Source organism: Manis pentadactyla, chromosome 3, assembly GCF_030020395.1.
Source record: "Manis pentadactyla isolate mManPen7 chromosome 3, mManPen7.hap1, whole genome shotgun sequence".
Lineage (NCBI taxonomy): Eukaryota > Metazoa > Chordata > Mammalia > Pholidota > Manidae > Manis > Manis pentadactyla.
In genome coordinates this window covers 209,746,342-209,807,289 of record NC_080021.1, presented here as the reverse complement: position 1 = coordinate 209,807,289, position 60,948 = coordinate 209,746,342, and the positions used below count along the sequence as shown (strand labels likewise).

The 60,948-nt window shown below is 41.4% G+C and overlaps 2 protein-coding genes and 1 pseudogene across 2 annotated transcripts; all 3 read right to left on the bottom strand.

Moving 5' to 3' along the window:
• Positions 1-3,726: 3,726 nt before the first annotated feature.
• LOC118923108 (olfactory receptor 1G1-like) lies at positions 3,727-4,583 on the bottom strand (annotated as a pseudogene).
• Positions 4,584-17,447: 12,864 nt separating this feature from the next.
• Positions 17,448-18,495, bottom strand: LOC130683132 (olfactory receptor 1L4-like). The gene has a single exon (XM_057499412.1). It carries the CDS (start codon positions 18,393-18,395, stop codon positions 17,448-17,450), a length of 948 nt encoding a protein of 315 aa, XP_057355395.1. The 5' UTR covers positions 18,396-18,495.
• Positions 18,496-51,448: 32,953 nt separating this feature from the next.
• Positions 51,449-52,096, bottom strand: LOC130683131 (olfactory receptor 1L3-like). Its single transcript, XM_057499411.1, is given in 3 exon segments — positions 51,449-51,877; positions 51,879-51,943; positions 51,946-52,096. Coding segments are annotated over 3 exon segments (645 nt in total).
• Positions 52,097-60,948: the final 8,852 nt, after the last annotated feature.

The window sequence follows — 60,948 nt, the reverse complement described above, 5'->3', positions numbered from 1 at the left end:
ACAGATGTGGCATTTTCTGGGATCTGTATCCATTCAAAAAAGACATGTTGAGTGGACAGTCATGTTAGGCATTGAAACCCCCCCATGAAATTAAGCATTTGAAACTTCACTTCCTCCAAAATGTAAGGAAACAACAATTATGAAAATTGTGTGTAGTAGATGTCAGTGACGTTGGGTATCTTGTATGTGATATTTCTAAAGATGTATACAGAATATCAAAAACTAGTGACTAAAATTAGATATTAGCTCCTTTTACCTCATGAGAAATTATATAATTAGAGGACATGGGGTACAAGGTTTAAAAGAATTCTGCATGTCTACCTGCCTGCCTATCTATATTAGTATCTATATTGATGTAGATATATAGAAAGATAGAGATATCTATATAAATGTAGAGAGGTGTAGAGTTACAGCATTTTTGCAGCGAATTCCTGGGCAGTAGCCATGGTGCTGGAGATGTTCAAAGGAAGACTTTACAGACCTGCCCGGACTCCTCTTCTGGGAATGTATTTCTGTATTTCTCCAAGACTCTTAACCTCCCTATTCAGATCTTTTGAAAACCTCTTTCAAAGGAGGCAGACACACCTACATGATACATTTCTGCCCATGGACTGGAAACAGACACCCTGGGCGCATGCATGAGCCGCCAGTGACTGTAAGGAAGAAAAGCCTTTCTCCCAACCTGCGCTTTTCCTGGGCTTATCTTTGTTTCACCGGTTCCAGAGGGACACTTGGCCCCGGGCCTGGAACGCCCTTCCTCCAGGAGCTACAGTAGTTCTGACCGTGTGACTAAGTTTTCTGCAGTGGGAAATGAGTGGCGAGGACATGTGCCCCAACCAGGCATAGGCATGAAGTCCTGCTCTGTGCCCTGCCGTGTTCTTTCCTTTTCTAGCTAACTGGGATGTTGATAACCTGGGGTCTGTTTGAAAGCCGAATGTTAATGATACAAAGTTTCTATCAGCATGGAGACTTGCCCTATTCCTTCACATACACTAATTGTTACATAAGAAAGAGATACATTCCTTCGTGTATTAGTTACTAAGGCCTAATCTACTCCAACTAATAAATCTACTCCGTTAGTGATATAATGAGTTTTGGAAAGCAAATAATTGGACCTGGTACATATTAAGCAAGCCATTAGCTTAGAAACTACTGTGTGTCTTCCCTTGGCTTATTTATGCTGTATAAGGCAAGGGAAGACACAGAGTCATCGCACAGCACAACTATTTCAGTTTCCCATTTTCCCAGAAAGAGCCAAACTTTCTTGATTCAACTATCATGCTTAAATGGTATTGGTGTGTGTGTGTGTGTATCGTGCTGGTGTTTTTATTTCATAAAGGAGCCTCACATTTACATGTCTATGCTCTTGAGACAGTGAAAGAAAGGTTTCAATGTCAGAGACAATCTAAGAAATCAATTCATTTTCTGTATGACTTTACACTCTCATCCCTGCACCTGCAATTTTAGGCAGTCAAACTTTTTTCCTAATTTTTCATTTACCTCTTTGAGCCACACTTTCTTCATTAACTGGAAAACGTATTATTGGAAAACTTGTAACATTGTAAAAAAGGAAATAAAGGGAAATACACATTCTATAAGAAATATTATACCAATCAGTCACTCCATCTGTGGTGCAGGAACCCAGAGCTGCACGATGTGGCGAGCACAGGTCCTGAGCCACAGAGACAAGGACCTGGTCACGGAAACCTCCTCTCGGCCCTCAGGCGATCTGGTCCCTGAGAACGAGCGGTGCACCCACACCTTCTCCTCCCTCCCGCCTTCCTGCCCTTTCTCTCCCATAAGGAGGAATCCTTGCTCCTTTTTTCTTTAGAAGACCGTTTCTGGCTCCCCAGTGCTCAGAGAATATGGCTGACACAAACCTCCTGACATCCTGGCCGCTTTGGGGTCACGTGTAGTTTCAAGGTGTTTCCTTTTTTGTTTGCGCTTCATGGCTCAGCACCTCAGAGAGTGACCAAAATGAGGTGCCTTCCTCCCTGGAACTCTGCTGCCAGAGGTTCAAGTGATGACAGCCAAGAATCAAGTCAGTATATCCAAGAACAAGAAGCGATTGGAGAGGCTCTCTCCTCACTCACTCAGTCACTCACTGGCCTGGCCGGTGCTTAAGTACACCAGTAGGGCCATTATGATGTAAGTGAGACAGGGTTCCGTAGCATTCTGACACGTACATCAGAGCAGACCACTGATGGTGGCGGGGGTGGGGGACCCTTTTACCCAACAAACTCTACCATCAACTTGAATTTTTATCTTGCCCTTCACATGAAAACTTGAGAACCAGTGATATGGATTAAACAAAAGACAATTACTGTATATATCTAGGGGAACCACATTACTATATCTCCCCAAGGGTGGGGATAAGGCACCACCTGAGAGAACCAGGCCTTCACCCATGCCTCACATTATTTATAATATAGCATTTGCTTCTGCTATAATATTAATTTTGAAAATGTTTATGAAGATTTAATAGTAATAGCATGGAAAATATCATATTATATGATTACGTGAAAAATCAGCATCTTAACAATATAAAATAAATATATGGAGAAAAGGACCATAAAAATCTGTGTATTCAGAGTAGTTTCTTTTTAAAAAAGGATTTAAATTTTTTCTTTATAGTTTAGACATTTATTGTAATGACATGAGTGGTTTTTTGGTTGGAGAAGAAATAACCCAGGGTTTAAAAAGTGAAGGATAAAATGGTCACAAGTAGCAAATAAAAAAAAAAACAAATACTCTTCCAGAGTCAAGGTCGAATTCCAGATGTTTCATGCTGCACAAATATCATACTCTTTCTGAGCCTAGGTTTCTTTTCTAGAATATTTTTTCCTTTTCAGGCCACACACACATTCTGCCATGTCATATTCTTGGAGAAAATACTGAAAAAAAGAAAGCCTGGAGTGGATCACCAACGGAAAAAACCAAGTGGCACTCGGAGGTCTTGTAGTGTTGAGGCTTTATTTCACACCGGCGGGCTCAGAGTGGAGTAATTTCCCCAAAAGTCTGAGCCCTGAACGAAGGAAAAGGGAGCAATTTATACCTTTCTGCTTCCTTATCTGTAACATTCCTACGTGCACAGCAAGCGAGTAGGCAAGGGGGAGGGAGTTTAGGGAGCAAACCTTGGGACCCGGTGCTGGGCAGCACGGGGAAACCAAGGGAGTGTTTTTTTTTTTTTTTGGGGGGGTTGAGGAGGGGGATGAGGCAGAGGGGAGCCACCTGCTAGGTTGCTGTCCTTGTAAATTTTCCCTATCATTCTCAATGTTGAGGCCAAGGGCTACACTTAAGTTTCTTCCGAGGCATGGTCAGAATTGATGCCTGAAGCCCAGTGACTGACTTAGATCCTCACCTGCCTAGTCTTGCCAGCATTTCTGCTGTTGGGGAGACTTGAGTCCTACCTGTGCTCCTACTGAGCTTCCTCCTGGAATCCAAGGAGGATGTTTTTGCTGATGTTTTTGGTGTTCCCAGCTCTGTATTGCATCTGCTTGGATTTATTACTCGGTCCTCAAGTCACCGTGTAGGGCCTACTGATCACACTCCCTCTCCAGGCTGTCCTATACCTGCCCTGTAAAATCAGAATCTTCATTTTGTACATCTGCTTGTAAGGCTAAGCATCCATCCTGTCTTGAATGTGAGTCATTCAGATTTATAATAGTCAAGTCCAGGGAGGAGGCATGTTGAAAAGCCTGGTCGTCTACTCTGGGGAAGGTCTCCTTACTGGGAAGACCATATTTCCCAGCCAAGGAGTCTCCACAAAGCCCACTTCATGTCCCTGTTCCTAAGGCTATAGATAAAGGGGTTCAGCAGGGGGGTGACCATCGTGTATGCCACAGATGCCACCATTCCGGTGTCAGCCGACTAGGAGGAGGAGGGCTGGAAATACACCAGAAAGAGTGTCCCATAAAAGAGAGTGACCACTGTCAGGTGGGAGCCACAGGTAGAGAAGACTCTGTGCTTCCCCCCAGCAGAGGGGATCGTGAGGATGGTGCGCATGATGTGCGCATAGGAGACCAGGACGCAGCCGAGGGCACCACACCCGACAGGGTTGAGTTAGTAAGCATCACGATCTGGAAGATGTGAGTGTCTGAGCAGGCCAGTGTGAGGAGCAGGAGGAGGTCACAGAAGGAGTGTGGGATGGAACGGGAGGCACAGAAGGAGAACTGAGACATCAGGAGAGTGAGTGGGAAGGCCAGGAGGTGGGAGCAGAGCCAGCACACAGTGACCAGCAGCAGGCAGCGCTGGGGGCTCACGATCGTGGTGTAGTGGAGAGGAAGGCAAATGGCCACGTAGCGGTCATAGGCCATCACAGCCAGCAGGAAGTCATCCAGCAGGGCCAGTGCCATGAAGAAGTACATCTGCAGGAGGCACCTGGTGCAGGAGATGGTGTGGTGCTGTGTCTGGATGTTCACCAGCACCTTGGGGACAATGGTGCAGGAGAAGCAGGTGTTGATGAAGGACAGGTTGGCCAGGAAGAAGTACATGGGGGTGTGGAGGCGAGGGTCAGAGCCGATGGCCAGGATGGTGAGCAGGTTCCCCGACACAGTGACCAGGTACATGCCCAGGAAGATCCCAAACAGGAGAGGCTGCTGTTCTGGATGCTCAGAGAGGCCCAGGAGCAGGAGGTCAGGGATGCCGTTTGGTTTCTGATTTTCATTTAAAGTAGAACAATTGAAGGAAAATCTTACCTAAATATACATAGACTCCAAAAAGTTATGGCATTCAAAGCCTTTTTTTCCCCATGTTCCTTTTAAAGGTCCTAGAAATACACTGTAAACATGTGCAGAGGTAAGAACTATGGACAGTGATGGGAGATTTTTTGGGGGTTGAACTTTGCATATTAGTACATTGTCCTGTAGACCTCCTGGATGAGGCTGAACTGGAGATTACCTGGGAAGAAACTTCCTAATTCACAGTTCACCCCAACCGCCCGTTATGGGAAAGCTATCAATTTCATTGTCACGAGAGGTTTGAATAAGACACTGTGGGGAATATGTATTTACTAAGAAATTATTAAGAAGAGCTCTCTTTTTGTTTCTGTCTCTCTATTGAGGGGTAGAAAAGCAATAACTAATTACATGCATAAGTCTTCACTGGAACTCAGAAATTCTTGGTGTGATAGGAGTATCTGCCCTCTTTTTCTTTTGAAGACATATCAAATGAGCTAATGTAGATAAAATCACTTTTTAAACTCAAAGGCGTTTTACAAAGAAAAGATCCCATTGTCTTCATCATCAGCATTCCTGTCAGCAGCATCAAGTCCCTAGGAGTTTGGCCTGGGGTCCTATAGACCAGGTGGGAAACCTTTCTCTGCCCTTTCTGGCTGTGCTATCCTTTGCAACTTATACACCCTCTTTGCGCCTCAGTTTCCTAGATTGTTAATTTCACTGTTAATGCAGACTTTGTAAACTTATGGATAAGGAATAAGATGACATATTCAAAATGCTAGCACAGAGTAGACATTCAATAAATCGTGATAACAGTTATTAATATTGCTAGTAATTGTAGATAAAATGGAAACTGGGGATCCTGATGCACCAGAAAAATGTTTGAGGCCATGCCTCCCAGCTTTAAACCCCCACTGCTTTTTATATTTTGGGTGAATTATTTACATCCTCTGAGCCTCATTTTTTTTTCATCTGTAGAATGTGGACATAAACCTACCATATAGGACTGTTGAAAGCATCAACATGCCAGAATCCATTAAAGGGTTTTTCAGGACCTGTGATATAAAAACCCAAATGAGCGATTCTGTCTTGTGCATGTGCCTGGTGTGGAAGGATGAACACGCCAACAGGCAACAGCAGCGTGTGCTACTATCAGGCTCTTTGATGTGGGCATGCAACCCAGTCCCTCTGGGTTTGACAAACTTTCCTTGGCCACTGGCTCTTTTGTGTGCTAAAACGTTGAGCAAGTTTGCTCCATCTTTCTGGCCTCAGTTTCTGCATCTGCTTGTAGCAGAGAATAACTGTAAGGTTGGAGGCATTGGAGGGAGGGGTGAGCACCTCGGAAACTGATGATGTGCCAAAGTCCCTGGCTGCTGCCCCCTCTCAACCTGAAAAATGTACCTTAGGCTAGCCGATCCTCACACCACTGTAAATCTCAGCTCTGCCTCCCCCTACGTTCTTTAAAAACTCGCTGCCTACCCTGCTGAGCGTGATTTCCCCGGCCTGTGACTAGCCAGACCAGGGAATACCGCCGAGGAATTGCGCTCCAATAAACTGCCAGGCCCTTTGTTGCCTCTCGTTACCTGCTTATTTCGGCTAGACTTTATCTTACAATAATTGCCTAATGCATAGCATTATGATGAGGATTAAATTAGTAAAGCATCATACAGAACTAGAATGATGATGGGCTTATATCAAGTGCTCTTTATGTTTGCTTTTCCTGATTTCATTGTCTTCTCTTCAAGGAGTTTCTGGAGTGACCAACTAGCTGTCTGTGTTTGCCCAACACTTTTCTGCTTTCAAAACTGGGCATCCCACTTCCCCCAGTCCTGGCACACAGGGCCTTTTCTTGGTCATCATCTTTGGGAAGATGGGCTCTGAAAACTGTAGTTTCATATGTACAGTTGTAAGCGACAATGTCATCAGTACCATCATCATGACCCTCGGTGCAAAGGCTCCGACGTAGTAGTACTATGACAAAACATCCACTTGGACAGGTCACACGTGTCACAGGTTCGAGTCACAGCAGTATGTCTTGTAAATCATTTAGCATTTCAGAGCCTCAGTTGTAAAATGATCCTAAATAAATCTACCTCACATAATTCTGAGATGCTAGGTAGAAAAATGAAGTAGATCTTGCTAAACTGCCAGTTGTGGAGATTGTTACTCTCCTACGCTGATTGTGAGAGCTGCTCACGATTGAGTGGGCTGACAGTGAATTCTATGCATCCAGGGGTCCTGAGCACTGTTGATGTCTGCTTACAATGTCTCAGCCACTGCCAAGGGCCTGGGGCCTGCTGATCTGGATTGACGTTGGGCTAGACTCTCAGGGAGTTCATGAATATTAAATCAAGACCCTCCTCATGGTGTTAAGAGAGCCAAGTTGTATTCAGCTGAGAGTGAGGAAGTGGCAGGAAAGAAGTAATAGGGGAGGAGGTAGGTGTGTGTGTGTGGGGAGAGGGTGTGTGGCCAGTGTCTCCCATCGCTGGGCCCCAGGCCTTACCTGGGAATTCTGATCATCCCCACATCCTGTCACCAGCACCAGGTGTGGGGTCTGTCTCACCTGTTTGGTTGACCTTCCCTTCTTCTCCTCAAGAGAGCTTGCTAGAACCACACTTTCCTTCCTATCCTGTAACAGCAACACAGATGAAAGGCTCATGGCTGTAGAAGCCTGTCCTCAGGAACAGAAACCAGGAGGAGTTGTGGGCATTTCCCACAGAAGGTCTCCTGGGACCTGCTCCCAGATCTCCTAGTTAGAAACGAGATAGGGCAACTGTCCCACCTCCTAGTTGTCCCTTCTGGGCCCTGGGTTTTTGAGTCCCAGCACAGTCAGGAACACCTTTTTTAGGAGTGACCGGATCTGTGGCCCCGGAGAGCCCTGCTCCTCGTCCCCCTCCCTGTGCACGTCTGTGGGGGGGTCCCGTTTCCTTCTGCCCTACCCTGCCATGGAGTCCCTGAATGCAGATGCCAGTCCTTATAAAGAGAAACTATCATTTCTCAGAAAATAAATAATAAATACATCGAATAGATCTGGGGTAGGGTGGGCCGCACAGCTGTTGTCTTCATATTCCTATAGTTCTTCACACAGACTTCTTCCCTGGCTTTTCATCAGAACAACTCTGACACAGCACTGGTCGTGTATGTGACACCCATGAGCCAGAGACTGCAAAGGAGAAAGAAGGAAACAGTGTAAATACAGTAAACTATCAGTATCTATGTCTCATTTATTACCAAAATGTTCAATTACCTCTACTGCACTTGCCTCACCCCCACACACTGCACTGTAATAAATTTTGAATACAGGAGCTGTGACTGATATATCTTTGCAATATTTTGATTGCGTTGCATATTTCATTTCAATCCTGGTGCGTAGCAGAAACTGGGTCCTTGTTGAGTGAACGAATGCTGAGAAGTATGCTATTCTGCCTTCCTAATCAGCTTTTTCAAGGCCCGATTCATGTCCTTGTTCCTAAGGCTCCAGATAAAAGGCTTCAGCATGGGGGTAGCTGTCTGCGTGAGGCACTGGGCAAAGGGGACCTTCTTGCTCTTGCTCAGCATGTTTGCCAGCATCCTTGGCATGATGCCATGCGTAAAGCAGATGTCCACAAAAGACAGGTCAGAGAGGAAGAAGCACATGGGGGTGTGGAGGCGGGCATCCCCCCATGGCTGCGATGATCACCGAGTTGGCAGCCACATTGACCAGATACGTGGCCAGGAAGCTGGCAGAGTTGCACCTGCTATTTGGGGTCACTGCTCAGTCCCGGAAGGAGGAAGTCATTGATGTGACTCTGGTTTCCCCTTGACATTGCTGTCCGGCAAGTAGAACATCGGAAGGGATGTTGGGTGTGTGTCCTGGCTGGGGTCTCCAGTTGTTGTAACTTCCTGTAAGTGCATGGCATAATTGACAGGAGTAAGGAGTTTACTGTCACGCAGACCTGGCTTTGTCACTGATTTACACTGAGCATGAAGTAATTTCCTTCCTGAACTTTCACTTCCTTCATCTGTAGAGACAGAAGTTATGAAATTTACCTCCTCAGACCATTTTGTTTGGCTGGGATTTCTTTCTCACTGGCTTCCCCAAAGTAGTTATCAGAAAATCTTAACTTTTCCCTGAAGAAAACACATATACTGTAGAGATGGTATTCCTAGCTCCAACCGCTTTGAGAAGAGCTTGTGGAATGGGTTTGGGAGTTTGAATAACAATCTGATCAGGAGCACCATGAAACTAGAGTCTATGATCCCCCAGGAGGTGAAACTATCATAGGGGGGGCAGCACCATTTTCTGGAACTCTGTGGCAAAGAAGGCAGACCACTTCCTGGCAGCAGAAGGGCATCCGTCTGGTTTGGCTAAACTTTTTATTTCATGCAGGTGGGTGGCATTAAGGAAGCCATAACAAAAGTAATAGTTGCACGTCTTCACGGTAGATTAGAGTTTAATTGAGTCATGGGTGGTCGTCTGGGCATGAGAACCTCATACAAGGTGCAGATGTGCTGGCCAGTAACACCGAGGGGATTGGATAGCCAAGTTCTGGGCTTCAGGAGCTGGATTCCTATCCTTGAGATGGGCAGAGAGGAGCAAGATCCAGACAACAAAGCAAGATTCCAGTTTGGGAGGAGTTGTGGCTCTGCCCAGCAATTGAAAAAGGCAGAGAGTCAGCTGCCATGCAGCATGATCAGAAGTCAATTACCTGACCTCATGCTCAAGATCAGACCCTGGCTGTCAGGCCGAGTGACATGATGCTGCGTCACTCAATGTGTTCCTTGACTTGAGCTCCTAATGTCACCTTGCTTAGGTCAGGGTTAGTTCTAGAGGAGAACACAGGGAACAATCTGCAGATGTCTGCCAGTGACCCTGTCAGATAAAGGGAGAAAGGGGATATAAGGTGAATGAGAAGAAGTCAACCCAAGGACACTGAGTACCAATGATTTTTATTTTTGATGTTAAAAATACTCAAGTGAAATCGTTTGCATTGCTGGAAAGATTCCATACTGCTTTGATCTTTCAGTCACTTTCCTAAGATGCAGCAGCACATGTTCATGAAGCTTATTTCTTCTCCCCAAAGTGCTTGGAACTTTGGACTGAAGTGGTTTCTCCTAGGAGGAGAGGCACAATGAGACATGATTGACACAGAGAGGCCCAGGACATCACATCTGCCAGGGCAGGAACCGGTCTGGCTGTTCAACACTGCTTCCCCAGTTCATCATTGTGTGCTTGTAGCAGGTGACCAATAAAAATGCTGAACACCTTGAGAGTATATAGCATGTGCTAGGCAGTGTATGAATCCACATAAGAACTCTGGCAGCATAGAGATGAGGAAATTGAATTGCAAACTTTTTATAGGGTGTTCACTAACTTGCTCCAGATTATATTACTAGGAAGTGGATGTAATTCCAACCCAAGTAGTTTGGCTTCAAAGCCCACTTCTTAGCCATATACCACATAACTCTCTTCCTTTTAAATATTTGCTGGTAGGAGAAACTCAGATTGGACAAGTTTGAAGCACCTTGAATAACTGGGGTGTGTTACATGAGAGCAGAGTCAGATTCTTTGGATCAGGAGAATTAGTGGAAATACTCCAGGATTTGGATTTTAGTCCTAGTTTAGCTACTTATCAATTATTCCACTTGGAAAACCTTTGTGTCTCATTTATTTTTCTCAAAGAAAAATGAAAGACGTATAATACCATTTCCATCAATACCATTCCATTGTGGGCATTAAATGAATGAAACTGTCTGAAAAGTGCTTTTCAAATGAGTAGGTGCTGGATAAGTACTAGATATATATGTCATATATAACATGAGTGGTATATAGTAAAATAATAATCCTCATTTAATACATAGTTCCTGGCTTAGCTGGTTAGGAGAAGAAAGAGAGGAAGAGAGAAAGAAAGTGTGTGTGTGTGTGTGTGTGTGTGTGTGTGTGTGAGAGAGAGAGAGAGAGAGAGAGAGAGAGAGAGAGAGAGAGAGTAGTTGAATGGTCACTGAAAGGAGAGCAAGGTCAAAGCTGGAGAGGTACAGAACCAGAGGTAGTAGAATTTCCTGTCAGAGAAGGGGAGGGAACAGAGATTCCAGTGAGCTTCCTGCAGTAGTGGTGTGTAAATTAAGGGGCCCCATTTGCTGACAGCCTGCCCACAACTGGGTCACTAATAATGGTATCAGATAGGCCAGCAAAGCCCGATGACCTTCCTTCACCGAGTGTTTTTCACTTTCTCTAAAGTCTGTTCATGTGGGACAAGAGCTCCCCAGTTCCTATCATTACTTCTGTGCATCCTCTTTGGTTGTGAGGCAGGCTGTTCCTGAGCTGAGACAGTGGAAGAAATTGAGAAGAGCATAGGCGAGGCAAGAGGGCAGGAGAAGTGTGTGTGTGTGTCGGTGTGGGGGTGTTCAGGTAGTCCGGAGGGCTTTGCCCAAGAAGTTTTAAGCTAAGAAGCAAATGATGGAATTTCTACTCAATAGTAAAAAAGTAAAAAGCCCAATTAGAAAATGGGGTAAGGTGTTGGGTAGACATTTCTCCAAGAAAGGTATACAAATGGCCAACAGGTATATGAAAAGATCCTCCACATCACTAATCATCATGGAAATGCAAAGCCACAATGAGACGTCCCCTCACACCTGTTGGAATGGCTGCTATCAAAGAACCAAATGACAAGAGTTGCACACTGCTGGTGGGAATGTAAATTGGTGCAGCCATTATGGAAAACAGAATGGAGGTTCATCCAGAAATCAAAAACAGAATTACCGTATGATCCAGCAGTTCCATTTCTGGGCATAAAGCTGAAGGAAATGAATTCACTATCTTGAAGAGGTATTCGCCCCTTTCTGTTCAGTGGAGCTTTATTCATAACAGCTAAGATGTGGAAACACTTAATGTCCACTGACAGATGAGTGGTTAAAGAAAATGTGGCATATACCTGCAGTGGAATATGATTCAGCATTAGAATAGAAGAAAATACTGCTGTGGACCATGTGGATATACCTTAATGACATTATACTATGTGAAATAAGCCAGCCACAATAAGACAAATACTTGATGATTCCACTTATATGAGATAACTAAGACAGTCAGATTCATAGGACCAAAGAGTGGAGTGGTGGTTGCCAGAGGCTGAGGGGAGGGGCAATGAGGGGTTACTAACCAGCGGGTATAAAGTTTCAGTTAAGCAAGACAAGTAAACTCTATAGAGTCTGTTGTTCAAGCTGTGCCTAGAATCAACAGAGATGGGGTGTGTGCTGAAAGATGCAAAATGGTGACAGCAGAGAGGAGGCTGAGGACAGTATTAAAGGACTTCAGGCTTGGATGGGGCGTGACTGGGTGGAGCTCGGTTTCCTACTCCTCGGAGTGCAGCCTCATAGCTAGGACTGAGGGCCCTGAGTCCCTAGTCCTGGGTTCAAGTCTCAGCCTCACCAAGTTTGGGCACACTGGCTTGAGCAAGCTGCTTAACCTTTAAACCTTAGTTTTTTCTTATTTACAAATAAATTATAATAGGATCTGCCTCTAGGAACTTACAAGCATTCTCACCATACACATGTAAATCAGTAATTTAGCAAGAGAAACTCCTGATAAGCATCAGCTGTAATTATTTCTGCTCTTTAACATCATTTTAAGGATTTGTGTATATAGGACTTAGGAAACTGGCACATCATAGGTGTTCAAGAAGTGCCTGAAGAAATATATACAGACCTAAAGAATCTCAGAGCCAGAAAAAACTCAGAGACCATCCCTTTCGCCCCACCACCCACAGCAGGAAACCTCTAATAGCCCTGACAGTGGTCATCCAGCTTGAATACATCTAGTGACAGGGAACTCACTGCCTTTTAATTTTTACCCATGGAGTCATGATAAGCCACATCTACATATTTGGCATTAAAGTCAAGAGCCAAGAATTTGAAACCCCACAGTAGTGATAGCTGAAGTCGGTTAGGACAGTATCCTAACTTCTAATACCCTGTCTTAAGTGACTTCAGTTATCACCAGTGGCCACATGGCTCTTCTCGCACTTGTGGAATTGTTGATTTGTTAGGTTTCCACAAGCACTCCCTGGGTGCCAGCAGTCATGCCAGTTCCGGGGACACGGAGCTGAGGATATACCAAGTTACCCTACAGATATTTGCAGACAGTGACCGTGTCTCCCTGAGTGTGTGCATTTCCAGCCACCTCCTGCCTCCTGAGGCCCTCCCCCAGGACGCAGCTGCAAACCCTCTCACATCTTTCAGATTTCCAGCCACCCTCTTCTTCTGTCCCACGACTGACACTCCTGCAGGACAGACATGTCGCCAGTGAGGTGGAGTGCGACTAGGGAGACTCGGGAGCACCAGGACTTTTCCTCTTCACCCAGAAAAATCTGCTTTCATGTGTTCTAAGGATTGAAGAAAAGGGTAGTTTTGAAGATAAGCTTCGAGTGTGAAGAAAAGTCTCGAATCCTCAATTATAATCTATGCCATCAGGTTGCGGAGAGGCGTAAGTGGGCAGTTGGTCACGGAATATCGCACCCCGAGTTAACAGCAGAACTGCTCTGGCAGACGGGGCCTGAGGGCCTTTCTCCTCCCTCACCTTTCTCATGTTTCTGCCTTCCCCACCCAAGCGGCTCTGAAGCTGGGCAAGGCTGTGGACGTGGATTCTTTTCAGTGCGAGAGGTTCTTCTAGAGCCTCAGACAATTAGTCACTTGTTATTCTAGTCATTTCTGAAGAAAGCCTAGGACTTCGTTCTTCCAAGCTGTGGGGGAGAATGTATGGAGTCAAGGGAAGGGTCCAGGTCTTCTTTGTTGATTAGTCGGTACTGATACACCAGTCAAGTTGCCACATCATTTTGAGTCCCGTTGTTCAGAGTTTAAAGAAAAAGAAGTAAATATTTCAAATATGGTCATAAGTCAAAATTTGTGTTATATATATTTCACTATAATAAGAAAGCCAAAAATAGTTTTTACCAGTCTTTCAGACTGGAAATGAGAGAAGAAAGCCATTAAGGCATCTTCCAGGCTAATCATACTGCAGTTTATATATATTGTAAAACAAGATAACAGAGAATTCTTATTTCATACTAAATTTCCATGCAAGTATAAGAAAAATACCATATTTCAACATAACAATTTATTAGATGATGAAGAGGTTACAGAGATTACAGTGGGTATAAACAAAGTTAATAAAATCACAGTAGAAGTACAGAAAACAAACTGAGTTAATCTGTGTAAATGTACATATTTATGTCTTACGACGACCACTTTGACATTTCCGTATTACTGTTTTGAAGTCATGAATTCCCTGCTCTGGTCTTCTGGGGTGCTCAGGGGTCTGTAGGCCACAGGCGGAGAACCTCTGGCGTAGAGAAAGGCTCTCCTCTTCCACTGATGCATTACTGATGTGCTCAGCCTGAAATGACTTCTTACCTGAATTCTTGTGGGTTTAAATTGTCCATATTCACATGGTACCTCTCCGTATGCACTGGGAGGCAAGGTAGGTAAAGATGTGACAGGTCACTTTTCAGAGAGATACTGGGGCTTAGGGAAGCAGTTATAATAAGATTCCTTTCTGAATTATTTGTAAAAGTCCCTGGATTATTTGCAAAATCAATTGTATGAGTAGTGTTTCAAACATGCTGTTTTACTGTATATTGATGCATAGTACTGTGAGGGACAGTATATCCTGTCACCCCTATTAAGGTGTAACTTTCAGAAAGCTGAGCCTGTCTCCCTTCTGTCTCCTTATCCTCTATTGTCTCTATAAGAGTTTATCTCTGTGTGTATTGACTAATCTGTTTTCAGCTCCTTCCTAGTCTCAGTGGAAAAGAAAATAAAATGAGAAATGTGCTGCCTAAGTTTCTAGTAGGTGTACAGTGTTCAGACAGGTTTAGTACCATAATATTGCAGGGTTCTTCCTATGTTATCTGTGCCTATATAATATAAAACAATATTGCATGGTGGTCACAAATCAAACACCTCTGGGCCTGCTTGTGACATATTCCACTTGGTGTTTTGGGAGAGATAGTCTATCTCTGAGACTCGGTCTCATCTGAGGAGCAATGTGCTTGTGTGTCAGTGGGTTTAAAGTATCCTGAAATGGTAGAATCACATGGGTAGGATTCTACCAAAACTATTCTTGTATGGTGAAGTGAATTAGAACCCACCCAAAGGAGCCAGGGTGGAAAACTATATCCATAGTCCTTGGAAGAGACCGTGACAGTCTCTCTCCTGCCATATAGATAGCTGGGACACTGGTTGAATATAATACTCCTTAGTTCTTAGTTAACTAAAAGGTAGTCAGCAAGCTTATTCTATTTCTCATTATCTTCTCCCTGTTATTCCCACAGCTTATTGTTGTGGTGTCTACATTATCAGAACAGTTACCAATGCATAGCACACTCTTTCCCTTATAATCATGGGTTAGGGTGAATTCATTTTTCCTCAGCTTTATTGAAGTACAATAGACATGTAACATTGTAAGTTTAAGGTGAACGATGTAATGATTTGGTACACCACTGATTGTATCTAATTTCTGAAAGGCCTTATTTTATTGTTACCAATGCTTTCCAGCAATTTCCAAGTTAGCTTCTGGGCTGCCTTGTTTGGATAGCAGAAATTTTGTTGAAGTCTCCAGATCCTGCTTGCCTACATCAACTCACTCCTTCTGGAAGGTGAGAATTGCCTCGTATTGGGGCAGAGGCAACAGTCTAGACTGAGAAGTCTAGAGTTGCCTGAGGGCCTGATGAGTAACTCTTTCAGGGCAACATGTGACCTCATGGTCCTTTGTTACCTAGAATTCCCTTTGGTGTGAATTTGTTGGCATATCTGTGGGGTTATAGATAAAAGATCTTGATTTTTAAGTGACTAATGTTGTTGGGAAAAAAGTTTGAGAGTGAGGGAAGAGAGAGATCAGAACTAAGAACATGTATTAGATTTCCTGGGACCAAAGGACTTAATTAGCTTTATAAGTTTCTGGAGGGCATAATAAATGACCTCATTTATTTATATATGCCAGGCATTCATCGCAGTCTTGAGTGGTTTATTGTACTTGCTTGAACATGAGAAAACTATGGCATGTAAACAGGGGAAGTGCAAAGTGCTCAGACCTTCTAGGCCAGTGTCCCCAAAGCTGAGTGATTGGTGGGGGACGGTGCCCAACGTCAGGTGTGCCTGTACAAATAAGGAAGGCTACTGGAAATTGAGTTCGTTTCCTGGATTGCTATTTGTTTCCTGATAACTGGAAAAGAACATAGTGATGGCAGTGGCAGGCACTTAATGTTGGGCCCTAGGTTTCCCTGTGTCCCATTAAGCCTCTGTGTACCTCTTGTTATGTTGTTAATTCCGAAAGATTTGTATTCATCTTAAGCTCCTGCCATCAACAAGCTTATGATGCAACAAAGTTGATGGTTGATAAAACCTGATGAAATAACAAAAGGAGAGAAAAGCATTCAAAAGGGAGTATATTTCTTACATAAGTATTGTTATTGACAACATCATAATCTGGGAAGGATCGACTAGCAATACATTCACACTTCCGTATTTGTGTGTCATTGGGGCTGTGTAGTTGTCATTAGATCTCTTCATCGTGTAATGCTGGCTCCCCATGTCAGAGAGACCCTTCTAGATTGTATCTCCTGGCCCCCCTGTGTTCAGTGCAGTCACGCGATGAGTTGTGGACAATGAGCTGTGGCCAGAATGGTGTGAGTCACTTCTGGACAGAGCATTTAATTGCCAGGGCAAAATAGTCCTGAGTTTTTCTCTGCTTCTGACAGTGATGATTAATGATTAAAGCAGCGACCGTTCCATCACTTTGCTTCCTGAGTGTTTAAAGTGAGTAGCACCTTTAGACTTTTCAATGGTGGACATGCAGTGGGAATAAGAAAAAAACTTTTGGGTTCAAGATCCAAAGATTTTGAGATTGTTTGTTACCTAGCACAACACACAGCCAACTTATCCTGACTAATACTCATCGCACTTTTCATAATATGAAAGGCATTTCAGTGAGGATTATGTCCACATGCAGAAAGGAAGAATTAAGAGGGAAGGGCAATGGGGTCCAGTGTACTGACAGTTCACACTGTGATGACACTGCTGTTGGTGTGGAAGTAAATCTGTTTTGTAGATTCTTTTATCTTTCCAGGTTTGTTCTTCCTGCTCTCAAGTTGAACAAGTCACACAGGGTTTTTCAATGTCCCTCAAACATATTCCAGTGTTCATTGCCTGGACACTTTCTGCTGTTTGAAATGCTGTGCCATTTCCTTATCCTTTGAACTTTCGTCTTTCCACATTCAACCCAGCCCTTCTGTAACATCTTTATGTTGACAGGTAGTAACTGCACTCATTGTGGTGAGGGCTTAGTAATGTGTGTAACTGTTGAACCACTGTGTTGTATACTTGAAACGAATATAATATTGTATATGAACTATATTTCAATTTAAAAAATTCAACCCATCCTTAAGGACATCTTAGGTCATTCATTAAAGTGTCTTCCCAATTCCCTACCAAATCCCTATGAGTTCTTATTCTAAAACTATAGGTCTTTATAATTCTTTGAGTACTAACCAATGTCAAGCTTACAAAAGAATTATGAAGAAAAACATTTTTCCTAAAATCTGGATTCCCAGTAGTACCAGACCTGGTATTAAACATTTACTTGGTCAGGTTATTGATAGAAACCAACTGTTGTAGCTTCCAGGCAATGCTCTTACTGCTGTTCACACTACCTCTCGTGACTTCTTTGGGTGCCATCTGAAAAATGGGTATGCAGGAAAAATAACCAGATCATCTCTTAGGTCATCTCCCAATTATGACATTCTATTGTGTTCTTTCTAAGTGAATTCTGTCCCTTAATTTCCTCAAAGCCCTCTTCATATCTTTGTTCCTCAGGCTGTAAATGAAAGGGTTCAACATGGGTGTCACTAATGTGTATATGAGTGCGGCTACCCAGTCCTTCACCCCTGAGTACATGGACAGGGGCCTAAAATAGACATAGATGACACTCCCGTAGAACAAGGCCACTATGGTGAGGTGAGAGCCACAGGTAGAGAAGGCCTTCCACTTCCCAGCTATAGAGGGAATTCTGAGCACAGTGAAAATAATTCGCAGGTAGGAGAAGACGATGCATAGGAAGGGGGTCACGATGACAGCCAGCGTCTCAGTCATGACCACAGTCTGGCTGGAAGATGTGTCAGAGCAGGAGAGCTTTAGCACAGGCTGGGTATCACAAAAAAAGTGCTTAATAACATGGGAGGCACAGAAAGACAGGCGGGACATGAGTAGCACACGGAGCAGGGAGTGCAAGTGGGAGATGGAACATGAACCCAGAAGCATGAGGAGGCAACGCCTTGGACTCATCACCATGTCATAACGGAAGGGGTTGCAGATGGCTACCAGCCGGTCTATGGCCATCGAGGCTAGTAGGTAACTGTCAGTGTTCCCGAAGGCCATGAAGAAGTACATCTGGGCCAGGCAGTCCACATAGGAGATGGATTTTGTCTCTGATAGTAAATTCACCAGCATCTTTGGCACAATGACTGTTGTGAAGCAGGTATCCATGAAGGATAGGTTGCTGAGAAAAAAGTACATGGGTGTGTGGAGTCTGGAGTCAGAGTGCGTGGCCAGGATGATGAGCACATTCCCCACTATGGTGACGAGGTACATGGCGAGGAAGGTGGCAAAGAGGGGTTTCTGCAGCTGAGGGTTGGGAGAGATGCCCAGGAGGATAAAGCCCGAGGTTCTGCTGCTGTGGTTCTTTGTCTCCATGCGTGTGACTTTCTGGACAGGGTTTGGAGAAGCAGTGGGAGAGATGTGAGGGGTAATTCATCAAGATAACTTCTTCCCTAACCTCCAGCCTATAAAAAAATCCCACTGGCATTTGTTAGCATCTTAAAGAATATTTAGTTTAAGAGACTACAGAGAACAGGGAGGATAATCCAAAACGAGGAGAAACTGAACGTTCCAAGCTGCTTCCTAAATGAGAAGTTTATGGTCTCGTACATATTTAGAAACTTCCTTGAAGCCTAATATGTCTGTTTTTTTCAGTTCTCTCTCTAAAGACTTGACCAATCCTTAATCTCTTTTTTCCCCCGTCTGAGGCGATGTAGCATATGGCTCCCAATTTGAGTTAGGGTGCTGTCATACAGGGGTGCCCATGAATGAGGTCCTGTTATCACGATTCTCTCCTACATTAGATCTAGAGGTTGTGATAGTGGGAGAGGTGATTAGACAAAAGTGGGCCATTAATGCAGAATTCAAATGAAATTTCCTTAAGCCTCTGGATAAGACCTACTTAATGTTTATTTAGGCATCTCTCCTTGGCTAATATGATCTGGATACTTAAATTATAAGTTTCTAGGGATGCCCCTAAAATAGGAATTCTACTAGGAGTAGCCTGTGACATTGAGATTAATTCCTTAAATATATTAATTTTTCGCTTTTAAAAACTATTAAGTGTTCATTGTAAAATTCATGTATTACTGGACTATAATACTTTGATTTAAAGAGTCCCATTTCCACCAACACCATAGAAAAGGCAAGGCAAGGATGTCCTCTGTACCACTGTTAAGCTACATTGCCTGCCTTGAAGTTAGCCTAAGTCAGTGACACAGCAAAATGAAAGAAATCGGAGACAAAAACATTAGAAAACTTGAAATTGTGACTTTTTTAAGTGGCTTGTCTATGTAGAAGAATCGAAGATAATCATTTGAAAACTTTAATCCTATGAAGATTTCACCAAAGTGGCCAGATACAAGATAAACATACAAATATTAATACTTTTCCTGTTTTAGAAAAATATAATGGAGAAAAATATTTTCAATTGACAATGGCAAAGACAGTCTAAAAGTACTTAGGAATAAAGCTTAGAGGGAAATCGAAGGAGAAAGACCTAAGAACCTATAACAAAGCACAAAGGACAAGCTGAATAAATGGAGATACTCTCCTCCTGAAAAAAGGAAGATTTTGTATTTAGAAGGGTCATTTATTAGATGACACATATAAGTGATGTTATATAGCAGTTGTCTTTGTCTGCCTCTTTCACATAGCACAATGACTTCAAGATCCATCCACGTTATTGCAAATGGCAGGATTTCCTTCTTTTTCATTGCTGAACCTAAAAAAAACCCATAGAAAGGAAACAGAGTAGATTGATAGTTGCTAGGGGCTAGAACGTGGGAGAAATGGGAGATGTCAGTCAAGAGGTACACACTTCCAGTTTTAAGATCAGTAAGTTCTAGGGATCTAATGTACACCATGGTAACTAAAGTTAACAGTACTGCAGTATATACTTGACATTTGCCTATTTTATATATGTGTTATTGAGGTATAATTGATATATCATTGTGTAATTTTAAGGTGTTGATTTGATACATTTATATATTGCATATGAATATGGGCATAGCATTAACTAACATCTTTTTTGTGGTCGTGGGAACTATTAAAATTTGATCTCTTAGCAACTTTGAGTTTTTATATAATTCTGTAGTGTTTTCTATAATCACTAACTAGGTTGTCCATTAAATCTGCAGGATTTATTTATGTACTAGTTGTGAGTTTGTACCCTTCAACAACATCTCCTCAATTCCCCCATCCTCCAGCCCCTTGTAACACCATTCTACTTAAGAAAGTAGTTCTTAAATGTTCTCATCACAAGGAAGAAATGGTAATCATGGGAGGTGATGGAGGTGATAACTGACCTATTGTGGTAATCATTTAATAGTGTATGTCTGTCACATTATCATGCTGTGCACCTTAAACTTATACAATGTTGTATGTCAATTATATCTCGAGGTTGAATAAAAACATCAGTTCTTCTCAAGTTAATAAAATTCAGTACACTGTAATAACACCCCAGGGGAATTTTTAGTGAACGTGGTCAGGTCATTCTAAAATTTGTCTAGTTCTTCCTCTCATTCCATAAAGCCAATGGCTAAGGAAAGGTAAGATCATTTTGAAAATATTAGAATGACAGATAACTTTTCTAACTAAGAACCAAGGCACACTGTAACATTAAAATAGTGTTACACACAGGATGACAAATGAGTGGACTAATGTAAAGAAGCTTGTATACCTGTAGTTGTATATGTGTGTGATCTTAATTTGTATGGAATTTAATATATACTAAAGATCAATTTCATAGGAATGGAGAAAGGAGGGACTATTAAATAAGTGGATATTTGATGTTTATGACATTGGCTGAACCTTAGGAAAAAATACTAGATTTCTATCTAATCCAAACATAGTAACAAAATCCATTAGAATGAACAATCTAAGTGGAAGACATCCAAACCCTAAAGTAAGTTTTAGCTAAAAATAAAGGGGCCTATTTTTAAGGTCTCAGGATGGTGATACCATTCCAACCTAGAAAAAGTAGAGGCAAGAATGACAAAATACTGTACTCAAAAATGTGAAAATTGCACCAGCGGAGACCATAAATAAAGCTAAAGTGGAAACTATTGCTTCAAAAGAAATATCTGCAACACATCTACCAACTAAAACTATGAGAAGATGTTTAACCTCCTTGGTAATCATAAAATATAAATTAGACTAAAATACTACATTTTCATTTATCAGATTGTCACTACATTTTTGGGGGACACTATCCAAAGGGGAAAAGACCCTCACATACATAGTAATGAGAGGGTAATCAGTATAGGCTTTTGGGTCACCTCTATCGGAATCAAAAATGTCTCTCTCTTTGTACAATGACTCCACTTATCGAGATCTATCTTTTGAAAATAGTCATATATGTGTAACAAAGATACACAGATTTTTCTTGTAGCCTTGCTTATAATACCCAATAAACCATGTAAAGAAACAGCCTCATATCCACATATAAACATTCTAAATATCCACAAATAGATGAATTATTAAGCAATTTTAGTGCATTCACATTACTCAGTATCACACAGTCTGTACAGAAATAAGATGGCTAATGTTACCCAACATTTATTAGCACTAAGTAGGTGCCACACACTGAGCTAAGTGTGTTGCATATCTTTTATTGTTTTATTTTCTCCAAATCTGAAGAGATAGGCACTATTGCTATTCTTATTTAAGAGGTAAGAAAATAGAATTCATCAAAGTTAAATAACTTACCAAATCCCACAATTGGTAAGTAGTAGAACTGGGAGTGTAACCCACACAGTCTGGTAGCAGCCTGGAAGCTGTCCGTTGCTGAGCTATGCCATCACTGCTGCACCAGTGTCTTTGGTATTTCCTTAAGTGGCCAAAGCAAGCTGCAGAACAATGCATAGAGCATGATCTCATTTTCATAAAGAAAAATCTTTACATGGTTGTGCTTGTTGTGGTGTGTGTATTTATGTGTGTGGGGCTTCCTTCTGGATTTAAGAGATTTAAGAGATGGAGTGAGTGAGGCATTCCCTCCTTACTTAATGTTTTCCATTATTTTGTGTTAATAATGGACACCTGTCTTTATATTAATTTTCTAATTAAAAAGATTAAAGTTCCCTCTACATAATTACCCTTCCCAGAGAACTACGGTTGTGAGCATATTTTAAAGTTATTTTTTTCTCTGCATAGATCTAGCTATACTCATATACAATGGGGTCATAGCATCCATAATGCCTTTACCCCAAAGACAGTGTTAGAATGTGTGTGTGTGTATATAAATAAAACATATAATTTTTTTTGCCCTCATGAGAGAGTTGCTGTGGTATAGAATATGTTCTGAGATGTGGAGTTTATGAACACTGACTATTTTAACAGATACTCCCAATCCGAGGTAACTATCCTTCATCCCACTCCTGGGCAATGTGTTCACTTGTCTCTGTGGGCACGTTCCCCATTTCCTTCACTGTGTCTTTCAGCCTCACTCCTGGGACATTGTTTTCCCTGGTAGGAAGGTCCCGATCCTCTTTGGACCTGAGCCTGAAAGTTCCCCAAATTGAGCTGATATTGCTCAGGGCTGTGCAGTCGTTCTCCCCCTTCCCATTTAGCTGACTCAGATGAGACTGTGTATTTCCTCCTGTCCTTGGCCAGTTCTCCCATCTCGGGATACCAGTCAATAAGATGGGGGTGGTCTTTTCTGCCCTGCCTCCTCCCGTTATTTGGGGACTCAAATGGTGGCTGACCTATACATAACACTGCGATAGCTTCACCACATCAAATGGTATGCAATAAGTATGTGCAGTTTTTTTGAGTATCAATTATACCTCAATCAAGGTGCTTTTTTTTTTTAAAGAAGCACTACAGAGCCTGGCACATCTACAGACTTAACCTATGTAGATCATGGTGAGCAGAGCTCGCCCCTTTGGCTGGCCCTGAATATTTCACAAAAGTAGACCTGAAAGGAATTCAATGACTTTGCCTGTAGTTGGTCAACAAGTCTCATAGGTGAAAGTCAATTTCACTTACTCACAATATTTGTTTATTGCCCCCAGAACACAGTTAGAGGAGGTACACACATGTTATCTGGTGCCGGATGATTACTTATCTTGCTTATCCAGAGATTTTGATGTGAAATGCAATGTTAGTAGACAAGAGTGCTAGAATTCAGAAGTGTGTATCCCCCTCCCCAAATGTTTAGCCTCTCTTTCTACATTTACAGAACAAGTGTTAGAGCACAGAATGCCCTTCCTCAACAGGATACCAAAGTGCTTGCCAGGTAATACACTAGTGGAAAGCTATCCATCATCCATGCACCTGCTCCTTTGAATGAGCAAGGACAATCGGAAGGGACTGAACTGGGAAAAACTTGAGCTAACATTTATTGGGTGGGTTCTGTGTTTGGCACTTGTCTCATTTAATCCCACAATGGCACTAGAATGTAAGTAACATTATATTCCCCCTTTCATAGATAAAGGGACTGATGTTCAGAGAGTTACACGGCGGTAAGTTGTATGTCTGAGACTGAAACCCAGTCATGTATGATTTCAGAGTGTGTGTGTTCAGATACTGGATCAACCTTTTTCCCAAACCACACACGTGGTAGAGAACTAAGCTGGCATGTCCTCTGCAAGCACAAGTCCTCTTACTGCCTCCTTGCTGACCCACTCCTGCTTCATACTTTGCTCCCACTCAGTGGGATCTTTTCCATTTCCTTCCTTCCTACTCCTGTTTCTTCCTCTCATTCCATAAAGCCAAGGTTCTCTGCCTTTCCCTGACTTCAGAGATGAAAGGTTGGAGGGGACTTTGGACCTCAGCTGTCAGCTTCTGAGAATCATCAGCAGCTCTGTGCTTTTGCAGCATCAGCACCTGGCCTTAGACTCTCCTGGGCCTGGGTTTTTGGAAACCCACCCTCTTCCCACTGCCAGCATTAAGACAAATAGGTAGATGGCCCCTTCAACGGGTATGTCCTGCTGAGGGGCTCTGCAGACCCTTCCTAGGCTGGGACCTTCTCTTTGCAGCTCTCTGAAATCTCTCCTTTCTGCCTAGTTTTCACTCCTATGTCAGATTAGACCTTTGCCTGGCCCTTTCAGCTGCTTCATTCTAGATTCCAAGGTGAATGAACATTTAAGCTATACCCGATGGAATTGTTTTTGTGAATAACTGGCTTTGCTCTGTCTCAACATACCTTTGGTGTCCATCTGACCAGAGGTGTTATACTTTTGCTGAAAAGCAATGTCTTGCCTTCCTCTGCTGAGCTGGCAATGCCCCACGCAGATGTCTACTACCTGGAGACACCCACTTCCCTTCCCAGCAGCCCCTTCCCTGATATTCTCAGTCATGGCAGCATAGTAACTGGCAATCACGCAGTGCTTACGTGTGCCATACGCTGCCGTAGGAACTTATGTACATTAAGACATTCCATCTCTACGACAGCCTCTTTTCTAGGTAGTGAAAGTGCAGTTCAGGGAATGGAAGTGACTTGCCTGTGACCACACAGCCTGAATGTGGTAGAGTCCGACTCCAGAATTTGTGCTTCTAACCCTGCATTATCCTTTTTTGTTCATTTGTTTCCTGGCCTTTGAGATATAGGAGAAAAGAAGGCAGGATTAGGGAAAGGGGAGAGGATCACATGAAGATGCTGGCCCCACAGTCTCTGCTCCCAAAGACCCCTGAGCCTGCCTACCTGTGGGGCTTGGCAGAGGAGATTCAGGGTCCTGATCAAGCTTGGGAGTTCAGATCAGGTTCTGAATGTCTGAGGGAGGAGGCTGCACGAAGCTTCCGGTGTGCTGACTCTTCTCTCCACTTCTGTGGGAGTTGAGAGAAAAGGAGAAAGGGAGACGACACAGGGGCCTGTCCTCCCTGTGTGTCAGAGCCCTGGGGAATTGGCCCTGTGGTCCTCCCAGGTGAGGAGAGGAGCACATTACTGATGCCCTCACTGAGCATTGTGTCCAGAAGCCTGCGGAGAACCTGGCCCCAGAGGTGCAGCCTCTTACAGCTGGCAAGGGGATTAAGGCCATGCAGCCGCAGGGCTGGAGGTGTGCTCATGCACAGGCCTGGGGACCATGTGCAGGAATGTGTGTGTTCACATGCAGGTGTGCTCTCTGTACATGCATGTGCTTCTGTGCATGTCTGTGTGTAGGCTTATACATCTTACTGGAAGAGAAAGGGGATGGCCTCTGTTACCTGAGGTCTCCACCTGCATGTATGCCGGTATCTAGGTGCAGGTGTAGTGTTGTGGGGAAGGGATTAAGGTACAAGCTCTGCAGCCACATGGACTAGTTCAGTTTCCGAGCCCCGGGAGCCTTTGTAATTCTTAACCTTTCTGAACCTAAATTTTTTGTTTGCCTTTCTTAAGCATTTTATTGTTTCAATTTCTTAAGCCAGACTACGTGCTTCTGAGTCCCAATTCCTCTAGTCACTGCATGGGTGAATTGGGGCAAGTTATTGAGCTTCACTAACCCACATGTCTTTGTCTATAAATGTCATAGTCATCACAAGAATTGGATATTTTCTTTTTTTTCTATTTTTCCCTTTAAATAAACTTTATTTGTTAGTGCAGCAGCAAGACCGATCACAAGTACAGAGACTTCACATGCTGCATACACGCACAGCCTCTCCCATATTCAACAGCTCCCACCAGAGAAGTGGGTTTGTGGCACTGATGATCCTACAGTGACACATTATCACCCAAGGTGCACAGTTTACATTAGGGTTGCCTTAGTGTTGTATACCCCCTGTGGATTTTGGCAAATGTATATTGACATCATGATAGCATCACAGAAGTTAGTTTCACTGACCTGAATCTCCTCTGTACTTTGCCTCTTCTTGCTTCCTTCTACCTTAACCCCTCCATCCACTGATACTTTTAGTATCTCTATAGTTTTGCCTTTTCCAAAGTGTTTTGTAGTTCAAATCATATGCCCTGTAGCCTTTTCAGATTGGATTCTTTAATTTAACAGCATGCATTCAGTTTCTTACATGTGTTTTCTGGGCATGATAGCTCGTTTATTTTTAGCACCGTGCAAAATGCCGTTGTCTGGATTTGCCACAGTGTGTTTATCCATTCACCTACTGAAAGACATCTTTATTGCTTCCAGGTTTTAGCAATTATGAATAAAGCTGCTATCAACATCAGTGTGCAGCCGTTTCTGTGTACATAAATTTTCAACTCCTTTGGGTAAAGACCAAGGAGTATGACTGCTCAATCGTATGGTAGCAGTAGGTTTAGTTTTTTTTTTTTTTTATTGAAGGGTAGTTGACACACAGTATTACATTACATTAGTTTCAGGTGTACAACACAGTGATTCAACATTTATATACATGATAATTCTAAGTACCAGCTATCACCATACCAAGTTGTTACAATATTTTGACTATATTCCTTATGCTATACATTACATCCCGGTTGCTTATTTATTTTACAATTGGAAGTGTATACTTTTTCTTGGTTGTTGTTGTTAGGGCATCTCTCATTTTTATTGATCAAATGGTTGTTAACAACAATAAAATTCTGTATAGGGGAGTCAATGCTCAATGCACAATCATTAATCCACCCCAAGCCTAATTTTCGTCAGTCTCCAATCTTCTGAAGCATAACGAACAAGTTCTTACATGGAGAACAAATTCTTACATAGTGAATAAGTTACATGGTGAACAGTACAAGGGCAGTCATCACAAAAACTTTTGGTTTTGCTCATGCATTATGAACTATAAACAGTCAGTTCAAATATGAATACACATTTGATTTTTATACTTGATTTATATGTGGATACCACATTTCTCTCTTTATTATTTTTAATAAGATGCTGAAGTGGTAGGTAGATACAACATAAAGGTAGAAAACATAGTTTAGTGTTGTAAGAGAGCAAATGTAGATGATCAGGTGTGTGCCTGTAGACTATGTGTTAATCCAAGCTAGACCAGGGCAATAAAACATCCACATATGCAGAAGATTTCTCTCAGAACAGGGGGGGTGAGGTTCTAAGCCTCACCTCTGTTGATCCCCAATTTCTCACCTGATGACCCCCCAGCGACTGTGCCTGTCTTAGGTTGTTCCTCCCTTGAGGAATCTTACCCGTCTCTGGCTAACCAGTCATCTTCCGGGGCCACACAGGGAAATGTTAAGTTGGTAAGTGAGAGAGAAGCCTTATTGTTTGAAATGGTTAGCTTTTTATTTCTTTGCATATTTATGCCCTGTGGCTTCTATGCCCAGCATTTGTCTTGAGGTATCTTTACCACTTGGAGGAGTTATGATACTCGGTAAATTTGATATGAGGCACGAATTCTATTTAAGAATTCGTTGTAATTAGGAAGGAAGAAGAAAAGCTATAGAAGTAGCAGGCGGGAGAAAACATGGGAAGATTGATTATTTCTTTGACATATCTTCTTGTAGAGTAACTTCAGCATGTATATATTTTAAGCTACTACTTAAATTGCGCACACACATTAACATAATAGGAGTATAGTTACATAACCAAAGCATACCTGTAATTACCAGCCATCTCCAGTGAAACCAAGAAAACCAGTTAGGCACCCTAGGCATTTGTGAAAACTTATCAATGATATGATGGTTATTATCTAACTGAATTTGAATAGTTTGAGAAAAATCAGACAAATTAAAACAACCCATTCCTGGGCACTGTTCACATCCCATATGTTCTTTTAACAGTAAATAGTCTGTAGTTGTAAGATTTTGGAGCGCTACAATTTGCACTTCTCCTAATTCTTGGTTGAGTTCCAACAGTATAGATCCAGTCAAATTTGTTGTTTTACTGTATGCACAGGCCAGCTTAGATATCTCCTTCATTCCCATGGCAAGTCCAGGAGCTGGTGGGATGAGTGCATCTACAGCTGTAGCAGTGCGTGGATCTTTGTTGGGGTTTTTTGATGATCATCTTCTGGCATGAGTCTTCCCGAGAGTGCTGATGTTGGAAGTTCTCTTTCATATCGTTTCTTAGTTCATTTTCGGGGTAGCCAAATTAGGCTTTGATCCTCTGTATAAACACAGACAGACCCTTTGCCTACACTTTTATATGTCCTTTATATTATTGTGTAGAACTCATTAGAGGTCACCACATAGGAACTGCATTTTTTTTTTTTTAATCATTAATCTACACTTACATGACGAATACTTACGAATACTTTGTTTACTAGGCTCTCCCCTATACCAGGTCCCCCCTATATACTCCTTTACAGTCACTGTCCATCAGCGTAGCAACCTGTTGTAGAATCACTACTTGTCTTCTCTGTGTTGTACAGCCCTCCCCTTTCTCCCACCCCGCTATGGATGCTAATCTTAATACCCCCCTACTTCTCCCCCCCTTATCCCTCCCTACCCACCCATCCTCCCCAGTCCCTTTCCCTTTGGTACCTGTTAGTCCATTCTTGAGTTCTGTGATTCTGCTGCTGTTTTGTTCCTTCAGTTTTTCCTTTGTTCTTATATTCCACAGATGAGTGAAATCATTTGGTATTTCTCTTTCTCTGCTTGGCTTGTTTCACTGAGCAAAATACCCTCCAGCTCCATCCATGTTGCTGCAAATGGTTGGATTTGCCCTTTTCTTATGGCTGAGTAGTATTCCATTGTGTATATGTACCACATCTTCTTTATCCATTCATCTATCGATGGACATTTAGGTTGCTTCCAATTCTTGGCTATTGTAAATAGTGCTGCGATAAACATAGGGGTGCACTGATCTTTCTCATACTTGATTGCTGCATTCTTAGGGTAAATTCCTAGGAGTGCAATTCCTGGGTCAAATGGTAAGTCTGTTTTGAGCATTTTGATGTACCTCCATACTGCTTTCCACAATGGTTGAACAAGTTTACATTCCCACCAGCAGTGTAGGAGGGTTCCCCTTTCTCCACAGCCTCGCCAACATTTGTTGTTGTTTGTCTTTTGGATGGCAGCCATCCTTACTGGTGTGAGGTGATACCTCATTGTAGTTTTAATTTGCATTTCTCTGATAATTAGCGATGTGGAGCATCTTTTCATGTGTCTGTTGGCCATCTGTATTTCTTTTTTGGAGAACCGTCTGTTCAGTTCCTTTGCCCATTTTTTAATTGGGTTATTTGTTTTTTGTTTGTTGAGGCGTGTGAGCTCTTTATATATTCTGGACGTCAAGCCTTTATCGGATGTGTCATTTTCAAAGATATTCTCCCATACTGTAGGGTTTCTTTTTGTTCTATTGATGGTGTCTTTTGCTGTACAGAAGCTTTTCAGCTTAATATAGTCCCACTTGTTCATTTTTGCTGTTGTTTTCCTTGCCCGGGGAGATATGTTCAAGAAGAGGTCACTCATGTTTATGTCTAAGAGGTTTGTGCCTATGTTTTCTTCCAAGAGTTTAATGGTTTCATGACTTACATTCAGGTCTTTGATCCATTTTGAGTTTACTTTTGTATATGGGGTTAGACGATGGTCCAGTTTCATTCTCCTACATGTAGCTGTCCAGTTTTGCCAGCACCATCTGTTGAAGAGACTGTCATTTCGCCATTGTATGTCCATGGCTCCTTTATCAAATATTAATTGACCATATATGTCTGAGTTAATGTCTGGATTCTCTAGTCTGTTCCATTGGTCTGTGGCTCTGTTCTTGTGCCAGTACCAAATTGTCTTGATTACTATGGCTTTATAATAGAGCTTGAAGTTGGGGAGTGAGATCCCCCCTACTTTATTCTTCTTTCTCAGGATTGCTTTGGCTATTCGGGGTCTTTGGTGGTTCCATATGAATTTTTGAATTATTTGATCCAGTTCATTGAAGAATGTTGCTGGTAGTTTCATAGGGATTGCATCAAATCTGTATATTGCTTTGGGCAGGATGGCCATTTTGACGATATTAATTCTTCCTAGCCATGAGCATGGGATGCGTTTCCATCTGTTAGTGTCCCCTTTAATTTCTTTTAAGAGTGACTTGTAGTTTTCAGAATATAAGTCTTTCACTTCTTTGGTTAGGTTTATTCCTAGGTATTTTATTTTTTTTGATGCAATTGTGAATGGAGTTGTTTTCCTGATTTCTCTTTCTGTTGGTTCATTGTTGGTATATAGGAAAGCCACAGATTTCTGTGTGTTGATTTTGTATCCTGCAACTTTGCTGTATTCCGATATCAGTTCTAGTAGTTCTGGGGTGGAGTCTTTAGGGTTTTTTATGTACAGTATCATGTCATCTGCAAATAGTGACAGTTTGACTTCTTCTTTGCCAATCTGGATTCCTTGTATTTTTTTGTTTTGTCTGATTGCCGTGGCTAGGACCTCTAGTACAATGTTAAATAACAGTGGGGAGAGTGGGCATCCCTGTCTAGTTCCCGATCTCAGCGGAAATGCTTTCAGCTTCTCGCTATTCAATATAATGTTGGCTGTGGGTTTTTCATAGATGGCCTTTATTATGTTGAGGTACTTGCCCTCTATTCCCATTTTGCTGAGAGTTTTTATCATGAATGGATGTTGAACTTTGTCAAATGCTTTTTCAGCATCTATGGAGATGATCATGTGGTTTTTGTCTTTCTTTTTGTTGATGTGGTGGATGATATTGATGGACTTTCGAATGTTGTGCCATCCTTGCATCCCTGGGATGAATCCCACTTGGTCATGGTGTACGATGGTTTTGATGTATTTTTGAATTCGGTTTGCTAAAATTTTGTTGAGTATTTTTGCGTCTACGTTCATCAGGGATATTGGTCTATAGTTTTCTTTTTTGGTGGTGTCTTTGCCTGGTTTTGGTATTAGGTGATGTTAGCTTCATAGAATGAGTTTGGGAGTATCCCCTCCTCTTCTATTTCTTGGAAAACTTTAAGGAGAATGGGTATTATGTCTTCCCTGTATGTCTGATAAAATTCCGAGGTAAATCCATCTGGCCCGGGGGTTTTGTTCTTTGGTAGTTTTTTGATTACCGCTTCAATTTCGTTGCTGGTAATTGGTCTGTTTAGATTTTCTGTTTCTTTTTGGGTCAGTCTTGGAAGGTTGTATTTTTCTAGGAAGTTGTCCATTTCTCCTAGGTTTCCCAGCTTGTTAGCATATAGGTTTTCATAGTAGTCTCTAATAATTCTTTGTATTTCTGCGGGATCTGTTGTGATTTTTCCTTTCTCATTTCTGATACTGTTGATTTGTGTTGACTCTCTTTTCCTCTTAATAAGTCTGGCTAGAGGCTTATCTATTTTGTTTATTTTCTCGAAGAACCAGCTCTTGGTTTCATTGATTTTTGCTATTGTTTTATTCTTCTCAATTTTATTTATTTCTTCTCTGATCTTTATTATGTCCCTCCTTCTGCTGACCTTAGGCCTCATTTGTTCTTCTTTTTCCAATTTTGATAGTTGTGACATTAGACCATTCATTTGGGATTGCTCTTCCTTTTTTAAATATGCTTGGAGTGCTATATACTTTCCTCTTAAGACTGCTTTTGCTGCGTCCCACAGAAGTTGGGGCTTAGTGTTGTTGTTGTCATTTGTTTCCATATATTGCTGGATCTCCATTTTGATTTGGTCATTGATCCATTGATTATTTAGGAGCGTGTTGTTTAGCCTCCATGTGTTTGTGAGCCTTTTTGCTTTCTTTGAACAGTTTATTTCTAGTTTAATGCCTTTGTGGTCTGAAAAGTTGGTTGGTAGGATTTCAATCTTTTGGAATTTACTGAGGCTCTTTTTGTGTCCTAGTATGTGGTCTATTCTGGAGAATGTTCCATGTGCACTTGAGAAGAACGTGTATCCTGTTGCTTTTGGATGTAGAGTTCTGTAGATGTCTATTAGGTCCATCTGTTCTAGTGTGTTGTTCAGTGCCTCTGTGTCCTTACTTATTTTCTGTCTGGTGGATCTGTCCTTTGGAGTGAGTGGTGTGTTGAAGTCTCCTAGAATGAATGCATTGCATTCTATTTCCTCCTTTAGTTCTGTTAATATTTGTTTCAGGTATGTTGGTGCTCCTGTATTGGGTGCATATATATTTATAATGGTTATATCCTCTTGATGGACTGAGCCCTTTATCATTATGTAATGTCCTTCTTTGTCTTTTTTTACTTTCTTTATTTTGAAGTCTGTTTTGTCTGATACCAGAATTGCAACACCTGCTTTCTTCTCTCTGTTGTTTGCTTGAAATATCTTTTTCCATCCCTTGACTTTAAGTCTGTGCGCGTCTTTGGGTTTGAGGTGAGTCTCTTGTAAGCAGCATATGGATGGATCTTGCTTTTTTATCCATTCTATTACTCTGTGTCTTTTGATTGGTGCATTCAGTCCATTTACATTTAGGGTGATTATTGAAAGGTATGAATTTATTGCCATTGCAGGCTTTAAGTTTGTGGTTACCAAAGGTTTAGGGTTAGCTTCTTTACTGTCTTACTGTCTAACTTAACTCGCTTGTTGAGCTATTATAAACACAATCTGATGATTCTTTATTTCTCTCCCTTCTTATTCCTCCTCCTCCCTTCTTCATATGTTGGGTGTTTTGTTGTGTGCTCTTTTTAGGAGTGCTCCCATCTAGAGCAGTCCCTGTAGGATGCCCTGTAGAGGTGGTTTGTGGGAGGCAAATTCCCTCAACTTTTGCTTGTCTGGGAATTGTTTAATCCCTCCTTCATATTTAAATGATATTCGTGCTGGATACAGTAGTCTTGGTTCGAGGCCCTTCTGTTTCATTGCATTAAGTATATCATGCCATTCTCTTCTGGCCTGTAGGGTTTCTGTTGAGAAGTCTGATGATAGCCTGATGGGTTTTCCTTTGTAGGTAACCTTTTTTTTCTCTCTGGCTGCTTGTAATACTTTGTCCTTGTCTTTGATCTTTGCCATTTTAATTATTATGTGTCTTGGTGTTGCCCTCCTTGGATCCCTTGTCATGGGAGTTCTGTGTACCTCTGTGGTCTGAGAGGCCATTTCTTCCCCTAGTTTGGGGAAATTTTCAGCAATTATTTCTTCAAAGACATTTTCTATCCCCTTTTCTCTCTCTACTTCTTCTGGAATGCCTATGATTCTTAAATTATTTCTTTTATATTGATCACTCAGCTCTCTTAAAATTCTTTCATTCCTGGAGATCCTTTTATCTCTCTCTGCATCAGCTTCTCTGCGTTCCTGTTCTCTGTTTTCTAGTCCATTAATGGTCTCTTGCATCTCGTCCATTCTGTTTTGAAGTCCTTCCAGAGCTTGTTTTATTTCTGAATTCTCCTTCCTTAGTTCTTGCATATTTCTCTGCAAGTCCATCAGCATGGTTATGACTTTTGTTTTGAATTCTTTTTCAGGTAGACTGGCTAAATCTATCTCCCCAGATTCCTTCTCAGGGGAAGATGTAGCAGATGCCGAAGCTGTCTGGGTTAGTCTTGTCTGAATCATATTTTTTTGCCTTTTCATGTTGACAGGTGCTATTGACTGTCAGCTGGGAGGGCCAAAATTTTCACTTACTACTGGCCTTTCTTTACTGGGGCAACTGCGACCCCTAGTGGCTTGTGTTGGGTAATTGCGTGTAGAGTGGGTCTTTGTGTCTTGCCTGGCCGGAAGGGAGAAATTTCCCTTTCTGTGGGCGGAATTTGTCTCAGGCTGCTTCTCTGCTTTTGCAGCGCCCGGTGGGGTGATGGATGGGGGGGCTGCTTGACTGTTTGCCTCCGTGAGGGGTCTCAGAGCTGTTGCCCAGGGGGTTAGTGCACCCGGTTTTCCCTGTAATTTCCAGCTGCTGTACTGTGACCTGGGTTGTTTCCGTCAAGCTGTTAAGTCCCTGTCCCTTTAAGACTTTCAAAAAAGCCCCCGCTTTTCTTTGTCACAGGGGCATCAGCTTCAGCACCCGCTCTGAGGTCTACCCCCTGTTCTCCCAGTATCCAGGGCCCCCTGGGCATATACTGTGTCTGCGCTCTGGCCCGGATGGCTGGGGCTGGGTGTTCGGCAGTCCTGGGCTCCGTCTCCCTCCCGCTCTGCCTATTGTTCTCCCGCCGGGAGCTGGGGGGAGGGGCGCTCGCGTCCCGCAGGGCCGGGGCTTGTATCTTACCCCCTTCGCGAGGCGCTGGGTTCTCGCTGGTGTAGCTGCAGTCTGGCCACTGTCCTGCGTCTTCTGGTCTCTCTTTTAGGGCTAGTTGTGTTTGTTGTATTTTCAAAAGTATATATGTTTTTGGGAGGAGATTCCCACTGTCCTACTCACGCCGCCATGTTGGCTCCGCCTCTGCAGTAGGTTTAGTTTTGTAAGAAACTGCCACATTATACCATGTTCCATTCCCACCAGCAATGAATGAGAGTTCCTGTTGCTTCACATCTCTGTCAGCACTTAGTGTTGTCAGTGTTCTGGATTTTGACCATTCTAATATGAACACAGTGGTTTCTCATTGTGGTCTTATTTTACATTTCCCTGATATATGTGATGTGAATCACTTCATGTTTGTTTTCTATCTGTATATCTTCTGTATCGTGTCTTTAAAATCTCTGGTCTATTTTCAAATCAGGTTGTTTTCTTATTGCTTAATTTAAAAAAGGGAACCTTGTGATACATGTCTCAAAGCCATGTAGCCCAGAGCAGGGTGGACAAGCATGGATAGAAGGGTATGTGGACAAATGGGAGCTATCCCTACGACCTCATTTATCTTCTAGCTGGTGACCAGAGTGGTCTTTATAAATCATACATAACTTTGTAATTATTTGATCACTTTTCTGCTCTGTATCCTCCAAAGGCCTCCCTTGTTGACAGCCTGTGTTTTCAAAGTGGTTTGTCATGGTACATGATTATGTGGTATTAACATGGAGGAATGTCAATTTTATTGTTTTTTTCTTTTTTTTTGTAGATAATTATTTTTTATTGAAGGGTAGTTGACACACAGTATTACATTACATTAGTTTCAGGTGTACAACACAGTGATAAAACATTTATATACATGATAATTCTAGGTACCAGCTATCACCATACCAAGTTGTTATAATATTTTGACTATATTCCTTATGCTATACATTACATCCCGGTTACTTATTTATTTTACCATTGGAAGTGTGAACTTTTTTTTTTTTGTGAGGGCATCTCTCATATTTATTGATCAAATGGTTGTTAACAACAATAAAATTCTGTATAGGGGAGTCAATGCTCAATGCACAATCATTACTCCACCCCAAGCCTAATTTTCATCAGTCTCCAATCTTCTGAAGCATAACAAACAAGTTCTTACATGGAGAACAAATTCTTACATAGTGAATAAGTTACATGGTGAACAGTACAAGGGCAGTCATCACAGAAACTTTCGGTTTTGCTCATGCATTATGAACTATAAACAGTCAGTTCAAATATGAATACTCATTTGATTTTTATACTTGATTTATATGTGGATACCACATTTCTCTCATTATTATTATTTTGAATAAAATGCTGAAGTGGTAGGTAGATACAAGATAAAGGTAGAAAACATAGTTTAGTGTTGTAAGAGAGCAAATGTAGATGATCAGGTGTGTGCCTGTACACTATGTGTTAATCCAAGCTAGACAAGGGCAATAAAACATCCATGTATGCAGAAGATTTCTCTCAGAACAGGGGGGGTGAGGTTCTAAGCCTCACCTCTGTTGATCCCCAATTTCTCACCTGATGACCCCCCTGCGACTGTGCCTGTCTTAGGTTGTTCCTCCCTTATGGAATCTTACCCGTCTCTGGCTAACCAGTCATCTTCCGGGGCCATACAGGGAAATGTAAAGTTGGTAAGTGAGAGAGAAGCCTTATTGTTTGAAAAGGTTAGCTTTTTACTTCTTTGCATATTTATGCCCTGTGGCTTCTATGCCCAGCATTTGTCTTGAGGTATCTTTACCACTTGGAAGAATTATGATACTCAGTAAATTTGATATGAGGCACGAATTCTATTTAAGGGTTGTAATTAGGAAGGAAGAAGAAAAGCTATAAAAGTAGCAGGCAGAAAAAAACATGGGAAGATTGATTATTTCTTTGATATATCTTCTTGTAGAGTAACTTCAGCATGTATAGGTTTTAAACTACTAATTAAATTGTGCACACACATTAACATAATAGGAGTGTAGTTACATAACCAAAGCATACCTGTAATTACCAGCCATATCCAGTGAAACCAAGAAAACCAGTTAGGCATCTTAGGCATTTGTGAAAACTTATCTATGATATGGTGGATATAGTCCAACTGAACTTGAACAGTCTGAGAGAAATCAGACAAATTAAAACAACCCATTCCTGGGGACTGTTCACATCCCATATGTTCTTTTAACAGTAAATAGTCTGTAGTTGTAAGATTTTGGAGCGCTACAGTTTGCACTTCTCCTAATTCTTGGTTGAGTTCCAACAGTATAGATCCAGTCAAATTTGTTGTTTTACTGTATGCACAGGCCAACTTAGATATCTCCTTCATTCCCATGGCAAGTCCAGGAACTGGTGGGATGAGTGCATCTACAGCTGTAGCAGTGCGTGGATCTTTGTTGGGGTTTTTTGATGATCATCTTCTGGCATGAGTCTTCCAGAGAGTGCTGATGTTGGAAGTTCTTTTTCATATTGTATCTTAGTTCATTTTCGGGATAGCCCAATTAGGCTTTGATCCTCTGTATAAACACAAACAGACCCTTTGCCTACACTTTTATATGCCCTTTATACCCTTGTGTAGAACTCATTGGAGGTCACCACACAGGAACTGCCTTTTTTTTTTTTTTTGGGTATTATTAATCTACACTTACATGACGAATATTATGTTTACTAGACTCTCCCCTATACCAGGTCCCCCCTATAAACCCCTTTACAGTCACTGTCCATCAGCATAGCAAAATTTTGTAGAATCACTACTTGCCTTCTCTGTGTTGTACAGCCCTCCCTTTTCTCCTACCCCCCCATGCATGCTAATCTTAATACCTCCCTTCTTCTCCCCCCCCTTATCCCTCCCTACCCACCCATCCTCCCCAGTCCCTTTCCCTTTGGTACCTGTTAGTCCATTCTTGAGTTCTGTGATTCTGCTGCTGTTTTGTTCCTTCAGTTTTTCCTTTGTTCTTATATTCCACAGATGAGTGAAATCATTTGGTATTTCTCTTTCTCCGCTTGGCTTGTTTCACTGAGCATAATACCCTCAAGCTCCATCCATGTTGCTGCAAATTGTAGGATTTGCCCTTTTCTTATGGCTGAGTAGTATTCCATTGTGTATATGTACCACATCTTCTTTATCCATTCATCTATTGATGGACATTTAGGTTGCTTCCAATTCTTGGCTATTGTAAATAGTGCTGTGATAAACATAGGGGTGCACTGATCTTTCTCATACTTGATTGCTGCATTCTTAGGGTAAATTCCTAGGAGTGCAATTCCTGGGTCAAATGGTAAGTCTGTTTTGAGCATTTTGATGTACCTCCATACTGCTTTCCACAATGGTTGAACTAACTTACATTCCCACCAGCAGTGTAGGAGGGTTCCCCTTTCTCCACAGCCTCGCCAACATTCGTTGTTGTTTGTCTTTTGGATGGCAGCCATCCTTACTGGTGTGAGGTGATACCTCATTGTAGTTTCAATTTGCATTTCTCTGATAATTAGCGATGTGGAGCATCTTTTCATGTGTCTGTTGGCCATCTGTATTTCTTTTTTTGGAGAACTGTCTGTTCAGTTCCTCTGCCCATTTTTTAATTGGGTTATTTGTTTTTTGTTTGTTGAAGCGTGTGAGCTCTTTATATATTCTGGACGTCAAGCCTTTATCGGATGTGTCATTTTCAAATATATTCTCCCATACTGTAGGGTTCCTTTTTGTTCTATTGATGGTGTCTTTTGCTGTACAGAAGCTTTTCAGCTTTATATAGTCCCACTTACTCATTTTTGCTGTTGTTTTCCTTGCCCGGGGAGATATGTTCAAGAAGAGGTCACTCATGTTTATGTCTAAGAGGTTTTTGCCTATGTTTTCTTCCAAGAGTTTAATGGTTTCATGACTTACATTCAGGTCTTTGATCCATTTTCAGTTTACTTTTGTATATGGGGTTAGACAATGGTCCAGTTTCATTCTCCTACATGTAGCTGTCCAGTTTTGCCAGCACCATCTGTTGAAGAGACTGTCATTTTGCTATTGTATGTCCATGGCTCCTTTATCAAATATTAATTGACCATATATGTCTGGGTTAATGTCTGGATTCTCTAGTCTGTTCCATTGGTCTGTGGCTCTGCTTTTGTGCCAGTACCAAATTGTTTTGATTACTATGGCTTTATAGTAGAGCTTGAAGTTGGGGAGTGAGATCCCCCCTACTTTATTCTTCTTTCTCAGGATTGCTTTGGCTATTCGGGGTCTTTGGTGTTTCCATATGAATTTTTGAATTATTTGTTCCAGTTCATTGAAGAATGTTGCTGGTAGTTTCATAGGAATTGCATCAAATCTGTATATTGCTTTGGGCAGGATGGCCGTTTTGATGATATTAGTTCTTCCTAGCCACGAGCATGGGATGAGTTTCCATCTGTTAGTGTCCCCTTTTATTTCTCTTAAGAGTTACTTGTAGTTTTCAGAGTATAAGTCTTTCACTTCTTTGGTTAGGTTTATTCCTAGGTATTTTATTTTTTTTGATGCAATTGTGAATGGAGTTGTTTTCCTGATTCAATGTTAGTGTATAGGAAAGCCACAGATTTCTGTGTGTTGATTTTGTATCCTGCAACTTTGCTGTATTCCGATATCAGTTCTAGTAGTTTTGAGGTGGAGTCTTTAGGGTTTTTTATGTACAGTATCATGTCATCTGCAAATAGTGACAGTTAACTTCTTCTTTACCAATCTGGATTCCTTGTATATTCTTGTTTTGTCTGATTGCCATGGCTCGGACCTCCAGTACTATGTTAAATAACAGTGGAGAGAGTGGGCATCCTTGTCTAGTTCCCGATTTCAGAGGAAATGCTTTCAGCTTCTCGCTGTTCAATATAATGTTGGCTGTGGGTTTATCATAGATGGCCTTTATTATGTTGAGGTACTTGCCCTCTATTCCCATTTTGCTGAGAGTTTTTATCATGAATGGATGTTGAACTTTGTCAAATGCTTTTTCAGCATCTATGGAGATGATCATGTGGTTTTTGTCTTTCTGTTTGTTGATGTGGTGGATGATGTTGATGGACTTTCGAATGTTGTACCATCCTTGCATCCCTGGGATGAATCCCACTTGGTCATGGTGTATGATCCTTTTGATGTATTTTTGAATTCGGTTTGCTAATATTTTGTTGAGTATTTTTGCATCTATGTTCATCAGGGATATTGGTCTGTAATTTTCTTTTTTGGTGGGGTCTTTGCCTGGTTTTGGTATTAGGTGATGTTAACTTCATAGAATGAGTTTGGGAGTATCCTCTCCTCCTCTATTTTTTGGAAAACTCTAAGGAGAATGTGTATTATGTCTTCTCTGTATGTCTGATAAAATTCCGAGGTAAATCCATCTGGCCCGGGGGTTTTGTTCTTTGCTAGTTTTTTGATTACTGCTTCAATTTTGTTGCTGGTAATTGGTCTGTTTAGATTTTCTGTTTCTTTCTGGGTCAATCGTGGAAGGTTGTATTTTTCGAGGAAGTTGTCCATTTCTCCTAGGTTTCCTAGCTTGTTAGCATATAGGTTTTCATAGTATTCTCTAATAATTCTTTGTATTTCTGTGGGGTCCGTCGTGATTTTTCCTTTCTCATTTCTGATACTGTTGATTTTTGTTGACTCTCTTTTCTTCTTAATAAGTCTGGCTAGAGACTTATCTATTTTGTTTATTTTCTCGAAGAACCAGCTCTTGGTTTCATTGATTTTTGCTATTTTTTTATTCTTCTCAATTTTATTTATTTCTTCTCTGATCTTTATTATGTCCCTCCTTCTGCTGACCTTAGGCCTCATCTGTTCTTCTTTTTCCAATTTCGATAATTGTGACGTTAGACCATTCATTTGGGATTGTTCTTCCTTTTTTAAATATGCTTGGATTGCTATATACTTTCCTCTTAAGACTGCTTTTGCTGTGTCCCACAGAAGTTGGGGCTTAGTGTTGTTGTTGTCATTTGTTTCCATATATTGCTGGATCTCCAGTTTGATTTGGTCATTGATCCACTGATTATTTAGGAGCGTGTTGTTAAGCCTCCATGTGTTTGTGAGCCTCTTTGCTTTCTTTATACAGTTTATTTCTAGTTTTATGCCTTTGTGGTCTGAAAAGTTGGTTGGTAGGGTTTCAATCTTTTGGAATTTTCTGAGGCTCTTTTTGTGGCCTAGTGTGTGGTCTATTCTGGAGAATGTTCCATGTGCACTTGAGAAGAATGTATATCCTGTTGCTTTTGGATGTAGAGTTCTATAGATTTCTATTAGGTCCATCTGCTCTACTGTGTTGTTCAGTGCTTCCGTGTCCTTACTTATTTTCTGCCCAGTGGATCTATCCTTTGGGGTGAGTGGTGTGTTGAAGTCTCCTAGAATGAATGCATTGCAGTCTATTTCCCCCTTTAGTTCTGTTAGTATTTGTTTCACATATGCTGGTGCTCCTGTGTTGGGTGCATACATATTTAGAATGGTTATATCCTCTTGTTGGACTGAGCCCTTTATCATTATGTAGTGTCCTTCTTTATCTCTTGTTACTTTCTTTGTTTTGAAGTCTATTTTGTCTGATATTAGTACTGCAACCCCTGCTTTCTTCTCGCTGTTGTTTGCTTGAAATATGTTTTTCCATCCATTGACTTTTAGTCTGTACATGTCTTTGGGTTTGAGGTGAGTTTCTTGTAAGCAGCATATAGATGGGTCTTGCTTTTTTATCCATTCTATTACTCTGTGTCTTTTGATTGGTGCATTCAGCCCATTAACATTTAGGGTGACTATTGAAAGATATGTATTTATTGCCATTGCAGGCTTTAAATTCATGGTTACCAAAGGTTCAAGGTTAGCCTCTTTAGTATCTTACTGCCTAACTTAGCTCACTTATTGAGCTGTTATATACACTGTCTGGAGATTCTTTTCTTCTATCCCTTCTTATTCCTCCTCTTCAATTGTTCATATGTTGGGTGTTTTGTGCTGTGGTCTTTCTAGGAGTGCTCCCATCTAGAGCAGTCCCTGTAAGATTTTCTGTAGAGGTGGTTTGTGGAAAGCAAATTCCCTCAGCTTTTGTTTGTCTGGGAATTGTTTAATCCCACTGTCATATTTGAATGATAGTCATGCTGGATACAGTATCCTTGGTTCAAGGCCCTTGTGTTTCATTGTATTAAATATATCATGCCATTCTCTTCTGGCCTGTAGCGTTTCTGTCTAGAAGTCTGATGTTAGCCTGATGGGTTTTCCTTTTTAGGTGATGTTTTTCTCTCTAGCTGCCTTTAAAACTCTTTCCTTGTCCTTGATCTTTGCCATTTTAATAATTATGTGTCTTGGTGTTGTCCTCCTTGGATCCTTTCTGTTGGGGGTTCTGTGTATTTCTGTGGTGTGTTCGATTATTTCCTCCCCCAGTTTGGGGAAGTTTTCAGCAGTTATTTCTTCTAAGATACTTTCCATCTCTTTTCCTCTCTCTTCTTCTTCTGGAACCCCTATAATATGGATATTGTTCCTTTTAGATTGGTCACACAGTTCTCTTAATATTGTTTCATTCCTGGAGATCCTTTTGTCTCTCTCTATGTCAGCTTCTATGCGTTCCTGTTCTCTGGTTTCAATTTCATCAATGGCCTCTTGCATCCTATCCATTCTGCTTATAAACCCTTCCAGAGTTTGTTTCATTTCTGCGATCTCCTTTCTGGCATCTGTGATCTCCCTCCGGACTTCCTCCCATTTCTCTTGCGTATTTCTCTGCATCTCTGTCAGCATGTTTATGATTCTTATTTTGAATTCTTTTTCAGGAAGACTGGTTAGGTCTGTCTCCTTCTCTGGCATTGTCTCTGTGATCTTTGTCTGCCTGTAGCTTTGCCTTTTCATGGTGATAGGAATAGTTTGCAGAGCTGGGACGAGTGATGGCTGGAAGAACTTCCCTTCTTGTTGGTTTGTGGCCCTCCTCTCCTGGGAGAACAGCGACCTCTAGTGGCTTGTGCTGGGCAGCTGCGCGCAGACAGGGCTTCTGCTTCCTGCCCGGCTGCTATGGAGTTAATCTCCGCTGTTGCTGTGGACGTGGCTTGGCTCGGGCAGCTGCTCCAAGTGGTGGAGTCGCGTTGGAGCGGGAGCGGCTGGGAGGCTATTTATCTCCGTAAGGGGCCTCCCTGCTCCCTGCAGCCCATGGGTTAGGGTGCCCAGAGATCCCTGGATTCCCTACCTCTGAATTAAGTGTCCCGCCCTGCCCCTTTAAGACTTCCAAAAAGCACCCGCCAAAACAAAACAATGACCACCGAAAAAAAAAAACCGTGGCCGCTCGTTTTTCTTTATTCTCCGGCACCAGCCTCAGGCATCTACTCACTGGTCTTGCTGCCCTGTTTCCCTAGTATTGGGGTCCCTATCCCTTTAAGACTTCCAAGAAGCGCTGGCCAAAACAAAACAGCAAAAAAAAAAAAAAAAAAAGGTCGCTCGCTTTTCTTGTGTCCTCCGGCACCAGGCTTCCGGTGCCCGCTCACCATTCTTGCTGCCCTGTTTTCCCTAGAATCCAGGGCCCCGCACACGCACTGTGTCTGCGCTCTGTCCCGGATGGCTGGGGCTGGGTGTTCGGCAGCCCTGGGCTCCGTCTCCCTCCCGCTCTGCCTGCTCTTCTCCCGCCGGGAGCTGGGGGGAGGGGTGCTCGGCTCCCGTGGGGCCGGGGCTTGTATCTTACCCCCTTCGCGAGGCGTTGGGTTCTCTCAGGTGCGGATGTGGTCTGGATATTGTCCTGTGTCCTCTGGTCTTTATTCTAGGAAGGGTTGTCTTTGTTATATTTTCATAGATATATGTGGTTTTGGGAGGAGATTTCCGCTGCTCTACTCACGCCGCCATCTTCCGCCCTCAAAACATTCTTTTAGGAGCTCCAATTTTATTGTTTTTTAAGAGGGAGAGGGAAGCATTTTATATATGTTTATCTGTTTTATATTTACAGCATGGAATGAGAGCGTTGCATGAATTTTAGTGATAGGACACATATAACCCAAATGATTACAGGTTTTCTGTCCTTCAGGAGCGTTGCTTCCCTCTTGACTAGGCTGCTGTTGTGGGTCATGGCCCCCCACTCTGGTCTCCTTGCTGTTCTCCCCATGAACTGGCTGTTCTGCTGCTGCAGTTCTCACTGGCTTGTTTCACTGTTAAGTGTGATTGAGGTCCTCTCCCCTTATTTCTCAAAACACATGGTGCTCAAAGCTGTGTGTGAACAGACTACAAAGACTTGAAGGTGACACAGAGAGGTAACTATGCAGCAAAAGCAGATGGCTGCTGTCACTGTCCCTAGATGCCCATGGCTGTGCACTCTTTATTGAGGGGAACCCATTCTGATCCTTCCTTTCCGTATCCTGGCAGCATGATCCTAAGGCACATTTATCTCTTCCAGAGGACAGTTCCCGTTCCATGTTCTTATTTTCCCAAGTTCAAGTTCAACCCATTTCTAGACACACCAGAAGACTGTAGAGTTGGTGGACTTAACAGTCCTACAAAGGACCTAATGTCAATTACCTCCCCAGAGTCTGAGGGAGACAGTGATTTATAGTATTAAACAAAACTCACACTATCTTATACTGCAATTATAATTATCCTGGTTCAGGGCCTTTCCCAGAACAATTTACAATTTGGTGATATAAAAAGTCTCACTAAAATGGTTTCTCCCAGAAGACAACTGACAGCAAAGCCCCATGAGTAGTAGGTGGTAGTAGAAGAGGGCGACCAGTTGTTCATAGGACTCATATTCCTGGATGGGAAGATAATATGTTAAAAATGTCAGTTTCCCCCATATTAATACATATATTCAACCATGACATTCCACTAGGATTGTTTATAAAATATGTCAGGTTTACTCTAAAATTTGTCAAGGAGAGAAAACATGCAGAATTTACAAAATAATTTTGAAAAACAAGGCAAAATAATGAAGGTAGGTATAGGAAGATACAAGCCAACTGATGCAGCAGAGTAGCATCCAGAAACAGATCCATATAAAAAGGCATTTAGTCTTTTTGAATGTGTCAGGAAAGAAAATTATGGGGCAATTGTATATTCAACTGGAAGAAAACAGTTTAGATCTCTACCCTTTACTGTATCTAAAAATAAGTTCCAGATGGGTTTGGAGATCAAAAGGGCAAAATTTATAAAACTATAACCAGGAAATATAGGAGGATGTTTTTATAACCTTGAGGATGGAATAACCCCCAGCAAAATATAAACCCTGAGGCTCTAAAGGAAAAGACTGACAGATTTGACTACATTAAGGTGATAATGTGTGAGTGACAAATGATGCCATGAGCTAAGTTAAAAGAGAATCAAAGGATTTGGAGAAAATATTGATTACATATGTGTGTGTGTGTGTGTGTGTGTGTGTGTGTGTGTGTGTGTAAATAATATAAAATCAGCATATCAGACAAGATTAGTATGCATCCAAATCAAAGAATTCCAATAAATCAATAAGCAAATAAGAAATATTCCAACTGTGGCAGGGACAGTGATGTTTACTAAATATTCCATATGAAAACTGTTATTTCCCACCCTCTGCAGTATGGTATGAACACATGACACCTTCTATCCAAAAAAATGAGTTTAAGTGACATGTGCTATTTCTGAGTTAAGGTAATGGAAAATTACATGAAATTCTCCTGTTTTTCCCTGCCAACGAGGCTGTAGGTTTTGGATAAGCTATTAGTGTGGTTTTCTGAGTCACTATCCATAGAATACCCCTGGTAAACCACAATGAACCTATAGTGTGAGTGAGAAATAAAGTTTTATTGTGTTAAGCTATTAGGATTTGGGGATTAATTTACTGTTGCAGCATATATAGTCTATTCTGGCTAGTAGGTTAATAGAAAAATGGGAAAAGACTATGAAACAGGGAATTCACAGTGGAAGAAACATAAATGACCAATAAACATTTAAAAGAACAATAAGATTATTTATTTGAGGAACAGAAGATGGTGCTCCTCTGTGGTGTTGCATATGTAAAGAAATAGGTGTTGTGACAAACTACAGATTGGCCCAGAAATGCACATGGTCTTTTTGAAGAACAACTTGACAGTATCCAATTCCACTTTGACATATATAAGGCATAGTACACAGTTGAACATGATATATATACAAGGTGGTCACAGAAGTATTGTCTGCAATTGAGACAAGAGAAAATCAAAGCTATCTAAATGTCCAGGAATAAAGAACTGCAAGTAAATACATTACAGTAGATTCATAGTCTAAAATATTGTTGAAATACTATGATACAATTAGAAACAACAGTGTAGCTTATAGATAGTAGTGACTTGGAACCATGTCCAAGATATTTTGTTAGATGAAAATTCTACTTCAAAGGTAATATATTTATGTAGTGTGATTTCAGTCCTTTAAGTCTTTGTATTTGCATATGTAAAGATATATTTCTATATACAAAAGGCTTGTGGATGGACTCAGGAGGGACTTTCAGTTTTTACCATATAACTTCTGTTTGAATTTCACAATTAGACTGTATCCATGTGTTATCTGTGTACTTAGGAAATAAGAAAATGGAAAATAGTAATGTGGAAGATAAGAAAAATAGAATAAAGATGTTTTTAGCATACTGCTTTCTTTGTGTCCTCTCTTAGCATCAAATATTGACATACAGAAACTTAAAAAAAACCTTATGATATGTAAAACATACCTAGGAGACAGGGGAAGACATTAATTCTTAAAGACATTAATTCTTAAAGAACCCTAAAATCACAATAGTGGCTCTAACAAATTGCACAAGCCAACTGGGGTCCTCTAAAGAGATCAGTGGTTCTCAGCCTTAGCTGTTCACTGGCATCACTTGAGAGTTTTAAAACTACTGATATCTGGGGAGATATCAGAGATTCTAATTTAATTGGCCTGGGTGTGGTCCTGGGCAGCAGTCTTTTAAAAAGTTCCCCAGGTGACGTTAAAAGTGCAAAGGAGGTAGAAAACCACTGGTTTAGATAGCAGACACTATCACTAAGGTTTTTAATTATACCAACAGGAATGGAGGAATTGATTTTTATGCCTAATTGTAACACTATTCAAAGAATACAAGGGAAAAAGGCTCTGGCTATATCTGGTTTAAAAATTGTTTCCCTCTAAAATCCATTAATCAGTAGCTCACTCCAATGCTGCCCTTGGAAAATTAGCCTCAGGTAAGAGGAGGCAAAGCCTCTGAGTTATGGCATTCTCCCTCCCCTTGCTAGAATTAACGTATAATGTGGCCTCTTGAGCGTAGCCTAGTGGGAACACCAGGACACCTCACTCATGACATCGTGTCAGAAAAGTTTCTGGGCCACTGTCACTGCAGAAGCTCCTTAGAGGGATGAGGTTCAATCTCAGCTTTCTTAACTAGGCTCTGGGGAGGTCTTGCTGGTGAATCTCCTGGCTCCTGTACTTGATGCTAATTAACCACTCAGAGCCTCTCCTTACAACCTAGTTAAATAGAGTTCAGGGGAAAAAATTTGATTTCTTGCAAACAGATGATTAGGAATTAAGCCTGGAGCCTCTTAGCACATTAATTCCATCTCAGTGTAACCATGGCCACAGTTGATCCAAAACAGTCCCTAGTCAAAGAGACAGACTCCCCAGGCACAACAACCCTACTGTCAAATCTGAGAAACATATCCTCCCCCATCCTTGAGTGCAAAAGTGTTGCTCTCCTGATCAGCACATTAGCTCACCTGTTTCTTCTAGAACAGGAGCCAAGATGGGACTCCACGGAAGGTCTTGGCTGTCCTTGGTGATTTCTTCACACAGGTTAACGTGTGACAGTGATCTGTGCCATGTCAGCCTCCACGGTGAACCTGCTCACCTTGAGTATGAGGGATAGGGACATGGAGTGGGATATGGAGAAGCTGATGGGCAGGGGAAACCCCATTAAGAAAGACTCTATTCTGGTTGTCAAGGGAACCCTCCAACAGCACTGGGCCCCGAGCCCCTCAGTGGCTGATGTTCATACCCAGGTGCTGATGGCTGGTATTCCACGTGGCCAGGTATTCCAGAGATGATGGAGAAGTGCTCGCTGCCTTAATTAGGCTGCCAGGTTGTCGCGGCCCCTGAGAGTCTGTTTCTTCGGGCCTTGTGGTCTCTATATCATGTGGTAGGAGCAAGTATTTTCCGAGTCTTGTTGTCGATGGACCAGTCATAGGCCCGCTCCCCCACACCACTTCTTTACGGGAAGTCACATCTCTTCTGTTTCATAAAAATTCCCCTGAAAGTCTCCTAGGTGCACACATGTGCAGGGACTTTGTGATTCTGGTCACTTGAGTTTCCTTTTTCAGACAAGAGCTCACCACCAGCAGTGATTCTGTTTTAACAGTTTCTCTCCCTCTTGCGCACAGTCTGTGTTATAAGTGATCATAAGCATATGATGTCAACCAGCTGAGTTAGTGAATTCAAATCAGACTCTGTGACCACAGGCATGCAGTGGACCCTGGGACCTCTTCTTTGAATCTGCCCTTGTGCCCTTTCATTTGCTCTTCAAATACATTTTGTTCTTGACTCTTTGCAAGCTTCCCTAAAGATGCATCTGTTTATTCAACGTTTCTTCAGGTTTTCTGGGACCATATTTGTTGTGTAACTATATTTGTTACTTGTGGCCTTGGAGAGCTGTAGTACTGGGTGGAGATTGCCAGGAGGTGGATCTGTAAGATTGCTAATCAGAAGTCATCCACTTGAGGGATTAATTGGATGCCAGTCTCCCCATCATGCATGATCTCTCACACAATTTTGGAGATTTCCTTCTTGGTTTGAGGGAGGGTACACAACACCTTTCCTCTCTGAAAGGCCAATGTCCTTCTCCCCTCCTGTCCCTCTTCACACACTGGGACAGCAGGAGATTTGAATGGTGGTTGGTGGGAGCAAAGCTTGTGCTAGAACTTTCCAAAAAGTCCTGCTGGGTAAGGTCTGGATTCCAAGTGCTAGAGCATCCTTTAGGATGTGGGGATTAGAACCTTCATCCTTGGCCTTGGACCTGATGATATTGCCATTCTGGTACAATAGGCTACCTCCCCGTGGAAGCCCTCTTACCAGGTGCACTTTGGCCAGCTGACCACAGGAAGTCCCACGAGCACCTTGAGCCTCATCGTCCCCAGCCCATGTCATCTCATGATTCCTCCTCCCTCTAAAACCCACCAGGAGGGCACTGGGGATGAGTTTGGGCCACAGAGACACCCACTGTCCTTTCTGAGAAAACCGTCTTGCCTGCAATTCCCTGCAGAGGGAACCTGTGCAGTGACTCACGGGCAGCACTTGCGTGCTTCCGCTCATATTGCCCGAGGGCTGCCAGTGCAGAGGTTGACCAACGGCCTGTAAGCCAGCTGCTGACTAGCCAACCTGTATCCGAGGATTTGCTATTTCCCAGACTTGTTTTCCAGTCTTGTTTGTGCTTGGCTCCCCCTGTTTTTGTCTGACCTCCCAGTGCATCTGAGGTTCTTACCTCTCTTTGTTTTTCCTTTCAGTCAAATCTTAGAGTAGGCTATCATAATTTAAGGTGGTGGACAAATTACCAACGTTAGAAAGAAATGTAGAAGCAATTTTGTTAAATTCAAGTCAGGTCAAGTAAAATGTTACCTACTAGGGAGAGACTAGGGGCTCAGCCTTGATCTTACCTGTGTTAGAAGCAGGATTTGGTGCGGCTACAGGTCCTGCCCTTTCAGAGCTTGGCAGGAAGGTCAGACCCTCTCACATTTCCCACATGATTCATGGGACTGATGGCAGGGGCATCTTCAAAGGTCCTGTGGCCACAGTAATTCCTTATCAACCTGAGTCTTCAGTTTAAATCAGGGTTCTCTTGGCTTTCTGTCCTAATGTTAACATGCTCACCCCAGTCTCTCACTAGTTGATATCTGGGTCTTATTTCTAGGCAAGCTCATGGTTATCGGAAAGTTCCTAATTTTATATTTCCTTAGATAACCCACAGACCAGAGACTTTCAGGTTTTGAAAAATGATTTTCTTGCCAGAATGGGAGATTTGTGTCAAGCATATGCTGTGGATGAAAAATCTGAGACATTAAGTACCATTTTGTTTTTAGTTTTTGCCAGCAAAATTTGTCTCACCTCCCCTTCCTTATAGGGGAGGTTAGGACACAGAAACACACCAGTCATACTGGACTAGGGCCTACCTTAAGGACATCATCTTAACTTAATTAACACTTTAAAGAACCCATCTCCAAATGAGTCCTATTCTGAGATACTTCAGATTAGGACTTCTATTTATGACTTTTGGGGACAACACAATCCAGTCTACCACCAGTGTGTTAGACACTGAACTCTGCGCTCTTAAAAGAGTCACCACTCAGGATCCACATACAACCAGGAAAGAGTTGAAAGAGAAAACAAAGAGAAGGAACAAATTTAGATGTGTACCCTGCTTACAATATGAACACTATACTTATGCTCCTTATGATCTTGGGATTAGAAAGAGCGACAAAAAGTGATACATTGGAATTGTAGACACCGGAGGACTGAATATGTCCCTCAGTATTTTTCTGGAGGTAATCCAAGGGGTATCCATGAACCTAGAGTGACTCACTGAAATTAGATAAATGAGAGAGACAACAGCCAGGGTGGTGGGGGGGAGAGAAGAGCCTAACATCAAAGAACCACCCCATGATGGTGAAGGACGACGCCTCCATTGGATGGTCATTACAGTGCAGGATTAAGGGGTAATGAAAGCCAGCCACCTATCTGAGAAGCCAGCCCTGGTCACATGTCAGCAACAGATTCCAGCATAGGACCAAAAGACAGAATAGTCTAAAAAGAACTGCTATGTCTTTGAAGACATGAGGGGGAGGTTGCATAAGTCCTGAGAGTTTAGGAAGAGGATTTGGAAGGAGCAGTGATAGTCATGTGAGGTGAGAAATGAGTGAAAGAGGCTAAATTATAGATGAAAATTAATTGAGAAATTATTGAAATGGGTTGAGAAAAGTCAGAATTGACTGAGGCCTCAAAACCAAAAATAAAATTGAGCTATAGAGATGAAGCTACAGAAATAAAGTTCTATTTTTGCATGCCCAAGTCTTGAGGATTATGGTGATTGAAAATTCACTTGTTTTGTGTACCCACACTTCTTTCTCCCATGCCATAGCAGACATAATCAATCATAATGTATCCTTCTTTATTCACCACAGGTAGGCACACATTTTTTCACTAGAGCAAAGTAAGAAGTCCTTATCAATTCATCATACGTCAAAACCAATTTGCCATACATGTAGTAAAGAAATGAAATTGGGCAATATATCCTCACCCAGATCTGCCTTGCCCAAGGTTAGGGATGTCTGAGGCAAAATCAATGGGATTTAAAGACTCCTTATTCCATCATTAAAAATCTGAAGATCATCTGTCTACCCCTTATCTAAAAGGCCATGAGAGATTACTTGAATTAGGAGTTTCCACCTACTAAAATTAAACTCAACGAGAGAAGGAGAGAGAATCACACTAAACTGCTGTTTTTCTGAACACACTGTGAAGGAGTTCATTGGACTGCTTCCCTAGATAATTCATTCTCCAGCTACATTGAGAGCCTCTCTCCTATCAGGTTTCTTACCAGCACTTCACATCCATTGATTTTTTACTCTGGTGGTCATAGGGAGTGTTTCTGATTACATAGAGTAAATCCTCCTTCGTTTGAGAAAAACAGGAAATAGAAGACACCTGGAGCTACAGCCCATCTCTAGAGGGAAGAGCACACAGGCAGGGAGCCCCCAGAAGGCTCATGGGATGAAATCAACCTGAGCGTATGAAGGGGAGGGAGAGCAGGGACCAAAACGTGTGTAGAGGCACAGAGGTAGCTTACTAATAGTCAGGGGACTGATGGCGGTTCTTGGGAATCTTAATGACTCCAGAGCCCAGGATATCCAGCTGTCGGGAGAACTGAAAAAAGGGACCACAGTACTATCATGGCGTGACCGGGGAACACAGACCCTACTACGGAACTCTCCTAATCTGTTGGGGGGGTCTCTCTCACACATACATCCCTGCAAAAAAATTTCTAAGGGTTTTAGATGAAATGAAGTGGTTATGTATGTATAAACATCCTTGCACATTTATACATTTCCATATAGATGCGTGCAAAATTCTCTGGTAATTCAAGTGAGCAAATGGGGTTGAATTTTTAAGTAGAAGGAAATAAGGGAGGCCCCCACTAAATATGGAAGAAGTGAAGGAAATGTGATTTTCTGTAAAGGAGAGATATCCTGGGGTGAGTCTACAATTGTAGCCTAAGTACCAAGACTGCCCAACCATGGCGGGGACCACAGGGTGGAAAATTACAGGGTGCAGCTACAATTGAACAAAAAGCATTTCTCCAAAAAGACTTGCCTCAGGAGCTGGTGTGTGCATGTATGCGCACATGTGCACACGTGCGTGCACACCCAACACCTCGCAACCAGGTTCCAGGTATTTTGTTGGCTTTTGTAGTGGAAAGCCTCTCCACCCAAGATGTAATCCTGCTCGTCAGTTTCTCTAAGCACCGTTTCATGTCTTTGTTTCTTAAACTGTAGATAAATGGGTTCAACATTGATATCAATACAGTGTTGACTACAACTGCTATTCAGTCCTTGACAGTATAGCGGGACAGGGCTGGAAATAGACATAGCTAATGGTCCCATAAAGCAGGGTCACCCCAGTGAGATGGGAGCTGCAGGGGGAGAAGGCCTTGTGTTTTCCCGCGGCTGAGTGAATGTTGAGGACAGCAGTGCGGATTCTTAGGTAAGAGGTGATGATGCAGACAAACGGGGCCACCACAGAGGCCAGCCCTTCTGTTATGGCCACAACTTCATTGACAGAGGTAGGAGAGCAGGCCAGTTTCAGAACAGGGTTGACATCACAGAAAAAGTGTTGGATAACCTTTGATGCACAAAAGGTGAGCCGATTCACCAGGAGGACATGTAGGAGGGAGTGGAGGTGGGAGACAGCTATGGAGAAGGCCAGAAGCAACCTACAGGATCTGTGGTTCATAACAGTGACATAGTTAGTGGAAGGGGTTACAGATGGCTACATAGCGGTCAGTGGCCATAGCTGCCAGGAGATGCCAACTGTCTATGTTCCAAAGACCAGGAAGAAATACATCTGTGCCAGACATTCAGCATAGGAGATTGTCTTTGCCTCGGACAGGAAGTTCACTAACATCTTGGGAATGATGACTGTTGGGTAGCAAACATCAGCCAAGGACAAGGTGCTCAGGAAGAAATACATGGGGTTTTGGAGTTGAGGATCAGAGCAGAGAGCCAAGCGATGAAAGTTATTTCATCCATTTTTATTCAGTTCATTCCCATCCTGAAGTGTCAATACTTATTTTGATGATAGCAAAATACATAGAAAAATAAAATATCAATTTCATCATACTATTTGTGTCAAAGAGGAGATCCACTAAATAACCAGTCATTGTAATGAGCACTCATTCTCCTAGTCACTGCTGCTTCTGAGAACTCTGCTATAATTAGAAGGTATAATTTGTTAGGTTTTAATTGTAAAGAAAATATTTTGTTATTCTAGAGACGAAGAAACCAACTACAATGGAGGAAGTAGGCTTAACTATTATCAAAATGATGTGCCTTTATCTAATTACTGTTGTGATTAAATCATTCTAAATACTGAAACATTGGTATTAATTCAAAGTAGATTGTAATAAATATGTTAACAGTAATCCCCAGGGTAACCACTAAGAAAATAGTATATATATATTTCTGTGTACACATATATGCATATCACATATATACATATATATGTGTACACGCTGTACACACACATATATATGTATATATATGTGAAGGGAATCAAAATAGTATGATAGAAAAACTAAGTGCAAATGAACAAAGTAAAAAATGATGTAAGACATATGGAAAACAATGGTAGTCCCCACTCATTTACAGGGGATACCATATAGTTAAAGACCCCTAGGATGCCTAAAACTGTGGATAGTCTTGATCCCTGTATATACTATGTTCCACTCTATCCAGGCCTTTCTGTTCCTTCCTTAGATGCTGACCACAAGAGCATTCCACAGTGGACCTCCTGACTCACATCTCCAGCTCAGATTTTCCCTCCTGGAGTACTTGGCCTGCAACAGTGCCTATCAAACTGCAGTCCTCATACCAGCTTTATTGAGATATAATTGGCAAATAACATTGTGTAAATTTAAAGCATAGAGTGGGATGATTTGAAATACATTGTAAAATGATCACCACAGAAAGGTTAGTTTATTCATCCATCAGATAGTTGCCATTTGTTTGTGTAATAAGAACATTTACAGTCCACTTTTATAGCCAACTTCAAGTGTACAATACAGTGTTGTTAACTACTGTCACCATGCTGTACCTTAGATCCTCTAAATTTATTCATTTTGTAACTGAAAGTTTATATTTGATCAACATCTCCCCATTTCCTCTATTCCCCAGTCTACTCTGTTTCTGTGAGTTTCACTTTTTTAGATTCTACATGTAAGTGACATCGTATGGTAGTTGTGCTTCTCTCTGACTTATTTCATGTAGTGTAATGTGCTCAGGTTTTATCTATGTTATTGCAAATGGCAGGATTTCCTCCTTTTTAGGGCTGAATAGTATTCCACTGGGTATATATGTATGTCACGTTTCCTTTATCCATTCATCCATCGGTGGACATTTAGGTTGTTTCGGCTATTGTGAATAATGCTGCTGTACACTTGGGGTCTTAGTATCTCATTGTACTCAGCACACAAACATGAGCTTTCCTTCTCTTCTTCCATAGCAGTGGACTGATCACTGAGATCGGTAGATATATTCCTTTATTCCTACTAACCTATGCACATTAGCTAGAGAAATGCTTCCTACAGCAATGATCCAAGGCAAAATTGTTAAGTTGGGAAAATGAAACAGTTTTACAAGTTAAATATAAGCAAAACTACAACATCCAGTGAAATTCAAATTAACAATATTAAAGTGGTGTGATGGATCATGTGTTTTTGAAATAAATTGGCAGTATTGATATGATAGAGAAAGATATAGCCTTGGGTCTGGTTATATTTTAATCTGTTTTATATTTGTCTTTTGACAATATTGATATGCAGAATGGCCATTTAAGAATTAGATACAAATGACATTAATAATAGCATGAGTATGTTCAGTAACTCAGGAAAATTGGGTCTCATACTGAGCCCAAATTGCCAGTGACAGATGTTCAAATGCCAGATTATTAAAATGTCACTTCAAATCTCTTTAAATCACTCTTATTCACTTGAAAAAAATATTTAGTATTTTGATTCATTTAAATGTGCATTAAATGAGCATCTAGAGAGCTAAGGGGGTCTAATTAATAAAAATAGTCATAATAATAACTAACAACCATTTTTCACTTTATACCTTATTTTTCTTTTTTGTTTGAGCATAATTGAGATATGGTATTTTATTAGTTTCAGGTATACATCATAACAAGTTGATATTTGTATATATTACAAAATGATCCCATGGTAAGTCTAGGTACCATGGCTACCATGTAAAGTTATTACAATATTATCAACTGTATTCCTTATGCTGTACATGACATCCCCATGACTTACTTATTTTATAATGGTAAGCTTTTACCTCTTAATCCCCTTCACTTATTTCATTCACTGGCCAATCCCTGTCCTCTCTGGTAACCAACAATTTGTTTACTGTTGTTTGTTTATTGCTTTGTTTTTTAGATGCCATATGTAAGTGAAATCCTATGGTGTTTGCATTTTTCTGCCTGATTTATTTCACTTAGCATAATACCCTCTAGGTCCATGTTGTCTGAATGTTAGGATTTCATTGTTCTAAGGCTGAGTAATATTCCATTACATACACAAATACACACATGCACACATCTTTATCCATTCATGTATCCTTTCACAAGCCTGGGTTGGGGAAAATTTCATGGCTGCCTATTCTCTACCTAGTTCCAATTCACCCTAGTTGGTTAACTTCTCTCTCCTATGTATGTTCCTAAGAGATCAATGGAGAAAAGCCTTTTATCTTGCATATGCTTCCCATGACCACTGCCCCCTTACTGACTGTGTGGGTGGGGAGGGGAATTCCAGAGAAATTAGCTTCTGATTAAAACTTTTTAGCAGTTATTTCATGGCAGGATGATCAGTAGTTTGATCTCCCATCTAATTGTTGGTTGAAGGAATGATGATTTCCTTTCATTCAGATATTTTTCTCTGCATCAGTTATTCAGGAGGCAGAAAATCATCTGGAAAAAAAAATTAAAACATGAGATCACCCACCTGTACTGCATGCCCCTCACTTTCAGAACAATCTTACTGGGATGAAAGCATAAGTATGAGGAGAAAAAGACAGGCAGGCAGAGAACAGAGGCAGTAAAAGCTTTTTATTTTTAATGACAGTGTCGACCCCAGCCTTGGCACCCAGTCCGAGTCTGAAATTGTTACTGGTGATACGTGCTTATTTGGGTTGGTGTAATTCTTACCCAAATTCCTGTCTTAGTTGCAGACAGGCTGCCCAGGAAAGGCAGCTGGCCCTAGACAAGCTCTCGACACTCAGGAATCAGAAGGTGTTCTTCCGTGTCTTCCTGTGGCTCTTCACATGCTAAGGGGACCATAGACACTCACAGACTCCACCCTCTCTCCAGGGAGCATCATTGGAGACTGTCAAGAAGTCCCTGAAGTTCCAATGGAGGAGACATTAGGAAACAAATTAACAATTTGTGACATTTCGGAGTTTCTTCCCCAAAGAGCCTGGGGAATGTTGATGCTTTCTTTTTCTCCAGGTAAGCACCCTCTTGGCCCAACTCATTTAGACCGAAAAGAACATCTCTCTGAGACTGGCCCAGGTGACAGAGATGCCCAGTGACCAGGTCTCCTAAACATCCTCAGCAATTTTCTCATACCTGTGTTATTTACTCTAGGTGACAGTGTCTAGGGTTGGAGAACATTCTTCCAGAGTTCACATAGCTTTGGACTAAAAAGGCTAGAAAACCTGACACCACCAGTCACTTTCCCATCTCCTGGGCTTTGAAGTAGCCCCTGGTGGACAATGTTCTTAAACCTTCAGAATATAAAAATTAATAGGTCTAAGATTTTAGACCACAGACTTTACCCTGCACTCTTCTGTCCTAAGCATCCCTAGGTCTAGTTGTAAAATATTGATGTATGACCCTTGTTTTTCCCCTCAGGAAAACCACCAATGAATATATTTTATGTTTTATGGAAGCTGAGTTCCTGGTCATTTGGGGTACCTCACTTTGTGTGTACTGCAGAATTCCCAGGTTGGGGCTCAAATTCCCCCCTCTTTCAGTACAACTATCACCCAAGAGTATCCTATTACTTATGACTCATTGTCCCCTCACCCATTTATAGTATCATGCCTTTGTTTATACTTTCTTTCATCTACTATACCTAACTTGCTGGGGCTTGAATTCAGCACCTTCCAGGATACTTTGCTTGATGACCACCACCTGCCGTGGATCTGTTTTCTGTCCTCTTTGAATGCTTTGGATTTCCATGCTAAAGGACGGCTCAATGTCTTTGTTTCGTTGCTTATACATTAATAAAAGACAGAAATCAATAATTTAGTGAGTGCTTGCTGTGTGCTACGCATTCAGTTAAGTGAAGCAAATATAGCATCTCATTTAATTACTGCGTCACCTTCATGAAGTAGGTGGTCTTATTATTGTTAGAGATGAGGAGTCTGACATCAGGGGTGTGAGTGGGTTGCCCACTGTAACACAACCAGTAAGTGACAGAGTCAGTTTTTGAAACATTTTGTGAGGTTTCTTAACTCCTGTTTGACTCCATGCTTTTAATCTGTCACTCTACTGTTTTTTTCCTAATGCCAGTAAACAAGATTCAGGAATTACATGATGAATAATAATTTTTGAATGTCATGTTTCCAAAAATATGAACAATATCTTATTAAAGTTTTAAAAGTACATCATTAGTTTAAGTTTCCTTCATGGAAGGTAGCCATATAAATCTGCTTAATTAAGGTGAACTGCTCTGAAATCAGTCACATTGGGAAAGCCAAGGTAATTAAGTAGCTATTTTAAATGTTTAAATACATATCTTCAAAAATATGTATGATTAAAAATTCAAATGTTGTGTAAGACTAGAGAATGAAAGTTTTGGTCATCTCTCCACCACCCAAGGGCAGTTGACCAGATGGCAATTTCTACAGTATGCACCCAACCAATAGTCTGTGCACACGCAGTCATTCTCATCCACTTATCAGTGTATCATACAGTGCATACAGTTTTACCCCTAGATTTTTCTCAGTTAACAAGATATACTGACCATGGTTATATATCAGTAAATGGAGAGCTTAAGCTTTACATAGCAGGCAGTATTACTCCACGTTGATGTTCTGTTCCTCACTGTTGTATTCCCAGCATCTTGGGCAGTGCTTGAACATAATAAGCACTTACAGTTATTTCTTGAATGAATGAATATATAGATAGACTCTTTTTAACAACTAATCAGTGTTCAATTGTATATGTACATAATAAGAAACAAGTAGATGGACATTCACCTACTATTGTTTGCCTTCTACTATTGTAGGATAAAATTGTAGAACTGGAATTTCTGGTCAAAGTGTTTAGATACGTTATGTGTATTTATAAATTTCATTTCAAAGGCAATGTGCCAATTTACACAATCATAAACAAGGCATGTATTTATTTCTCCACTTCTTGAATAGTTCAGAATATTATTCAATATGTTGATGTTTGTCAGTGTAATGATCTAAGATAGCTAGACCCTGGAGATATTTTAAACATTTTAATTGTCTAAAAGTGATTTTAATTTCCTTGTGAATTATTTGCTCATAGTTTTGCCCTTGTTTTATTAAATTATAAATCTTACATTTAGCACTTCATATATAAAAAATATATGCCTTGCCATATGCCATTGCAACTATTTCCTTTGGTTTATTTTTTCTCAATTACTAAAAAATACTTTTTTCGGCATTTGAGAACATTAAATTGTTAGGTAAGGAACATTAGGTTTATTTCTTTGGTTTCTGAGTTTCTATTTGTGCTTATAGAGTCTTTCTGCACCTAAGTTTTATTTAAAACTGCTTGTTTTCTTTTAAAGCTGTTATGGTTTCTCATTTCTTACATGTTAATCTCTGATCTCTTCAAAATTAATTTTGGTGCCAGGAGTGAGGTTGAGGTTGAACTTTAAAAAAATATCTATTGAGTTGTATAATTCATCTTTTCCTAACTGATTTGAAATGCATGTTGTTATATGTCAAGTTTTCACATTCTACACACTACATCTAGACTTTCTATTTTTTGCATTTTACATTTCTTTATTCATTAACCAGTAAGAAACTTTAAACTAATGAATGTGGGATTTGTCTGGGCTATTCACAAACATTTCAGTTCTCACTCCTTCCAGGCACATGGTAGGACTGTATTTTTTCATCCTTTTGAAATTGAATGTGGCCATTAGACTTGCTTGGGTGATGAAGTGAGAGTAGAAGTTCCGTGTGTCACTCATGGGTGGGGGTTTACGATCCAGGATGCAATGTGCCTCCTCCTCCTTTCCCGTTCTGGTGACCAGCAGCCCTGCCCTGGGGAGGCATTGTCAGCCTGTATCGCCAATCCAGGGTGATGCAATCCCGAGTCCTACTACCAATCTGCAGTGCATTCGCGAGAAACTAACTTTATAGTTTTGATTCACTGATATTTTGTGTTTGTTGTTACAGAGTGTTCTAGTCTATCTTTATTGGCACGGAACTTGTGTCTAAAATGGGAGTGTTTCATATGACTAAAGCCTAAGAAGTGTGGCTTAGGAGCAGGTTGGAGATGTAAGGAAGATGTGATTGGAGATTGGAGATTGGATTTATAGTCCATATGATGGTGAAATATTTGGTGAGACTTTTGCCCGGGCCAACTTGGGAGGCAGGTCATATTACTAATGAATTTGAAGCTCTAGAGGAAAAGGCCAGAAATCCAAATGTTAGTAGCCTGTGTTGGAGGGTATTTATTGGCTGCTTTTAGAAAAGTATTATAAGAATGAGGTGAACTCAGAAAAGATTTGGCCAATTTGCAAATAGGTCTAAAAACTCTGTGGTGTCTGATGAAGTCCTACAACTGACTAAATGGCTCAAAGAAAAGAGACTAAAAACAGATTCTCCCACCTATAACCTGTTCATTCAATACACATGTGATATAAATTAAATAAGGGATGAGAAAGTAAAGAAACATAGCAGTTCTGGGAGCTTTGTCTCCAAAAGCCCCACAGAAACTGAATGCATAGTTACTGGCACATGGCAAATAAAGAAAAAGATGACCAAGTTTCTGAAGGATTTATTCTTCTAAAAGTACCACCATCTGGACGAGGAGAGGCTTTGGCTGCTACTTTAGTCTTTAAATAACCTTTGAGCTCTCAATTGTGTTCAGATGGGAAATGGTTTGAAACCACTTCCCAGCCACCAACTTGGACATTTTCCTTGATGTTCACTTTAGATGTGACCAGAAGGGATAATGGAAAGGGAATAAAAGCCAGAAACTGCATAGAACAATGGTCAAAGGGGGCCCCTTTCAGTGACCTACATCAGGTCTAATCAGTGAACATTCCCCACCTCGAGTAGGGGTCCTCACAAACATCTCCCTAGTGGGGTTTGAGAATTATCCGCTGCACAGGGTCTTCTGCATGCCTTCCATGATTCCAGTTTCTGAATGAGAGTGGGTTTGTTTCTGGTTATTGTCTAACAATTCTACACTTACTGAGTATGAGAGAGGCAGATAACTCATCTTTATAATGTAAACTTTTCTCTATCAAGAAAAACCACATCCAGATGGATGTAGAGACTACCATGATTTCACTCATATTTCCTAGGTTCTTTTTACATCCATACAATGATTTCCAGACTTCTGAGCTCCCACAAATTAAACCCTGGGGCCAGGCAGCATCTGGAAACATGTTAGAGGCTCTTTGAATTTATCCACAGGTCATCTACAGAGAGAAGCATCTACATCAAACATACTGAAAACTGGTGTATGAATGAATGTGTATGTGACATATATACTCAAATCCCCACTCGTGCCCACAGCAGACCTTAGCAAGACATTCAGAGATTTTTTCCCCCTTTGATATCTCGAGATGGTTATTCAAGTCCCTTTTAGTGTTGTATCCCTCTGGTAGTCAGGACCAATTGGTCAGAGTTGGCATGAATGTGCAATCCATTCAACATCCCTACAGCTAAAGAATATAATTTAAACTATATTTCACAGGTGACTGTTGATTACAGGTAGCTATGGTCAGCAGCAACTATACCAGTAGGCAGAGTATGGGGTCTCTGAATCTATGGATCATATGTCCCTATTTTGAAATGTGGTGGCTAGATCTTTATTTCTTTATTAAAGGAGCTTGGCCCAAAATAAGATATGGTTGTTGCAAGAAATTCACTGGAAAAAAGAAAAACACTACTTGGTATTATTTCATTAATATCTTGGTGGGAACTGTTGATTCAGTGTGATAACATAAGATAAATATTCTTATATCACTCTGAATGATAAACAGGTGGAGGAGATGTTGGAAATTAAGGCACCTTTGAGGAGAGGTATGAGGAAAACAAAGCTCAGGAGGACTAAAGGGATGAGAGCTACCCGAGGGATAAGCTAAAGGGAAGAAATACCAAGACACAGTATGGGATTTATTTTCCACTGGAAGTAGACCTAGGGCCGATTCACTAACAGTAACATATTGGGTGGATACCACATATGAAGAGACCTCTGTCTAAAGAAGGCTAAACATCGTGATGTGGTGGTTAGGTGCTGAGGAAAAGAATATGGCTCTAATGTGTTTGATGGAAGATTCACTCTCTAGATGAGACTTTCCAAACTAATACTGATGGTGGGACTTAGACACACACACACACACACACACTCACACACTCACACACATAATTTATAAAGAATTTACACAAATTAAGAAAAATGGCTCTAAGAAAGTATGCACCTACCTGCGCAGAGATTTGTGGCAGACACACATGAATATTTTCAGCCAATCACTCTTTCCCAACTTATAAAAATTTCCTCAGGAAAGATGCAGAGATTAGCAGCATTTTCAGTTGAATTTGGAGGAA

Excerpts from the sequence above, each read along its gene's own strand:
- LOC130683132 (XM_057499412.1), bottom strand. The coding sequence starts at position 18,395 with ATGGAGACAAAGAACCACAGCAGCAGAACCTCGGGCTTTATCCTCCTG.